This window comes from Manis javanica, chromosome X (genome assembly GCF_040802235.1).
Source record: "Manis javanica isolate MJ-LG chromosome X, MJ_LKY, whole genome shotgun sequence".
Taxonomy (NCBI): Eukaryota; Metazoa; Chordata; class Mammalia; order Pholidota; family Manidae; genus Manis; species Manis javanica.
Window position 1 is genome coordinate 85,203,783 of NC_133174.1, and position 72,089 is coordinate 85,275,871.

General features: G+C 37.0%; 1 long non-coding RNA gene across 1 annotated transcript; it reads right to left on the minus strand.

The window, feature by feature from the left end:
- Positions 1 to 10,947: 10,947 nt before the first annotated feature.
- On the minus strand, positions 10,948 to 41,820 carry LOC118969456 (uncharacterized). The gene is made up of 5 exons (XR_005057381.2): positions 41,691 to 41,820; positions 38,396 to 38,483; positions 38,150 to 38,229; positions 32,062 to 32,175; positions 10,948 to 12,211 (listed from the first exon to the last, which is right to left on the minus strand). It is a non-coding gene; the product is annotated as an uncharacterized lncRNA (long non-coding RNA).
- Positions 41,821 to 72,089: the final 30,269 nt, after the last annotated feature.

Sequence of the window (72,089 nt, forward strand, 5' to 3'; positions counted from 1 at the left end):
GGACCAGTGATGGCTGGCCCTTCTGGCACCTTGGGGAAAAGACCTGGAAGTTGGCCTCCTTTGTATTCCTGGAGTAACAGCACAGTGGCCCCCAAAGTTCGTGGTGGTGTACCCAAAACGTTTGGGATGTAAGGAGCACTTTGCAGGGACGTTTTGTTTTATCTTTAAGGCCAATGCATGTACCTCCCTTAGCCCTATATATTGACCCACCTGTAACTCCCACAAGAAAAGGATGAGATCCCTTTGTTGCCACTGTCCTATCACAGGACCCCTCTTTTGCACATATCCTACTTGATGGACAAGATTTGCCAATGCTAGTGTCATCGAAACATGTATCTTATTGCCCTTAGGGTTATTTTCTTCTACAGTCATTGTGGCCTGGACCTGCCCTTTGGCTGCACCTGTGGCATGCTAATTGCTCTGAACTCCTTACCTGTTCAGCTAATGATGTCTATGGAATGGGCAAGCTATTGACTTAATCTGCATAGGACTATGAACCTATCTGAATATGCTGGTTTAAAGATTATCATGATTTCATTGTTGTTGCTATTGTTTGTTATTAGTCTGGTTACTATGCTCCAGTTCTCTCACACAGGGTCCATTGTGGAAGACAGGGAATGAGTAGATTGTAAGGCTAGATTTCTGGAGGGGTTGGCTGTGGGTAAACTGCAATACTTCCATGATCTCTGGCTTGGTCTTAGTGTATCTCCATATCAATAGATGTTTCCAAGTTATGGAAAGAAGTAGTCCATCTCCATATCAATAGATAATTACAAGAGCGATGGAAGGCTTATCTGGACCTGAAAGGTTGAGTGGGGCCTCTTCTTCTGCAGCCAGGTGGGGAGAGATATGGGAAAGCAAAAGTGGATGGCTGCTTGTAAGCAATAAAGAGTTCTCCAAATTTATTTTTCCCTTTGACTGATTTCGGTTTCAAAGGCATTTTGCCCTGGGATTTTCCCCCCAGAGTTACATATAGTCAGTTCCTCTGTTATTTATTTTATTTTATTCTCATATCTAAATACGATTTAATTTCATGGCACTTAAGTTTATAGCATTATATTTTTGTTTATTCTTTTTGTATGTCTCCTAGTAGATTGTTTCTCTGAAATATCCATCATTGGTCTTAAGTTCGATTCACAGGGATATGGAGAACATGTCTGCTCCCTCTTTTGAATGACAGATCTCAAAATATTTTAAGACAATATTGTGCCCTTCCTGAATAATCTCTCATCTAGGTTAAATATCTCCTGTTCTACCAACTTCTATTTTGACATGGCTTTGTGCCCTTTCAGTATCTCTTTCACTATTCCCATACTCTCATCCAAATCCCATTCATCCATCAAGTAGCAGCTCATTTTTGAAGTAGTTCATTCCTACTTCTGTCTGCCTTAATGCTCCTACTCTCTTATTTACAGAACATATTCTTTAATCTGGGAAAGAAGGAATTTTTCATACTTGATTTTAAAGTTAAGTGTTCCAAAGCATAAGGGCTTTATGCTTTTTTATGATTTAATGCAGTGGTATTAGGTACCAGATGAATAACTTAACATTGCAATGAGAAAGAACTAAGAGTGCACACACAAAACCAAATCAGACTGATGTAGTGAAACTTATAGGAATAGCATCCTGAATATTAGGTTATTCCTTTTATAAATTATTTTTCCTGGAATTGTCTACTTTTTTGTATCCAATTTAAAAATCCAATTCCATTCAGAATTTAGTGGAAAGTAAAAAAGCTGTGAAGACTCATCAGTGTTCACAGATATGTTGCTGATCCACTAATTATAGCATTATCTAATGGAATCTCACAATAAAATATGTATGAAAATAATTCCATTATGCTTATGAGCTAAATTTAGTCACTGTGGGATATACAAGAATAGCCTAACAATCTGTAAAATGCAAGAGCTAGAATCCCATCATGTAACATGATTATCATAAAAGGACTGTTTAAAACCAGGTTTTTCTTATATCCAATGTCACTGTACTCATTTATAAAATGTTCTTTCATGTTATTACATACAAAACTTTGGTATGTCCCCTCTTCAACCATCAACTAAAAAGAACTTGGCTAATACAATACTCCTTCTATAAATCGGAGCTTTTTAAATGCCGTTTTCCACATCAAAGTCGAGTGGAAGTAAAGAAAGGGAAATAGTCATTTTTTGTGGGTCTGTATCCTTCTAGTTCTGTCCCTGCAGTTTCCTCAATGAGACATTTCTAGTCAGATCACTAAAATAAATATAAGGCCACTGTCGAATATTATGAAAATACAGAGAAACAGCATAATTTAAAAACTTATAGCTCCACTAAAGTTAACTAATATCACAGACAATTGTATTTCAACTCTAGTCATTTCTTTTTGGTATCATAGATCTACAATTACATGAGGAACATTATGTTTACTAGAATCCCCTCTTCACCAAGTCCCCCCCCCAACAAACCCCATTACAATCACTGTCCATCAGCACAGTAAGATGCTGTAGAATCACTACTTGTCTTCTCTGTGTTGCACAGCCCTCCCTGAGCCTCCCTCCACATTATACATGCTAATCATAATGCCCCCTTTACCTCCTTTCCCACCCATCCTCCCCAGTCCCTTTCCCTTTGGTAACTGTTAGTCCATTCTTGAGTTCTGTGATTCTGCTGCTGTTTTGTTCCTTCAGTTTTTGCTTTGTTCTTATACTCCACATATGAGTGAAATTATTTGCTACTTCTCTTTCTCTGCCTGGCTTATTTCACTGAGCATAATACCCTCTAGCTCCATCCATGTTGTTGAAAATGGTAGGATTTGTTTTCTTCTTATGGCTGAATAATATTCCATTGTGTATATGTACCACATCTTCTTTATCCATTCATCCACTGATGGACACTTAGGTTGCTTCCATTTCTTGGCTATTATAAATAGTGGTATGATAAACATAGGGGTACATCTGTCTTTTCCAAACTGGGCTGCTGCATTCTTAGGGTAAATTCTTAGAAGTGGAATTCCTGGGTCAAATGGTATTTCTATTTTGAGCTTTTTGAGGAACCTCCATACTACTTTCTACAATGGTTGAACTAATTTACATTCCCACCAGCAGCGTAGGAGGGTTCCCCTTTCTCTGCAACCTCGTCAGCATTTGTTGTTGTTTGTCTTTTGGATGGTGGCAGTCTTTTCTGGTGTAAGGTGATATCTCATTGTGGTTTTAATTTGCATTTGTCTGATGACTAGTGATGTGGAGCATCTTTTCATGTGTCTGTTGGCCATCTGAATTTCTTCTTTGGAGAACTGTCTGTTCAGTGCCTTTGCCTATTTTTTAATTGGATAACTTTCTTTTTGTTTGTTGAGGTGTATGAGCTCTTTATATATTTTGTATGTCAACCCTTTATCAGATAAGTCATTTATGAATATATTTTTCCATACTGTAGATGCCTTTTGTTCTACTGATTGTGTCCTTTGCTGTACAGAAGCTTTTTAGCTTGATATACTCCACCTTGTTCATTTTTGCTTTTGTTTTCCTTGCCTGAGGAGATATGTTCATGAAGAAGTCACTCATGTTAATGTTCAAGAGATTTTTGCCCATGTTTTTTTCTAAGAGTTTTATGGTTTCATGATTTACATTCAGGTCTTTGATCCATTTCAAACTTACTTTTGTGTATGGGGTTAGACAATGATTCACTTTCATTCTCTTAGATGTAACTGTCCAGTTTTGCCAACACCAGCTGTTGAAGAGGATGACTTTTCCCCATTGTATGTCCATGGCTCCTTTATCATATATTAATTGACCATATGTGTTTGGGTTAATATCTGGACTTTCTATACTGTTCCACTGGTTTGTGGCTCTGTTCTTGTGCCAGTACCAGATTGTCTTGATTACTGTGGCTTTGTAGTGGAGCTTGAAGTTGGGGAGCGGGATTCCCCCCACTTAATTCTTCCCTCTCAGGATTTCTTTGGCTTTTTGGGGTCTTTGGTTGTTCCATATAAATTTTTGAACTATTTGTTCCAGTTCATTGAAGAATGCTGTTGGTAATTTGATAGGGATTGCATTCAATCTGTAGATTGCTTTGGGGAGAATGGCCATTTTGACAATATTAATTCTTTCTAGCCAAAAGCATGGGATGACTTTCCTTTTGTTAGTATCCTCTTCAATTTCTCTAAAGAGTGTATTGTAGTTTTCAGGGTATAGGTCTTTCACTTCCTTGGTTAGGTTTATTCCTAGGTATTTTATTCTTTTTGATGCAAATGTGAATGGAATTGTTTTCCTGATTTCTCTTTCTGTTACTTCATTGTTAGTGTATAGGAAAGTCACAGATTTCTGTGTATTAATTTTGTATCCTGCAACTTTGCTGAATTCCGATATTAGTTCTAGTAGGTTTGGAGTGGAATCTTTAGGGTTTTTTATGTACAATATCATTTCATCTGCAAATAGTGGCAGTTTGACTTCTTCTTTACCAATCTGGATTCCTTGTATTACTTTGTTTTGTCTGATTGCCATGACTAGAACCTCCAGTACTATGTTCAATAACAGTGGGGAGAATGGGCATCCCTCTCTTGTTCCCAATCTGAGAGGAAAAGCTTTCAGCTTCTCACTGTTAAGTATGATATTGGCTGTGGGTTAATCATATATGGCCTTTATTATGTTGAGGTACTTGCCCTCTATACTAATTTTGTTGAGGGTTTTTATCATGAACGGACATTGAATTTTGTCGAATGCTTTTTCAGTGTCTATGGAGTTTATCATGTGATTTTTATCCTTCTTTTTGGTTATGTGGTGGATGATGTGAATGGATTTTCGAATGTTGTACCATCCTTGCATCCTTGAGATGAATTCCACTTGGTCATGGTGTTTGTTCCTCTTAATGTATTTTTGTATTCGGTTTGTTAATATTTTGTTGAGTATTTTTACATCTATGTTCATCAGGGATATTAGTCTGTAAAATTTTCTTTTCTGGTGGGGTCTTTGCCTGGTTTTGATGTTAGGGTGATGCTGGCTTCATAGAATGAGTTTGGGAGTATTCCTTCCTCTTCTATTTTTTGGAAAACCTTAAGGAGAATGGATATTATGTCTTTTCTGTATGTATGACAAAATTCTGTGGTAAATCCGCCTGGCTCTGGGGTTTTGCTCTTGTGTAGTTTTTTAATTACCACTTCAATTTCTTTGTTGGTAATTAGTCTGTTTAGATTTTCTGTTTCTTCCTTGGTCAGACTTAGAAAGTTTTGTTTTTCTAGGAAGTTGTCCATTTCTTCTAGGTTTTCCAGCTTATTATCATATAGTTTTTCATAGTATTCTCTAATAATTCTTTGTATTTTTGTAGGGTCCATCTTTATTTTTCCTTTCTTATTTCTGATTCTTTTGATGTGTGTTGATGCTCATTTTCTCTTAATAAGTCTGGCTAGGGGCTTATCTATTTTGTTTAATTTCTCAAATTACCAGCTCTTGGTTTCATTGATTTTTTCTATTGTTTTATTCTTCCCAGTTTTATTTATTTCTTCTCTGATCTTTATTATGTCCCTCCATCTGCTGATTTTAGGCCTCATTTGTTCTTCTTTTTCCAATTTCGATAATTGTGACTTTATTCATTTGGGATTGTTCTTCCTTCTTTAAATATGCCTGGATTGCTATATACTTTCCTCTTAAAATTACTTTCGCTGTGTCCCACAGAAGTTGGGGCTTTGCGTTGTTGTTGTCATTTGTTTCCATATATTGCTTGATCTCTATTTTAATTTGGTTCTTAATCCATTGGTTATTTAGGAGCATGTTGTTAAGCCTCCATGTGTTTGTGGGCCTTTTTGCTTTTTTTGTACAATTTATTTCTAGTTTCATACTTTCGTGGTTGGAGAAGTTGATTGGTAGAATTTCAATCTTTTTTATTTTACTGAGGCTCTTTTTGTGGCCTAGTATGTGGTCTATTCTAGAAAGTGTTTCATGTGCACTTGAGAAGAATGTGTATCCTGCTGCTTTTGGGGGTAGAGTTCTATAGATGTCTATTAGGTCCATCTGTTGTAGTGTGTTGTTCAGTGCCTCTGTGTCCTTACTTATTTTCTGTCTGGTGGATCTGTCCTTTGGAGTGAATGGTGTGTTGAAGTCTCCTAAAATGAATGCACTGCATTCTAATTCCTTCTTTAATAATGTTAGTATTTCATTCACATATGTTGGTGCACCTGTATTGGGTGCATATATATTTATAATGGTTATATCCTCTTGTTGGACTGACCCATTTATCATTATGCAATGTCCTTCTTTATCTCTTGTTACATTCTTTGTTTTGAAGTCTATTTTGTCTGATACTAGTACTGCGACACCTGCTTTTTTCTCCCTGTTGTTTGCATGAAATATCTTTTCTATCCCTTGACTTTTAGTCTGTGCATGTCTTTGAGTTTAAGGTGAATCTCTTGTAAGCAGCATATAGATAGGTATTGTTTTTTTATCCATTCTATTACTCTGTGTCTTTTGATTGGTGCATTCAGTCCATTTACATTTAGGGTGATTATTGAAATATATGTACTTATTGCCATTGCAGGCTTTAGATTCATGGTTACCAAAGGTTTAAGGATAGCTTCTTTGCTATTGAATTGTCTAACTTAACTCGCTTATTGAGCTGTTATAAACACTGTCTGGTAATTCTTTATTTCTCTCCCTTCTTATTACTCCTCCTCCATTCTTTATACGTTGGGTGTTTTATTCTGTGCTCTTTTATGTTTCCTTTAACAGCTTTTGTGGGTAGTTGATTTTATTCTTTGCCTTTCATTAGTATTTGGTTGGCCTGCTTTCTTTGCTGAGATTTTATTTTCTCTGGTGACTTCTATTTTGCCTTAGGAGTGCTTCCATCTAGTGCAGTCCCTCTAAGATACCCTGTAGAGGTGGTTTGTGGGAGGCAAATTCCCTTAACTTTTGTTTTTCTGGGAATTGTTTAATCCCTCCTTCTATTTAAATGATAATCATGCTTGATACTGTATCCTTGGTTCAAGGCTCTTCTGTTTCACTGCATTAAGTATATCATGCCATTCTCTTCTGGCCTGTACATTTTCTGTTGAGAGGTCTGATGATAGCCTGATGGGTTTTCCTTTGTATGTGACCTTTTTTCTCTCTCTGGCTGCCTTTAATGCTCTGTCCTTGTCCTTGATCTTTGCCATTTTAATTATTATGTGTCTTGGTGTTGTCCTCCTTGGGTCCCTTGTGTTGGGAGTTCTGTGTGATTCCATGGTCTGAGAGACTATTTCTTCCCCCAGTTTGGGGAACTTTTCAGCAATTATTTCTTCAAGGACACTTTCTATCCCTTTTTCTCTCTTTTCTTCTTCTGGTACCCCTATAATGTGAATATTGTTCCATTTGGATTGGTCACACAGTTCTCTTAATATTCTTTCATTCCTGGAGATCCTTTTATCTCTGTCTGCCTCAGCTTCTCTGTGTTCCTGTTCTCTGATTTCTATTCCATTAATGGTCACTTGCACCTCGTCCATTCCACTTTTAAGTCCTTCCAGAGATTGATTTATTTCTTTATTCTCCCTCCCAATTTTATCTGTTAGCTCTTGCATTTTTCTCTGCAGCTCCATCAGCATGGTTATGACCTTTACTTTGAATTCTTTTTCAGGAAGATTGATTAAATCTATCTCTCCAGGCTCCTCCTTGGGATTTCTCTGTGTTATTTTTTTTTATTTTGGTATCATTAATCTACAATTACAGAAAGAACATTATGTTTACTAGGTTCCCCTCTTCACCAAGTTCCCCCCACATACCCCTTCAGAGTCACTGTCCATCTGTGTAGTAAGATGCTGTAAAATCACTACTTGTCTTCTCTGTGTTGCGCAGCCCTCCCCGTGGCCCCCATGCACTATACATGCTAATCATAATGCCCTCTTTCTTTTTTCCAGCTCCCTTATCCCTCCCTTCCCACCCATCATCACCAGTCCCTTTCCCTTTGGTAACTATTAGTGCATTCTTGGGTTCTGTGATTCTGCTGCTGTTTTGTTCCTTCAGTTTTCCTTTGCTCTTATACTCCACATCTGAGTGAAATCATTTGGTACTTGTCCTTCTCCACTTGTCTTATTTCACTGAGCATAATACCCTCTAGCTCTATCCATGTTGTTGCGAATGATAGGATCTGTTTATTTCTTATGGCTGCGTAATATTCCATTGTGTATATGTACCACATCTTCTTTATTCATCTACTGATGGACATTTAGGTTGCTTCCATATCTTGGCTATTGTAAACAGTGCAGCGATAAACATAGGGGTGCATCTGTCTTTTTTCAAACTGGAGTGCTGCATTCTTGGGGTAAATTCCTAGAAGTGGAATTACTGGGTCAAATGGTATTTCTATTTTGAGCATTCTGAGGAAGCTCCATACTGCTTTCCACAATGGTTGAACTAGTTTACATTCCCACCAGCAGTATAGGAGGGCTTCCCTTTCTCCACAACCTCGCCAACATTTGTTGTTTGTCTTTTCGATGATGGCGATCCTTACTGGTGTGAGGTGATATCTCATTGCGGTTTTAATTTGCATTTCTCTGATGACAAGCGATGTGGAGCATCTTTTCATGTGCCTGTTGGCCATCTGGATTTCTTCTTTAGAGAATTGTCTATTCAGCTCCTCTTCCCATTTTTTAATTGGATTATTTGCTTTTTGTTTGTTGAGGCATTTGAGCTCTTTATATATTTTGGATGTCAATCTTTTATCAGATCTGTCATTTATGAATATGTTCTCCCATACTGTAGGATACCTTTTTGTTCTATTGATGGTGTCCTTTGCTTTACAGAAGCTTTTTAGCTTGATATAGTCCCACTTGTTCATTTTTGCCTTTGTTTCTCTTACCCGGGGAGATATGTTCATGAAGAAGTCACTCATGTTTATGTCCATGAGGTTTTTGCCTATGTTTGTCTGTGTTATTTTTGTCTGAATCAAATTGTCTGCCTTTTCATGGCAATAGATGTAGTCATGGGCATTTGGTGCATGTGTCAGCTAGGAGAACAAAGTACCTTCTTGCTTGGTGATTTCCTTCCTTTCCTGCAAGAACGGCGACCCGTAGCGGCTTGTCCTGGGCAGCTGCATGCTGATGTGGCCTCTGAGTATGATCCGTGCAGCTGCGGAGGAGGCTCTGTGTGGCTACTCTGGTCGTGGTTTCTTGGGCTGCTCCCCTGCTGTGGCAGGGCCATGCCGCAGGTAGAATGAAGTGGGAGGCTGCTTATCACCATGAGGGGCTTCAGAGCCATGCTGTCGCTCAGGGGGTTAGGGCACCCAGAGTTCCCTGGGATTCCCAGCTGCTGAGCTGAGTGTGCTTGGATGCTTCCATCCAGCTGTGAGGCCCATGTCCCTTTAAGAGTTTCAAAAGGCACTCACTTTTCTTTTATACCAGGGCGCCAGCTGCGGGGACCCGCTCAGTTTTTACTGTTCCATTTCCCTAATATCCAGCACACCGTGCACTGTGTCTGCGCTCCCAGTGCGGATGACTAGAGCTGGGTATTTAATAGTCCAGGGCTCCCTCTTCCTCCCCACTCTGACTCCTCTTCTCCTGCTGGGGAGCTGGGGTGGAGGGGGGGTGCTTGGGTCCCACCAGGCCATAGCTTGTATCTTATCCCCTTTGTGAGGTACTGAGTTATTACAGATGTAGATGTAGCCTGGCTCTTGTGCTGTATCTTCTGGTCTGTCTTTTAGGAATCATTGTATTTGTTGCATTTTCAGAAATATATATGGTTTTGGGAGGAGATTTCTGCTGCCCTACTCACGCCGCCATCTTGGCTCCAACCTACTCTAGTCATTTTTAAGTATCTCATATAAACACACTTGAAAAAATGTCAGAAACAAATTAAAATCATGATATTTTGCACTTTGCAACATGTCATTTTAAAATAATTTAAGCATACATGGCCAGCATTTTTAAGGAGACATTTTCAGTGGATGATACAGAGGGTTATTAGTTGAAATTATATCCAAGATCTGGTTCTAAAATTGCCAAAGCACATAAAACTCAAAGTTTAGAATGTTCTCTTTCACTAGCAATATCTGGCTTGTAATAGTGTCTCTATTTTCTTCATTTATGACAATAGTGAAGAATGTTAAATCTAATTAGCCTTTTCAGACACAAGAAATGGGTTGTAATTGATAATCTCTTTTGAGGGAATGTGGAAGTACTATTTCAAGCTTCCCCTTTCTCCTATATACCCTATACCTAGGGTTGAAAATCAGCTGCTATGTGTCAGAATGACAGCAAATTATATTAAAATTCTATTAAAATGAATTTTTAAAAAATAAAACAAAATTTCATTCACAAAAATAATAATGTTTCCTTTGACAAAATTAGACTTTTGATTTTATTTTTAGTATAATTTTTCTTACAATATTCTCTGATAACCTAGTATGTTTCACCTTTTACCTTCATTTCACTTTCAGACAAAAAAGATAAGAAGGAATATATTCTTTCAGAAGTGTTTGATGGTGCATCAATTTTCCCAAGGAGCTCTCCTAATCCTATGAAGTGGAAACACATTTTTTGCAGGAACTATTGTATCATATCTTTGTAGAGTTCTCTCTGAGTCAGCCAGAACCTCATTTGTCCTCATATGTCAATAGTTTCACAATAAGATTCTGTTTTTTCCCAACATAACTTTCATGATTTTTGTATCTTTTGAAAGATTTTTCAACTTCACTGTGCAGCCAATTTGCATTATATTTTCATTATGTTATCAGATGTTTTCAATGTCCTACACTTAGAAAGAGACTTGTTAATGAAGCACTTAACTATTATATCAAAATGTTGTTAACCAAGACTATCTTATATATGGAAGCCTATATAAGGTAAAATCCATTTAGATAGTCTCCAAGTTGGTTTTTTAACTGAAATACCAAAAATATATCATAAAATCACTTTTAGTGTCAAAGGATAAAATTTGAAATTTCAGTACATTTAATTTTATTCAATGACTAAAATTTTAATTTGTAACAAAAGTTTATTCAATGCTTACAAACAATAGAATTATAGGTATAAGAGGTTTTTCTAGGCAAAAGACACTGAAGATCTAATATCTAAACAAAGAATGGATATCTCCCTTAAGAAAAAATTCGGTTTTCAAAATGTGGTTAAAATTCTATTTCTAAGAACAAAACTGCATATGTTTATGTTTTCAGTCCATCTGTTTTTTAATAAAATATATCACAAATGTATTCTTACAAGTTACATATATCTATGCAGTCATTAAATAATAGCTTTATGAGAATGCATACAAATACCTGTTTCACAAATGAAAAAAATGGAGAAAGCAGTAAAAGGAATTTGTTGACAATTGGCATTTTGTGTAAGCCCAGCTCAAATGGTTTAATCCTGCAGTTGAGAAAAACTCACAGACAGCCACAGGGCAGACAGTACCAGAGAAAAAGGCAAATGCTTTACAGCTAAATCAAGTATCTCAGGCAAATCATAGCAATACTAGCAAAATCAGATTAGCAATTACTGTTCAATGTGGAAAGCTGCTAACGGAGCAAAATTTAGAGCTCTTATTTATTACATTAAGTCTTTGTGCCTCATCAAGCTTATTTCAGCTCTAAATTTCCATAAATAAGATTGATTGTTATTTTTCAAGTTAAAAAAAAATCCATTCTCCTTCCTTTAAGTTTTTAGCTTTAGCTATTGAAGGGATCTGGGCATTACTCACACGAGCTTTAAGAGGGAGTTTAGTTTGGTTATCATGTTTTAGAATGGAGTAAACAGAGGTTAATCACAATCTAAAGTCACAGATCTATGCAGGCAATTATTTTGAAACAGTTCTGTCCTCCTCATAACCCTAGTGAAATAGTTAATTGTATGTGTCAACATGACTGGGCCACAGGGTGCCCAGATATTTGGTCAAGCATTATTCTGGGTGTTTCTGAGAGGGTATTTAGGATGAGAGTAACATATAAATTGTGGAAATTTGAGTAAAGCATAGTGTCCTCCATAATATAGGTGGGGCTCATCCAAATATTTGAAGGCCTTATTCAAACAAAAAGACCAGTTTTCACAGAGCAGGAAAGAATTCTTCAGGAAACTGATTTCAGACTTCATCTGCAACATTGGCTGTTTCTGGATCTACAGGAGATTGCCTTCAGACTGGAACTGGAACATTGCTCTCCTAGGTCTCTGACCTGCCAGCTTTCAGTACATTTGGGTCTGTAGCCTGTTGACACACCCTTTAGATTTTGGACTTGCCAGCTTCCATAATCATGCGAGCCAATTTCCTGATGAACACACATGTCTCTGCCAAGTAGAATAGAAAGGAACACAGATGAGGCAGTCATGGAGTGTTGATTCCTGCATGGGAACTAGCTCAGTGACCAGATGACACTAAGAGCCCACCCAAGTCAGAACTATTTTTTTTCTCTCTTGATTTTGACAATTCTATTTTTGAATCATAGTTATCTGAGTCCACTAAGCTTGATAATTACTGTCCCTTGCAATGTCTCTTCTCATACTTTCAACAATTGTAAATGGCTCTGTTTCTGTCTTCAAGTATCTAAAGTGTAGCTAGTTGTTTTATTACTTGGGTTTGTAAGACATGCTATTCATCTTTATAATATCAGTGTTTCTTCTCTTTCTCCTTTCTACTCTTCTGATGCTTTCTGTCATGTACCTCTGTTAAACTTTTCCTACGAGTTCTGTGCATTAAGAAGTGCTATGCTATGATCTATTGCTCCTTTAGCTGTATCCTTTTGTCATGAAGTTTAAAATTCTTATTCTCATTTCGTACTTATCTCTGTAGACCTTGAAAACCCCAGTGGGTGGATCAGATAGGCTTCTAGCAGGAAAACAAAGTAAAAATGCCACAGAAAACAAACCCTCCCTCTCCAATTTTTCTTGTGGCTTCACTTTAAAATACCCAGCTTAAAATTCTCAATAGTATTGCTGTGTCAGTACTTTCTCCTTCACTTCTTTGTCACTTTGTGTGGGCTACTTCTGCATAATATCAGGTCAAAAATTAGGGTATACCATTATTTTTTTCACACTGGTAAATTTTTACCCTTCCCTGGGCCTCAGTTTCTCCATCTGCAAAGTAGGAGGGTTGGCCTAAATGTTCTCTAAAGAACCTTTCAAGTCTGACATTCTTTGAATATGATTTTCACTATTCAGATATGCACACACAAGCATATATATATATTATTCAGAAAATTAATTTTGTATTAGATGTTACAGGTTTTCATCCAAATGATTGTCATTGTTTAGATTTATCCAGATTTCATGAAGGTAGATGCCTGATTGTATGTTAAAAGTAAACACCACAAAGGAGAGAGCAGAACTGAAAAACTGTAAAATAAAATGTCCTAGCTCTCAGTTTAAAATTGTTTGCACATCCCTGAGTTGATAAATTTGAGAAATCTCTATATGACTAAATATGAACAGTTGCCATATTTCACAGGAGCAAAATGATCTATTTTCCTCCATAATGTTTAAAGGAGGACATTTTCTAAGTATAATCTGAAATGCCAACTATGGTTCTAATATGCTACAGGTCATAAGAATTTAACTTAATATATGGAATGATTTTGCACATGTCACAGTCACAATGATTTTTACACTCAGAAAACATTTATTTCCTATAGGCGTTCTACCCATGCTTGCACATATTCATGATAAACATATATTACTCAAAGAAGCATGACTGATTTTGTGTTTAAGCTCATATATTTCATATGGACTAGGAATACTATAAAGCTTACTTTAAATAATTTTTAATTTTTGATACATTTTGAAGACATATGAAAACAACATACTTTATGTTCATAACTCAGTCCAATCATAAACATCAGTTGCAGCAACTTTCCTGTATTTTCTTCTTTAAATCCTCAGATGAAGAGCATAGCATCTGACACAAAATCTTCTGGCAGTTTGCTCCAACCAATAAAGATTAATGATAAACTATGAAAATGCATTTTATGGCAGTGAATAAGTGAAGCTTTGAAAAAAACTAGAATAATTTTCTCCCCCAAATTACTCTTTTGTACTGTGACCTTGAAATTCTAATCATTAAGGATTCTTCCCACAGAAACACTACATTTTGAAGGCACACAGCTTAACTGTGGGCTAAACATATCTATCTTGTTAATGGAATCTTTTATTATATAAATCAAGGGATGGTGCAAATTCTATGAGAATCAAAAATCTACCCACTAGGTTTTTAAACAAACATCTTAAATACAAAAGTCCTACTGTTGCAACAACATGGATGAAGCTAGAGGGTATTATGCTCAGTGAAATAAGCCAGGTGGAGAAAGACAAGTACCAAATGATTTTACTCATATGTGGAATATAAGAACAAAGGAAAAACTGAAGGAACGAAACAGCAGCAGAATCACAGAACCCAAGAATGGACTAACAGTTACCAAAGTGAAAGGGACTGGGGAGGATGGGTGGGAAGGGAGGCATAAGGGGGGGGAGAAAAAAGGGGGCATTATGATTAGCATATATAATGTAGGGGGGGCACGGGGAGGACTGTGCAACACAGAGAAGACAAGTAGTGATTTTCCAGCATCTCATTACGCTGATGGACAGTGACTAATGGGGTATGTGGGGGGGACTTAGTGAAGGGAGGATTCTAGTAAACATAATGTTCCTCATGTAATTGTAGATTAACGATACCAAAAAAAAAAGTCCTACTGTATTTATAAGATCTCAGAATAAAATAGCATGTGTGCCCTGGCTAAGTTGAGAAGAGAAACTGAAGAGAAACTATTTTTTACTGCATGCAAAATCATGGCCAAATTATAAAATTGCATTTCAGTACCTATGATTATATATTCATATACCCATCTACCCTACTGGTAAGCCTTTGGGTAAAATTTTAGGGATATACAATTCCAGATTTTTTCCAGGTTTCAGTATTTTCAAGACTTCCAAAGCATTTTTACATTTCATCAAAGCATTTTGGCAATTCCCTTCATAAAGTGAGAGATTAAAGAATTTTTAGCATACTTCCTTTGTTGAAATATGTGGTTAGATATGAAAGTTCTTTTGACTTTGCCTCAGAATCATGTTTCTGAGATAGAGGTCATTTTGTTGCTTTTGTTTGTTTGTTTGTTTGTTTGTTTTTATGTCTTTTTGGTTTGTCCTTGCCAGGAAACAATGTTTTTGTTTAGCGAGTGTCTAGATCTGCTTTGAACTAATAGAGGCATTTCAAGAGGTCTACAGATTGGTGAGTGCCTTATCTTACCAATCTTTACCATGCCTGAACTGCTGGAGGATGATTATCATCTAGGTGAAAGTGAGTGGAGAAGTTGAGCAGAAAAAGCGTATCAATCAAAATCACTAGATGGTCTCCTCCACAGAGTGGTCAGTCACCTGCTGGATCAATATGGTGCCTCTGATGGGAAATATGAAACTGATAAGAACAATTATAACCTGTTGATCAATTCTGTCTATTTAGATCAGTTGTTCTCAGTGGCAAAGGGAGTAATTTTGTCCCCCAGGGGACATTTGGTAGTGTCTGGAGACATATTTGGTTGTATGATTGGGAAGGGTACACTATTGGTATCTAGTAGGTAGTGCCCAGCAATGCTGGTAAACATCCTACAGCACACAGGACAGATCCCAATGAAGAATTATCCTCTCCAAAGTGTCAGTAGTGCTGAGGTTGAGAACCCTGTCTTAAAGAAATGCTTACATTATCTATTTAAAATGATTTGGAGTCCACTGTGTGAAAACATTGCATTTTTCCTTAAAGTTTACCGAGAATATACTAAAGACCTGGAAATATACTAAGTGATTAACAAAAATCAATTAATTTAATCCTCACATTAATACTGGGAGGAGACCCAGCTTGAATAGTTATATCATTTGCCATGTATTGTACATTTCGTAGTCAGTCTGGTTGAATTAAGGGTTTGTGATCTTAGTGAACTGTTCAAAATTCAAAGTATGGTAGATGTACTTCTTGTGGCACATAGCTGCTTTGAAAATAGGGTGAAGGCTATTGAACCTCTGTCCAGCAGATGAACACTTGTTCAGATACATAAAACGTTGTACACCATCTCAGGAAGTTTCATGACATGCTCACCCTCTCAACATGCATCTATGGATCACTGGGTAAGAACTGGTCTAGTGGGAGTGCAAGACAAGCAAACACATCATTTCAAATAGTTAAGTGTTTTGAATCCCAGCATTATGCCTGACATAGAGTAGACATTCAATAAATACTGGGTGAATCAGAAAATGTCCAGGGTGAGAAGTGTAGAGAGAAGAATGAACTTAACTACTATTCCCTAAGGAACGAAGAGCAACTTAGATAGTCTTTGCTTTGTAGGAACTAATACAAATAGACACCATTCATAATTTTAACTGGGCATACTCCAAGAGTTCAACTGTGAGGAAAATCTCTGTAAGGATGAACTGTCTCTTATGACATTATACTTTATCTTATTTCCTAGTGATTTTAATGTTGTTTTATTCTTATATTAAACTATACACTCCTGTACCCAGGGACTCTCCTGTTCATCCTCATTTTTTTATATTGTGCTACATTTTAGAATAGTTTCTTGCACACAGTAGGCACTAATCAATATTTGTTGAATTATTTAAGAACTAGTAAAACATTAAATGATGTGGCTTGCATACCCTTTTTAAAAAAGTACTAGAACTTTATTTAAAAATGCCATGGAAAAAAACATAGATTCAATAAGAGAAGGGGAGAGAAATAAAAGAGAAAGAAGAGATACAAGAGAGGGAGGGGAGAAGGGAAGGAGGAAAAGAGGGAAGCAGAAGGAGAAGGAAAGAGAGAGGGAGAAGTAGGGATGGATGATGCGAGAATAGAAGTGAGAAAAGAGATGAGAGTTTGAACCCCAGCTCTGTGGAAGCTTGGACAAGTTACTTAGTATTTTTGTTTTTCAGTTTCCTTGTTTTATGATGCAGGTGATAATATCAGTACTTCACAAGACTGTGGAATGTTTTAAATACATTAATTAATACTTGTTAAGTGCTCAGAACAGTGCCTGACCTATAGGAAGTACTTGTCATTATTACTATGATCCAGTTCTTAACCTGTTGTACTCATTCCTGACCTATAGAAAGTACTTGTCATTATTACTATGATCTAGTTATTATCCTGTTGTACTCATTTAAATGCTGTAGGTACAAGCAAAGTCCAAGACCCGCAGTCCACACACAAAGAGCTTATGATATAGCTTTCCAGGAACTGGAACAAAACTAATCCTTTCTCCCTAGTCCTTCTCTTAATTATTCTAAGCAAGGGATATGATTTTAATTATAATGAATAAGTATCCTGGATTTCCTGTGGTAGTTGTACTTTTTGCATGTTATCCTACCATTGTGATTAACTGAATCTCTTTTCACTCTCAGAAATGTTCCATTTTGGACAATACATTTGGCAATAATTCCATTTAACATGTATATTGAAAACCATTGTAAGTCTGAAAACTTAAGATACTATTAGTGTACTCCAAAAACTCAGGGAACTAATACCAACTAACACATGGCAATAAAGCTGCTCTGTTTTCTTGGATGTTTAGAAAAGGTTGATATACCTTTCAGCTACTCAGGATGTTCCTTTAATGTAATCTACAGAACAAAAGTGATAGTCATAGGCCTTTTCAGTGCTTTTAAGGACTGTACCTAACAGAAATCCAACAGGTCATTGAAAAATGTACAGCATCTATGAAACATTAGTCATTTTCCCCAATATAGTATATTTATTCCCCTACACACACACATTGAATAAAAGGAATTTAAGTCCATTTGCTACTTTATCATCACAAGATAAAAATTAATCACTCAACATGTGTGGGGATATTGTTAAAAAGGCTACCCTTTGGTGTTAGCATTCTTCCCTGAAATAAGCAGCTGCAATCTTTTCCTTGCAGAATTTATTTCCAATCCTTTTAATCATTTTTGTTGTTTCCTTTGAGCATCTTCCTACATCTTGCTTAAGTTGTACAACTCTGAAATAGACTCCACATGATAATAATGTTCTGAGAAAAGCTAAAGGTAGAGTCAGGATAAACTTGTGATACAGAAGGGAAGAAAATGTTGCTAGCATGTTATAAGGTTGTCACTATTTGGTCACAGTGGGGAGGTGGAATAAAAGATACATATAAACTTGTATTTATTATTTCAAGGAATATAAAACTTCAAGATGTTTCAGTTAATGTTTCAAAAATTATAATTACAATTACTTAAAAAGCAGTCACCATTTTTAGGTGAACAGACTCTAAGGTGGCTCTATGACTCCTGCCTCTTGGTGTTCACACCTTTGTGTAATCCTCTCTCCTGAGTGTGGTCAGTATCTATAACTTGATTACAACCTTTAGAATATAACAAAAGGGATGACATGCCACTTTGTGGTTATTTAAGTTCAAAAGATTCTGTTTTGCTAGCGGACTTACTCTACAGAGTTTTTTCCCTTCCTAGCTTTGGGAAAATAACCATTTCAGGAGGCTTACATGGAATAAACTCTAAGATCTGAGAGTGGCTCTAAGACAATACCCAGGAATAAGCTTCTATAGATGGAAGAAAATGAAATATGCCAACAATATGAATGATCTTGGAAACATATTCTCCCCTGGTTTAGGCTCCAGATGAGAATGCAGCCCTGGACACCTTGATTTTTAGTCTTATGAGACCCTAAGCAGAGGCACAGCTTGGTCCTACCCAGACTCCATGCTACAGAAACTGTGAGGAAATATGTGTGTTATTTTAAGCCACTGAATATGTGATTTTTTTTTTAAACTAAGCAATAGGTAGTAGGGAATGGCATTGTGTGGGTCCTAGTTATTGATCAAATTGTTAATGCCCACTGATAGCAAATTTCTAGATTATTGCTGTGTTAACACTTGTGTTTGATTTTTCATCTCACTCTATCTATTGGAAGTCTAAGCACACCTGTAATATGTTAAATCAAGAAGAGAAATGTTAGGGCTTGGCAAAATGTCGGGAGATCAGCCATGACACAACTTTTTGTCAGTTTGGCTCACATAGTCATGAGGTGCCACAGAAAATTCTTAATGAGATCATTAAATATTCTAGATATGCTTATAGCCATTGCCTGTAGATATTGCCTATATCCCTGGTTGATACATTCCACATGGATTTCAGTTCAAATTGAGATCTTCTCCTTTTATTATTCTTTGTCTAGGTTCTAACTAGTCTGCTTCTTTATTCTTGAAGAGTACTGTACTGATTGGCTTTTGCCTTGCCCAAGTGTGGATGCTGATTAAGATGCTGTCTCCTCAACTATGCTTTTCCTAACTACCCTGAATACAAGCATTCAGACATTCTTAAAGATAATATCAATTTAGGGAAGTAAGAATGTTTCCAAAGTAGTAGTTTTTCTTCTAGAATTTCAGACTGTCCTATATTTTGTTTTTGAGCTGTAATTCATACACATAAAATTCACTCTTCTAAGGTGTACAATTCAGTGGTGTTTTGTGCATTCACAAAGTTATGTAAACATTACCACTATCTAATTCTCAACACCAAACTCAACACCAAAAAAACAAATAATATGGTTAAAAAATGGGTAGAGGACCTAAATAGACATTTTTAGGATATACAGATTGCCAATAGACACATGAAGAGATGCTCAAATCACTAACCACCAGGGAAATATGAATCAAAACTATAATGAGATACCACTTCACACTATTCGGAGTGGCTACTATCAACAAGACAGGAAATAAAACATGTTGGTGAGGATGTGGAGAAAAGGGAACCCTTATACACTGCCTGTAGGATTGTAAATTAGTGCAACCACTATAGAAAGCAGTGTGGAGGTTTCTCAGAAAACTAAACATAGAAATACCATACTACCCAGCAATTCCATTTCTGGGAGTTTACCAGAAGAAAATAAAATCACTAATTCAAAAAGATATTGTGGAGTAAATTGCAAAATTTCCAGAATCTCTTGCTGGGCCTTAGGCATTTACTTATCAATAGGTGTTTACTGCTGCAGCCTCCAGGGCAATGAGTGGAGAGAGGTTGACCATTCTCTCCTTTCCTCCATTCCTGGTGTGTAATTGGTCTGGCACTTGCATTTGCCAGGGACCTCCCCACCCCACCCGTGGGTTTCCTCCAGGAAGGGGCAGGAGGGAAGTAGAAAGTGTGCCATATGGGCAGAGCAAGAGCTCAACAAGAGAAGATGCATGGGGCCAGGCCTAGATAGTGAATTCGAACAAGTTATGAGTAATAAAAAACCTTTTTCCTAATCTACTCTTTCCCTTGACTTATTTTGGTTTTATTGGTTTCATAGGTGATTTATACTAGGGAACATCCTTTCCCTCAGAGCTACTGGTATATGCACCCCTATATTTATCACAGCAGTATTTAAAACAGCCAAGGTATGGAAACAAACTTTATGCCCATTGATAGTTGAATGAATAAAAAGGTGTGGTATATATGTATATAATTCAGCCATAGAAAAGAATAAACTTTTGCCATGTATGACAACATGGATGTATCTAGAGGGTATTATGCTAACTGAAATAAGTGAGACAGAGAACAAATAGCATATGATTTCACTTATATGTGAAATTTAAAAGCTAAACAAACAACAGAAATAGATTTATAGACACAGAGAACAGACTGGTGTTTGCTATGGGCAAAGGTGGTCAGGGGATAGGTGAAGGGGAAAAAATTAGTGAGAATGTTTGATATGTTGATATGGGTGATGGTTACATGAGTGTATGTATACACGTGTCAAAATTCATTGAGCTGTACACTAAGATTTGTGCATTTCACTGTATGTCCCTCAATAAAAAATAATAATATTGAAACATTTCTATATCTCAAAAAGAAACACCATACCTATTAGCAGTAGCCCTCTAATTCCCCTCCCCTTCCTTCAGCCCTGGCAACCACTAGTCTACTTTCTGTCTACGAATTTGCCTTTCCAAAATATTTCATATAAATGGTGTTAAACAACATTTAGCATATTCCTGAATGGCTTCTTTCATTCAGCATAATATTTCAAGATTCATCTGTATTGTAGCATGTATAATGGTCTCATTTGTTTTTATTGCCAAATAATATTCCATTGTAAGAATATACCAGATTTTGTTTATCCATCATCAATTGATGGATATTTGGATTGTTTCTACCTTTTGAATATTATGAAAAACGTTCTTTCAAACATTTGTGTATATATATTTTTTTCTGAAAAGCTGTTTGCAGTTCTTTTGATTATATACCCAGGAATGGAATTGATGGGCCATATGGTAATTCTATATTTAAGGAATCTTTCTGAGGAACTGTCTGATATATATCCGAGCTAAATGGAAGGTGCCTTGTGTTCATTCCACTTTTATTTAAGGATCCAGCACATTAAAACTTTTTCCTACACAGAAGCCCTAATTTAGTGAGAGCCACATAGCAGGATGACTCCCATCAACACCAACTTCTGAAGTCTATAGGATAGGAAAATAATACGTAGGCTTGTTTTTCTCCTGAAAGAATTATCACTGCTCAGAAATTTTGTTTTGGGTGATACCCATTTCTTTAACAATCTATTTACTATGACCATACAATGTATTGCATAAACTAATGCAAAATACTCTAAGAGTGAAAGTTTGAGCTATTAAAATGTTTTTAGGTTATAAACAAGTACCATCTTGAGAAAAAAGGAAGTATGGTAACCCCATTTCTAACAGAAATGAAAATTTGAAAACATTCTCTCATATCTGATATATAATTACCTGCTTAATTACCTAGAAAGCACTGTCAAAAAGAATAATGCTAAACTTTGTTACTGAATGTTTTGTGTTACAGAAATATCAGAATTTCCTTATGTCAACGGTCTTACAGTAAGCTCTCATCAGATCTTTAACCATTGTCATTTGTAAGTCTTTTGTCATCTATACTCACTGTTTATTACTCCTAAACTAGTAAAAAACTAGATTTCAGCAGAACAGATATTAATTACATAGGACTAAGTAAACTAAGGAAGATGATTTTGTGGCTTTTTGTTTCAAATGTTGTTGATAAAGTGTTTTAAGCTTTTTCTCTTAAGCTGACAACAGTTTAGTAAATGACTGCCTTTATAAGCAGAATTGAAACTTTATCTTTCTCTCCACCTGATCCCTCCAGAATTTAAAAACTCTCAGTGACTATTTTTATATTTCATGGCAGTATGTTTATTTGCATAAGTTCATTCCAATAAATTCCAACCCAAGTAAGCAGGTGAAGAGAGGCAACAAAGGGCCAGGTAGTTTATTTGAATGCCACCTGCGGGTGATGTTCCATGGTCTGAAACACAGGCCAGGGAAGTCACACCCAGCAGGGCAGGCAGAAAGTTTTTAAAGAAAGCAGGGGAGGGAGAGCAAAGGTGTACATTGGTGTGAGGATTGGCTCATCTAGGGTACGTGGGGGTCTCTCATTGGCCTTTAGCCAGGTACTGGAAAGTTACCACTAATCCTTTAGCTTGGGGGAAGGGCTCTAGTTGGGAGGGTTATTCGATCAGGCTCTGGAATGTTGTCAGACCGGAATCTGTTGGTCTCTTTGCCTCGTTTGGTGAGGCCTGAGCTTGTCCATCAGGCTCACCCCTTCCCCTGATGGCTGCAGCTTAACAATATCCACAAAGTTGAAAAAGGATATAAACATTTGGAAACAACTGCTTGCATATTTAGCATAGATTGGCAAGGGCAAAGTATCTGGTCCTTTATTTGCTTTACTGCATATGTGTGATTGTATTGGAAGGGGGTGCTTATGGAAGAAATGAGAATCATTTCATAACAATTTCCTTACCAAATCTCATGTGGAATTTTTCATGATTTTCATATTTTAATTTAGCATTTGCTAATTTTTTAGAGCTGTTCTTGTTCAAAAATAAACTACTTTTAGACAAGTACTAAGTCAGCTTTACCTTATGCAAAGCAGACATTGAAAACTGGCTTGCCATTGTAATTATAAATTTCAAGCATCTATTTTTTTCTATTGTTTTGGTAAAGGATCTGAATGTGCCCCTCTATTCCCTAAACTGTATTAAAAAATTATCTTTCTAGAACTTTAATAAAATTTAAATCAGGACTTTTTCATTTTTTCTAACTCAGCCATGTAATTACCACATACATTTATATGCTTGTGCTAATGTATGTTTTTCTTTAGGAAATATACTTATTATGTATGTGTATATATATATATATATATGAATGTATGTGAATGTGTGTTTATATGAATTCCTCACGAACCTGGAGACAGGGGTATTAATTTCCAATTTTGCATTTTAGGACAAAAAATGTTTGTGTTTTTGAGTGTCTGCAATCCTTACTTAACCCAGGGAGATCAGTTAAGAGAGATCTCTCTTTCATATATGTAGTTTCTTTTTTTTTCTTCAGGATTTCACAACAATCACTTAAATTCACTTATTGACACAAAATATTTCATAGCATGAAGCAAATATTTTCTCTTATTAGGGAGGCAATAAGAATGTTGAGTCAGAGGAGTGTTTTTATGTGTTTATACAATTCTGGTAACTTTAACTTCACCTCTAAGCAGAAAAAATATGGAGACTATTACTAATCTTGTGTAACATGGTTCATAGAAGCCCTAAGACTTTTTTTCTCTTTCTATATAAGTTGAATTAGATATTAACTGAATCCATAAATGAGAAATTACCATACTTCTCTTCTGTAAGCCAGAAGGCCCCACCAGTGAGAAATACAAAAATGTATTTTATCTCACTGCCTCCCTAAATAACAAGAATTTTAGCAAAAGTAGCAGAAACTGACCTCATTTAAGGAAAGAATGTGCTCTTCAGAAATATGACAGTATTTCATCATTCCAAAATAGATAGGCAGACTCAGGGAATTAGTTAACAATATATGGAGGGAGAAATATATATGATTTCTTCCTTATTACCAATGCCTTGTTTTCTTAGTTATTGACTCTAAATTTAATAGTTACTGTCATTTAATTAAGAATTTAAACCAGTAACAGATAGCTGTTTATCTAAAAGACCATTTAACAAAATCTTCAGGAAAGAGGAATATATGGTATTAATAAAGCTGATAATGATGATAATGATATCATAGTATCTAATATTCACTGAGTCCATGCTATCTGCCTAATATCATCTGAAGCACTATGTATGTGTAATTTCATTTCAAATTTATGTCAAAGCTATGAAAGGGTATCATTTCATAGATCCATCCGTTTCACAGCTTAGGAAACTGAGGACCAGAGAGATGAAATAATGTGCCCACCCAGTTTGTAAGTGGCAGAGTTGGGATTCAACTTCTGATCAGTCTTACTCCATGAGCCAGCACTGTACAATGAACAAGCATAGAAATATCTGAGATATTCCAATGTGAACATTCCTTCCAGAAATAAAAACCAAATATACTAATATATCTTTTTCCATGTAAGAGACCTTGGTTACAAAGTTGGAAGATGATTAGGGAAGCAGGAAAGAAACCACCAGGATGACTTTTAGGGGATGAGATCAAGTAAATTTAAAAGTTCTCCTTGAGACAAATTCACCTTAAACTATAATCATGTTGGCTGTTAGGTAGAAAGATAGACATGAACAGCCGGGGAAGGGAAGATAAGGTTCAAGGAAAAAACTGCCCAAACTTCCCAGGTAGGGGATCCCACATGAAGACAACAAAGGCTTTGCAGGGAGATAAATTCTTGCCTAGGTGCAACTGAACAAAACTAAGAACCACCCAAACACCTCTTCATAATCTCATTAAAACTGTGGTTTTGCCCTCCCAACCAATGGGCATTTCTGTGTACATTCTGGGAAAAGACAGGTGCACCAAGAGGAATAGGTGTAGAACTCAAGCTGTCAATGAAATGACCTCACCCTGTCAATCAAAGGAAGTGCTTCCCAGCCTGGTGGTGATAAGTAGATCTTTCCCTATAAGTTCAGAGCCTTTATCTTCCTTGACTCTGGCCCACTCCTCCCTTGGAGTATATGCAAATAAAACTTCGCTCTGACTTTCAATTCTTTCTTGAGGCTGGGACAAGAACCAAACAGAAAGAACTCAGCCCATAATACTGACTATATCTTCAGCTAAGACTGGGTTTTAGATGACGATAAAGAAGGAGAATAAGTATGTGGTCTAAGACTGAGTATTTATAAACTAGAGAAAAACTTCTAAAACTGGTTGTGGTGCATAATATTGTCAAATCAACCAAAACATGTTTCACATATTCATGATGACACCAAGCAAGCTCACTATTTTTAACATTATGATTCTATCACCAGCTTTCTAAGTTCTTTTTTGCTGATTTTTTAGCTGTTAAAATTGGCAAGATACTTAGGCAGCCTAAGGTGTTATTTTGAATCCACTGTTCCCATTTTATCAATAGCCTTTATTCACATTATTAGTGAGGACTGCCATCCAGTGTTCAATTTGATTAATAACAACTAGCTCTTGTAGATTCCAATAGCTATTACTTCCTAATGCTGCACTTTTTAAAAAACATAGTTAACACCAAGGTACATTTAGTTAACCTCCCTGTTCTATTAATAGAGGGAATATATAAATGACAGATACCAGAGTCTAAAATACGGTCTCCAAAAGTCCTTGATAATCTAATTTTTTTCCCTTGATGTTATAAACCAGACAGGACTAAGAAAAGGACTAAGGGAAAGGAAATGCAAATGCAATGGTATATGTAGCCTACATTTCTGTACTTGGACACGCTTGAGAAAATTAGGTTTAATAACACCTCCATAGCTCCAAGTAAACTCACAGCCAAGGTGTTGTAAGACTTGATATAAACCAAGGGAAATGTCTTTTCTTGGCAAGTGAAAACCAAGAGTTAGCTCTTTATTCGATTTCTTCATTATAATCTCAAGCTTTGTTGATGTAGAAAAGGAGCAGATTCAAAGATTAGCATTACAATAAACCCTTTTTAAATCTGAGTAATTGCTGGGTTGAAACATTTCAGATTTTTAAAGAAATGTGATTACAATGCACCTCAGATTTGGAATTGCTAGAGATTGAACTTAAACTACATGCAAGGAAATGTAGAGCACTTAGAGGGAGCATCATCAACTCATGGATTTACCTAAAGAACTTCTCTTTCATAAGGCAATTTAACCAGATCTATTTAGGTCTTCAAGGTAAATACATCTTGCATTTAAAAGAGATGTTAAGAGGCTTTGTATTATAAAGCTTGCAAAGAAGGGTATTTTAGTAAACCAGTTTCAGATAAGCAGTCATTGTACACATAAATTGTCACTATATTTCAAGTTCATATAACAATTTAAGTTAGATCCTTATAGTGTTTAGAAATACAGGCCTTGCTGCAATGAATTTATAAAACTTAAACATGATAAAAAGCATCTGCTTTCAGGTTATTTTTTACTAATAGGCAAATATCTTAAGCCATTCATTCTTCTGAATTGGTTAAACATGCCCTGTAATCTTCTGTGATAATTCGATAGATTTTATAAACACTTAGTGAGAAACAGTGGAGCATGGTGATTAACAGTATTGGCTCGAGTCAGAAACACTGCCAGGGTTGAAATTCTGGCTCTATTCTTTACTGTTTAGTATTAGAAAATTTACTTAACTTCTCTGTGCTTCTGTTTATTCTTCTGACATATGAACCTTACCTTATAAAGTTGCTGTGATATTGACTTAATTCATGTAAAGTTCTTAAAACAGTTCCTGGCATATAGTGAGTGTTTAATGTTACTGGTTATTGTTCATTAATGTAGAGCAAAGAGTCACTTCAGCCCAAGTCAGAGCATGCAGTGTCATGTGAGGTATAATGAAGTAGGGCAAGAACATGGGACAAGCAACATGATTAACTTTTCCTGGCTATGATGAAAAATGTTAAAGTATAAACAGTATTGAAAGAACAGGAGTGACCCATCTTAAGGCAAAGATTCCATTTTAAAAAGCAGAGAGTTGAGAATTAAGATTCCTAACATATTCTCTGGTAATCAGACAATAACCCACCCAATCTTAAGGCAGGGCAAGCAGTCTTAACTGGTATGGCCTCACTGCTTGAGTATAACCACCATCATGGAGAAGAACAGGTAAATAAATTCCTTGTGTTGGGTTTATTTAGCATAATTAGCTGGAGGACTGTTAACAGAAGAAAGGAAACATGGTGTCTCATCAGACATAAACATCTTGAGACCACAAATCAAGCCTACGCCCAACAACCTCCCCTCTGCCCTTTTCCCCCTTCTTAAAATCCTTAAAAGACAGAATCCCCAAACTTTCAACACACCTCCTCTCTGAGGGCACCACACTTTCCTTTCTTTAAGGGTGTACTTTCAAATAAAGCTTTCTCACTGCTCAGATACTTGCTTTATGTCTCTTCGCTATTTGATTTTATTTCCAAGTCTTCACTCATTTCTGCTTTACTCCTAATAAGTAGCTAGGGGCTGCTAAGAGCTCAGATTTGGGCCTGCATGTTTCCATTGCCTGGATGACCCAGTCAAAACTGCAGCTGTGTAAACTGCTCTTAGTAGCCTGCTTGAAAATCCCCTTTCTTTGGGAAGTTCTCAGAACATAATATCACTCCATCCTGTGCTCCGTGGCTCCCCAAATCTGGAGTAGTAGGGGCTAGTCCTCATGCTGTGTAGATCCATGTGGACACAGGATGCCAGGTGACCCTAGCTTCAGGAGTTGGCAACGGAATCTGCCCTAGGCAGAGAACTTTCCCTCTTTCTCTGCAACTCCCTGTTCTCTGCTGCCTGCCAGGCAGCTGCCCTTCCCTGCTGCTCTTGCTCTAATGAATTCCTTCCTTACCTCCACTCTTCTGACCTGCTGGAGAATTCTTCCTTGTTTGGAGTCAAGAACCCTCCCCCATCCAGGTTGAGGTTTCTCCCAGTGCTTCACCTAGTGTGCAGGGAGAGACCTCCCCAGATGCAGCTGCCTGGCAACAGTAACATGAAGACCACGTTAACTGGGTTTTTCTGTATCCTATGGAACTGATGGAAATTGATTAGTTCCTTCTCAGGACATAAAATCTGTATAGAGAAACACATGCATAGCACTAGTACCTACATTCACATCTAGAACCAAATGTTTCTAGAGTGTTACTGATGCTTGCTTTACATGTATTGTCTCATTTAATTGTAACAATACCACATATGAGGTAGTTACTACTATTATTTTCATTGTACAGATAAAGAAACTGAGATTCAGGGAGGTTAACTAAAAATTGCCCAAGGTCACACATAATAAATGACAGAGCTAGAAATTTAAACCCAATAATCTGATTCCAGACTCTGCCTTATTAGCTAGTTGGCTTTAAAAGAAGTTATCATCATTATTATCTGTACATTCTCATACTATAAACTGTAAAATTAAATAGCCTTCGTCCTGGTTGCTATTTCTCTGTCTTCTAACTCTTAGTGAGTTGCCAACATGAATCACAGTTCTGTTCAGATAATGAAGGCTTAAGCAATTTCATTACATTTTGTTAAAATATAAATCTATCTAGGCATTCCATTAAAACAGACTCTGTCAAAGCATAAAGTACAGTTCCTGGAAGTCAGCATTGAGCTTTACTTGAGAAGTTTCACTCTCTAACCCAATTCATTTTCTTGGCCAGAATTATCAGTAAAAACCATCAAATTTTCAAAAGATCATTCAACCACAAAAATATTTAACTGTAACTTTTTATTCCCTTACTGAAGTGTCCTTCTTTAAGGATGGTTAGTTGTTTGAAATGGTTTTGCTAGTAGGTCTACCATATATATGTAAGCCTAGTACTTGTTGAAAACAGAAATTAATCCTTCAGTATGCCTCCTCCAAGCCTCCCCTCTAGCTTTCTTTCTTTTTTTCTTTTTTATGAGTCCACTATTTTCCTGAACTCATGAATCATTTTATTTCTCCCTTTTTATCATCTCCTACAGCCAATCCATTATCAGACCCTTTAGTTTCTACAACCCCCATTTTCTCAATTATACCCCCTCCTTCCAATCCCACCACAACCACTCTATTTCATGTGCTCTTTATCTCTTGACTGAACTATTGCCTTGGCTTGCCTACTGGCTCCTTCATTTGGAGCCTTTGTCAATCAGCTTTATCCATTACTTGCAGAATAATTGTACCAAAATACAGTTGGAAAACATTTCTTCATTTTTGTAAATAAAACAAACATTTTCAATGCTTTCCCAGATCCTTCTCAGCTGGTACACATTTCTAACTCCAGCATTCATAATCTGAAACAAGGTGGTCCCAATGTACTTCCAATAATCTATTCCCAAAACTTTACCACATAATGTTGCTGACCATTCACTATGGTTTCACCCCTCTAATGTTTTCCCTGTTTGTGAAATGTCTATTTCTACATGTCCTGTGCATCCTGCAAAATTCATCTTAAATGAAACTTTTCTACTACCCTAACTGGATATGCTTTCTCTATCTTCTGAATCTTAATAGCAAAGCTTTGTATAGAGTTTAGGGGCCTCATTAAACTTTGTGACAGTTATTTTTCTTTTTTGTCTTTACATTCCTTTCATAAGGTATTCTAAGAATACTTGTTGAACTAAGTTTCAAGTATTGGACAAAGAAGACCAACTTCTTGCAAATGGAAGTTTGCATAAATTATACAGAGACAAGTTAGTAGCACTTTGATATTTAATTTTTATCTGATTATATGAACATGGATATTCTTTTTAAGAAATTAAACTATTTGTGACATTTATAAGCTACAGTGATGATGACATCTTTTATAACGTTGTAAGTATACATATATATTAGTGAAAATTTAACTAATATACATCAAGAAAGTCCAATCATGCCATCTGATTTAGAGATTAGGAAGTTTTTAATATATCTCTTCCCAAAGGCATTTCCTCCAAGGAAAAAAAAATGTGCATGTTTGGGACAAAATGTGAAATAATGGTAACTGAAATGTATTGAAATACATTTCACTCTATTATGGGATGTGCTGAAAGACAAAAAAGTAGGAGACAAAAAGACAAAAAAAGAAAGAAATGAAACTCAGCACTTAGTATTAGGAGACATTCTAGAAATCTAAATGACATATGGCACTGATCATATCAGAATTTCAGGCAGTTAACCTTTATTGCTAAGCTACACTCCTCTGTATTTAGTTGAGAATATGTGTTTTGCTCAAAAGATTTCATGAATGAAATCCATGAGCTCTAGCTACTAATTATTTTTGTGGTTTGATAATAATGAGAGCTAGGCAAGTTCTGCAGACCCAAATCTGAGATTCCTTCACTGCAATGGCAATCACTAGGCTCTCCCTAGGAGCAAAAGTAGACTGCGTTTGATTGGCTTTCAAGCTGTGCCTAATTACCAGTCTCCTGTCTGAAAACTTTTCAGTTATACATTCCTGACCAAGGCCAAAGAGGTCTGGAGAAGTATATTTCATGCTATTTAAAGAAAACATGAATTTTAATCAGAAGCAAGAATACCAGCAACCCTGCAAGGAAGATACTGCAGCGAATCTGCATAGAAAATGTTGAGCTCCAGGCTTCAAAGACTACTTCAAGAAGAAAAGAAAAATGTTTTTAAAATAAATAAGAGATGACAAAGTTCACTAAAAATCTGTCTTCAGTGGTGATCTTAACTGGAGACTCTCTTTAGTACATAAATATAACCAGTATTGTGTTCCTTCTTAAGGAAATGAGAAACTATTAAGTGTTTCATGACGGTCATGTGGGCCAAGATGTTTGTAATTTTAAATTGGGCCACAACTCAAAAACTCATTCATGAGGAAATATAATTGACAACTAAAGTGGTATGGTTCTATTTGTGAACTTCATTGCTATCTAGCTCTATTGCTTTAATATTCTCTCTTCAGAGGATAGTTGTGAAATTGAATTAAGTCAAGACATCTGGGACTAGTGATATCAACTGAAGAGAATACCATGTTTGGACTCAGGTGTACACCATGGAATCTTATAATATAATGTGAAAACGAGTTGTTGCAGAGTAAGCAATGTCCTCTGGATGTGCACAGAAGTCATCTGATAGCAAAGCAAGCTATAGAGTCATTTATTAAATCTACAGTTTAGGGAAGAACATTACTAAAGGGTAAATCATTGGACTATTTAAATCACTGGATTTTCTAAGAGTGCTACATACAGCCTTTAGGCATGGTGGTCAAGTTCAGAGGATATCAAAGCAAAACACCTTATTTCAACTTAATCTGTTTTTAAAGGGTAACAAAAGCTAAAAAGAACAAGACGTTTATGACCCTGCTTTTATTAATTAAACATAACCTTCTTATATATATATATATGAACTTATAGCCTTATTTGGCTTTTTAAAAAACTGTAGAAAAAGATGAATGTTTTATGCTATTTGAGCACATCATAAAATAATATCTGTTTTTTATAGAAAATATCTCCTGTCACAAAATTTCCACACATATCATCTCCTATTTAGTTAAATTACAACTAAACAATATGCAGATATGCTTTGGACAATAATGAATTTTAACATATTTTGATATTCATTTATTTGTACTACAATCCTATTAACAGTGCCAAATTCAGTGAAATATAAGATTAGCTTCAGATTGAACTGGTATAGTCCTTATATTCTTGTTTAAAGAAAATATTTGTGATCACTAAATTATTCAACCACTAAGCAGAAGGATAAGAATGCCATATTTATTCAACTTCACTTTTATGAGATGAAATGGTATAGCAAAGTTCATATAACTCAAAACCTTCTATACAAAAGTAAAAACTTAAGTTTGCTTATATTTCTTTAGAGCAAGAGACACATACAAATTAAAAATTAAATATTGCATATGGTATGACTATCCTGCTTGTGTTTACTTATTAACAATTTACTAGAATCATGGCAGATCAGCTTATGCTCTCTAATTACTCTTATCTATGTTAAGCATATTTCAAATATCTACTTTAGCTTATGAAGTTACCATGAACATCTTTGCATGTAATGCCTGCAATAGACAAATACAAAGTTGTCAAGTCTTCCAAATATAAAAATAATACCAGGGGAAATAGTTTTATAAAGGGCTAAGGGTCTCAACAGACAGGAAAGAGGAAGAAAATTAAAAGTAGAAGAAAAAATACAAACAAAACTGCAATAGCAGAAATTTATAACACATCATGCTTTCCTTCATCTCTGAGTCTCTTTGATTGGAACACTTTGTCTATGTGCCCTAAGCCCAATCCCCATGCCCTTTACCTGGCAAACTCTTGCTCATCCTCAGGTCTCAGTTTGGAAGCCACTTATTGGGAAAGGTTTGGCCGTGTCATTTAGTGCTATGGTTGTTTGGCTTCCACTGTTCATGCTCTCAGCCTTAAGAAATATAATTTATAAATATTCATAATGAATATTACTGGGACTATTAATACAAAGAGATAAAATAGTTATTTTTCAGAAAAAAAATTATTATTGAATAGAAACTAAAGTTAAAACTTCAAATATTGATCCATGAAAAATTAAACTTCATAGAAATCAAAACTAAATACCAACAACAAAGGCTAAAACTGTACATAGTTTAATTTTCACTATATAAACAACATATCAAGGTCTTGACATGGTTAAATGAACTTTATTTTTGAAATCACTTTCTTTTTTAAAATTCGTGCATGTAGATATGATTTTGATTAAAACTGTAAGACTTTTAAACTTGAAGCCAAAATATTCATGTGTCGAAAGAATAAAGTCTAACATCTATTCAATTGAAATATAGGATCAAACCTTTTATTCTTCAGCTTTATGTTCCCAAATACCGTTTGTTGTGCTATGATTAAATTTTTCATATGAAGCCCTAAAGCAGTTACTCATCTGTATGCTAGACTAAAACATAAACTTTTTGAAGGGAGGGGAAATATTACCTTTTTTTTCCCACTGTATCTTCAGTATTCTAACAAAGTGCCTAGCATATAAAAAATACACAGTAAATATTTCCTAAATGTATGACAGAATGAATGAGTTAAAGGAACATTCAGGCACTATTTGCACCAAGTCAAAAATTTAAGAGTTCAAGTGTAATGGATATAGTACATAGGAGTAGAGAGGGGATTAAAAGGAAGGAGAGTACTGAGGAACAAAATGGGTAAAGGAGTTGGAAACAGTGTGATGGGATTTGAATATCATTCCCAGTAGTTTGGACATAAATTTGTATGCACTGAGGAAGTACTGAGTTTTTGTTTCTTAAGAAGAGAGAAAAATGTTCAAAGGCATTATAGCAAGGATTGACAAACTGTGACCTATGGGCTCATTCTAGCCTGCTGTTTCTCGTAAATAAACTTCTATTGGAATGAACACACCCATGCTCACAGGTCTATTGCAGCTTTAGCACCTTAACATTAAAGATGAGTAACTGCAACTGAGACTGTGTGGCCCACAAAGCCTAAAATATTTACTATCTGGCCCTTTATGTAAAAAGTTCATCAACTCTTAATCTGTAGATCATCTCTTACAAAACAAATAATTGAAAAGAAAAGATAGATACATATCCTAAAATATTGGTTCTTCCATTTATTCAGTCTTAAAGTGATATTTAAATGCTCTTTTCATATTAAAATTTTGCATAAAGTTAGGCCATCATAATCTGGGACTTCAGTAATAGGTGCTTTGGTATGCTGGTGTTCAGTATTCTATAGTTCCCTCCATTTATGCTTTACAATTTATTTTGGTGGTTTTTTGGTTCTGTTTGCAAATGTGATCTTTTTATTTTCTATTTAACTTTGCTTTGATGGTATCTGGAAATAAAACTGAAAGTTAATGATCTTAATACTGGCCAAAATGATGAACTCTCTTATTAATTATAATAGCTGTTAGTTAATGCTCTTGAACTTTCTAGATAAAAGATCTTATTGTTTGCAAATAGTGACAATTTTGTACTTTCCTTTCCTATTTTTATGCCTATCTTTTCTTTTATTAATGTATGCACTGGAAAGAAAAGATTGGGGAAAGTACACTACTCCTCTTAGGCAATGTAAATCATATGAAATGTTGGTGTCTTGGTATCTTTTTAGAATTTAACTGAGAATAGTTACATATATTTCGTCTGCTCTTAAACTCCACAAATCTACATAGAGTTTTGATCATTTATCTCTCATGCTGATACAAAATTAATCTGAGGAATACTAGGGATAAAAGTTCCATCTCAAGGAAAATTTCTCTGTCTTTCGCTCTGACCTTTGCCCTGTTCTCAGAAATCTTTTCTGATATGGACATATGAATAGCAGATTAGCAATCTTAATCTTCTGTGACTTGAATCCTATTAGAGCCTAGGGTTTTAAAACTCAAAAACTTGGGTGTTGCCTCTTTTTTTTTCTATCTTCATTCCATCTGCTTATATAGTCCATTTTCCTAAGCAATGGAAGTTGAATGTCCACCTGAGAAACAGCAGAATTAGAGAAGAAAACAATTACATAATGTTAGTACTTCAAGAATGCTAACCTGACACAATTACACAACAAGGAATGAATAACTTTTATTCAACATAGTTCTGGAGGTCCTAGCCATGACAATCAGAAGACACAAAGAAATAAAAGGCATCCAGATTGGTAAGGAAGAAGTCAAAATGTCCCTGTTTGCAGATGACATGATATTGCATATAAAAAACCCTAAAGAATCCACCCCAAAACTATTAGATCTAATATCTGAATTCAGCAAAGTTAAGGGATACAAAATTGATACACAGAAATCTGTTGTATTCCTACATACTAATGATGAACTAGCAGAAAGAGAAATCAGGAAAACAGTTCCATTCACAATTACATCAAAAGAATAAAATAGCTAGGAATAAACCTAACCAAGGAAGTGAAAGACCTATACCCTGAAAACTACAAGACACTCATGAGAGAAATTAAAGAAGATACCAATAAATGAAAACACATCCCATGCTCATGGATAGAAGAAGTAATATTGCCAAAATGGCCATCCTGCCTAAAGCAATCTACAGATTCAATGCAATCCCTATCAAACTACCAACAGCATTCTTCAATGAACTAGAGCAAATAGTTATAAAATTCATATGGAACCACAAAAGACCCCAAATAGCCAAAGCAATCCTGAGAAGAAAGAATAAAGCAGAGGAAATTATGCTCCCTGACTTCAAGCTCTACTACAAAGCTACAGTAATCAAGACAATTTGGTACTGGCACAAGAACAGACCCATAGAACAATGGAACACACTAGAGAGCTCAGATATAAACCCAAGCATACATGGTCAATTAATAGACAATAAAGAAACCATGGATATACAATGGAGAAATAACAGCCTCTTCAACAGCTGGTGTTGGCAAAACTGGACAGCTACATGTAAGAGAATGAAACTGGATTATTGTTCAACCCCATACACAAAAGTAAACTCAAAATGGATCAAAGACCTGAATATAAGTCATGAAACCATAAAACTCTAAGATAAAAACATAGGCAAAAATCTCTCTCGACTAAACATGAACAACTTCTTCATGAACATATTTCCCCAGGCAAGGGAAACAAAAGCAAAAATGAACAAGTGGGACTATATCAAACTAAAAAGCTTCTGTACAGCAAAGGACACCATCAGTAGAACAAAAAGACATCCTACAGTATGGGAGAATATATTTATAAATGACACATCTGATAAGGGGTTGATATCCAAATTATATAAAGAGTTCATGCACCTCAACAATCAAAAAGCAAATGAGCCAATTAAAAAATCAGCAGAGGAGTTGAATAGACAGTTCTCCAAAGATGAAATTTAGACGGCCAACAAGCACATGAAAAGATGCTCCACATCACTAATCAGCAGAGAAATGCAAATTAAGACCACAATGAGATATCACCTCACATCACTTAGGATAGCCACCATCCAAAAGACAAACAACAACAACTGTTGGTGAGGATGTGGAGAAAGGGAAACCCTCCTTCACTGCTGGTGGGAATGTAAAGTAGTTCAACCATTATAAGAAGCAGCATGGAGGTCCCTCAAAAAACTAAAAATAGAAATACCATTTGACCCAGGAATTCCACTCCTAGGAATTTTCCCTAAGAATGCAGCAGCCCAGTCTGAAAAAGACAGATGCACACCTATGTTTATCACAGCACTATTTACAATAGTCAAGAAATGGAAGCATCCTAAGTGTCCATCAGTAGATGAATGGATAAAGAAGATGTGGACATATACACAAAGGAATACTATTCAGCCATAAGAAGAAAACAAATCCTACCATTTGCAACAACATGGATGGAGCTAGAGGGTATTATGCTCAGTGAAATAAGCCAGGCGGAGAAAGACAAGTATCAAGTGATTTCACTCATCTGTGGAGTCTAAGAACAATGAAAAAACTGAAGGAACAAAACAACAGTAGACTCACAGAACCCAAGAATGGACTAACAGTTACCAAAGGGAAAGCGACTAGGGAGGATGGGTGGGAAGGGAGGGATAAGGGGGAAAAGGGGCATTATGATTAGCATGTATAATGTAGGGGCCAAGAACATGGGAAAGGCAGCATAACACAGAGAAGACAAGTAGTGATGCTACAGCATCTTACTGTGCTGATGGACAGTGACTGTAAAGGGGTATGTGGTGGGGACTTGATAATAGGGGGAGCCTAGTAACCATAATGTTGTTCATGTAATTGTACATTAATGACAGCAAAATTAAAAAATACGAAAAAAAACAAGGAATGAATAAGCCTTCAAGAAAATGGTTATTACTACAAAAAACCTGATCTGTGGCATCTAAATGAAATGCAAAAGAAGCTCACAGATATAATCAAATTGAAACTGAATTCAACCACTAATATTGACTAAAGCACAAACAATAAATCAAAACATTTAAACCCAAATGCAAAAATGGAACTAGATATTGAAGTCTTTTGACTTTATATAACAAGGAACACTAGAGGGCTACTTGGATTTCAGGAGGCAAGAAAAAGGATTATGTGTTTCATGTTAGAACAGTGGTCTAAATAGGTACTGAAGATGAATATCAGTCCATCTTTCATACTTACAAAGACTCCTGACCAATTGATTAAAAAAATCAATGTACAAACACCTAGAGGATTTCAGGTTGTTAAGTGGCAAACAAAATGGATTTATTTTAAAAGTCAAACCACAATTAAAAGGACTGTTATTCTCTGACCTTTTATATAGGGAAATGATGCTGCAAGTTTACTGCCGGAATGCTTCCAACATGCCTGCACACAAAATACTAGCAAGAAAAATTGTCACTAGGCTGGACCCTAAAGATGATTTCTGACAGTGTTACTTCGCAAGAATGTAGGTAGGACTTTTTGACAAAAGAGGGGACCTTCCAACTTTTCTTTTATTTAATAAAATAAGATGAATCAATAATGGTTTAACATTAGAATGTTTTTATCTAGTTTCACAGAAAAGCAATAAGGATGGACATAAAAAAGTATTTTTCAGAAATGAGTATTTTTAAAACTATTCAAAGTTCAAAAAGTAGACTGTACAATTAATCTACTGGATAACGTTTCTTTAATAAGATACTGCTTTTTTGAAAAGTAGGGAATGGAATATCGAAGGCAATTTTTTTAGTCTTATTTCACCCCTCTAAGTCTCAAAAATTGACAAGGCATGGGTGTAAGGAAAGAAAGATTAAGATTGCAGGGTTACTCACTGCTTGCATTAAGCAAATATCAAGGCTGATAGTGCAAAATATTCCCCTCCTCTCTGTGGCCCTATCACATGACTCTTCTTTAGCCCAAGGGGAATCAAACTGAGATAGGGACCATGGGTGTAGTCAGAATAGGGAGAGAGCCTCTGGAAAAAGCAAGGCAAGATATTTGCAGTCAGAGCAATGTAACTACATGCAAGGAAACCCCCTACCAAAACTCTGTGTTAAACATTAAGCTCTAGAGTCATTCTTCAGTGAGATCAGTTGATACTTCCCAGATAAAGGAAAATAGCCCATGTTTTTTTATTATGCTAATTGTTTGTAATCACATGTAAGATTCACTTTAGCATGCTATAATATCTCATCAAGGACAAACACCCTAAGGCCACTTTTAACAAGTCCACACACTAAGCCCTTTATCAGTTTCCCCAAATCCTCAACTGTTTATAAATTCCCTAGACAATGCACCACCCTGGGCTCTCTTGCCCCTTCCTGGCCTGAGCCAGGCGCTCTTTCCTATCACTTTATTTCTAAATAAAAGCCTTTTCCCTGGCTCTCCTACCTTTGGTGTTTGCTAAGTTCATTCTTTGACTCTGCAAACAAGAACCCGGCATCAAAACCAAGATATGTGTAGAAGGTCAATAAACAGGACCAACCTTAGTAAAATGTATGAAGTAGTTAGGTTACCTGACACTCTCCCAGAGTCATTTCCTTTCCTTTTTTCACTCACTTTTCTTGCCCAAGTTCACAAGGTATTCCAGGCTAGCCTGTTTTGTAGAAAAGCATATGCTAAAATTATTGAGTGAAAAATTAGTGGCTCCTGACTTGCCTATCTGATATTAGTATTTTAAAGGAGGGCATTAAGAAGATGAAATCTGATTGTAGAGGCACTCATAGGCTAGGTTACATCCTACAACACAAGAAAGTGTGTACCTGATGATGGAAAAGAGTTTTGACATCATCCCTTGTACTTCCATTTCTGTCACATCTCAAATACACATTCACCATTCTCCGTTATAATCTATAGGAATGATCAAAGGCAGTTTAAATTTCAATACACAGTTAAGAAAACCACCTAAATATTTAAATCCAAATGTTTAAAAATTATGCAGTCATAGTAAATCAATCATTTAAAAATATTTCAGGTCATGGGAAAATATCAGTGGGAAAATATTGATAGTATTACATATGAAAATGCAATCCACAAAAGCATATTCAGTAAAATTTCAATTTTGATAAGACATTGTTAAAATCAAAATTAATTTACATGTGCAAATATAAAAGCTTAACAGAAATATATTAATATGTTTAGTAGTATTTAACAGTGCAACTTTGTGGTTACACCAGAAAATGAGAGGGAAATCTGCAGAGATACTACTCCTAATTGTGTTTCTTTTATTCATGAAGATGACTATAATGGGGTTTGCTTTTATTCCATAAATTGATGAATGTTTTCTTTTTAATACACCATAGCTTATGCCACTTTACTAGATACAGACTATTCTTTTTGTCCTTGGCATCAAATGGTTGAATCCAAAGAGTTACCAGGTTTGCTATTTGTTTTATTTTTAATATCATATTTTTCTCATTATAAAGGTAATATGTGTTTATTTCAAAAAATTTGGGGAAAACAGAAATGTGCTCAGATCTCACCTGCAATTTTACCACCTGGGGATCACATTGTTAGCATTTAATGCATCTGTATCCAGTCTTTATTCTATGTATATGTTACACTAGCAGTAATAATTATATAGTTGCATATATGTGTATATGTTTATGTATGTGTATGAATGTATACTACAAAATTAGGATCATGCAATGTATATCCTTTTTCATCCTGCTCTTTTTTATTAAATATTATATGTATGTGATTTCACATATAAAGACGTGATTATTGGCTGCAAAGTTTTCTGGAGTATAGCTGTGTGAAATGGCCCCAACTGCTGATCAATTAGTTTCTCTCTAGCTTTTCAGTGTTTTCCAAGATTCTTCAATGAATATCCTTGTACACAAATATTTACATTTCTGATTATCTCCTTAAGCTTAATATCTGTAAGTGAAATTGCTGAGACATTGGGTATATTTATGTATAACATTTGTTATGTTTTGTGAAATTACATTCTAATGTTATCACTATATTCCTTTCAATTTTCTGTGAAAGGCCTATTTCATCAAATCCTTACCAAGATTAAGCATACCGAAGTTTCCATCATTATGTATCTAATTGAAAACAAATATTTTCTGATTATAATTTTCTTCATTTTGCATTTCTTTGAACATTTTGTCATATTTAGTAGCCATTTATTTTCATTGTTATGAATTTCCCGTTTGTTACTCAGAAAATCATTTTATAAAAAGCACTCTTCTTTCCCTCCCATTCATCATATATGAGAAAGAGATAGTGGTTTTTGAGGTTTAAATGAATGATGATATGTAAAACTTTCAAAACAGTGGGTATCACATAGTTTATTAAATGTTAGCTATTTTTATTATTATTATTATTATTAGGTCATTCATCTTTTCCTTTATTTGTAAGAAGATTTTATGTATTGAGAATGTTCACATTTTATCTGCCATATCTGATGCAAGTATATGTTTCAGTTAGTTTAATTTGGTTTTGTTTTCTTACTGCATATCATTAAATATATAGAAATTTAAAATTTCTATGTACCCAAATATAATGCAGTCTATTGTGCAGTTTGTTTTGTTTTACTTAGATGTATAATAAAAGATTAACCTTGTACAGATAAAGGTTTGCACTAAGCAAGGTTTAATCTTTACTCCTGGGAGGTAACCTCTAAGTCCTTGGAATTGTCCTGCTTGATAAGAATATCTTTGCTTATCTGAAAGCCTTGGGCCATGCCAGATAGTCTATACTAATAATGTGATTTATTGTTGGGGTTGTGGGTTCAGGCCAGGTGGTATCAATGCAATCTCTGGAGGGGTCAAAGATTGAGGTATCCATGTAGGTAGTCAACCATGTCTGTGTCTGAATGCCAAGGCTTGGGTGAGCTTCCCTGATTGGTAGTGCTTCATACATATTGTCACATATTATTTCTAGGAGATGTTATCAATGTCCACAGGACCATACTGGGAGAAGATAATGAAAAACTAACACATGGAATTCTCCTGGATCCTACCCTATGAGACTTTTCTTATTGCTGCTTTTAATTGGTAAATGTTCACTGTAATAAACTATAACTGTGACTATAAAAGCTTTTTGAAGTTCTTGGAGTCTTTGCATATTATTGAACCTGATAGTAGTCTTGGGGAGCTCCGAACTGGCAGTGGATATCAGAAGTAAGGGTGGTCTTAGGGACTCCAGAATTTTGGAGTAGGAAATATACCTTTTCCACCCTGAATCAAATACAAATTCACATATGCCTAGGTATAGGCTTTTTCCCACTCTTCATTAATTATATCTGACTCTTTATGTCATCTGTTATTTATTTTGGTACATTTTGTGAAATAGAGACCTAAATTTGTTTTTGTTTACATATAGTTAGCCAGTTAGTCAGCCCTGTCAATTGACTAAATCATTCTTTACTCATTGATATAAAATGCTTCAATTATCAAATACCAAAATATCTAGGCCTTCTATGCTATCCATTGAACTATTTTTGTGTTGATCTCATATTATTTTACATATTGCTACTTTATAATATATGTTATTTTTTCCACCCCTGTAGCTCTAGGCCAGAGGGCTTTCCCAGTTCCAGGCAAGTTCACTCTACTTTTGGTGAGACTGAACAACAGCAGAACATTGGGGGTAAGAGGATTTATGCCAAGCTTTATTCTCATGATAGCAGTGAGATAAGGAAGCAGGAGGGAATACTCCCTGCCCAGTTAGAGTAGAGTGTGGGCCCTGGAAAAGGACAAAGTCCTACTGAGGCTTCAGGAATGTACAGGAATAACAGGGTGTTTAAGGTTGAAACAATGTAACAACGTAGCCCCCCCAACAGGACACAGTGATATGGAACAGCTTGCTGACCATAGTCCTGTAGGCACATTAGTTTACAATAGGGTAACCTGGTAACCTTTAATGAGACAGGTTAAAACACAGCTAGCATTCTGGCTGAACCTATAGGAAACTAAAAGCTCCCACTGCAGCAGGCATAAAACCCTAGACACTGAGACCCCATGCGGCAGCCTTTGCCCCTCCCTGCACCTGTTGGGAGTTCCATACTTTCTCTTATCCTGCATAAAACTATCTCTGTAAATCTCCTACCTTGTTGGTTCACAAAGTTCATTATTCAACTCCACGAACCCTGGTATCAGCAGGTTGAGCATTAGGATCACGTCTGCATCTGGCAAGCCTGCATGCAGCAAGCCTGTCTCTGTCTCTGCCTCAGCTCCAGGTTCTGCCTCTACTCCAGATTCTCTGCTGAGCACTGCGTAAAGCTTTTTATATAGCAGCACAGGCAATAATGGCTTTTTGCCAACACATGTGCAAGCATGAGCCTGTACAGCAAGCTAAGTATTACATCATTGCACTTTCACAGTGGGTGAGTAGATTAGGATCAGTTGAGGACCCTGGCCATGGACCTTCCATTTCCCCTACAATGCCTTATTACTGGTTTTGGAATATAATCATTATGCTGACATGATAATTACAATAAAGACAATTCTAACATCTAAAATTTATTGGCTACTAAGAGTCCAGTTCTTTTATAAGTGCTTTATGTGTACTAATATATTACATGTTCAAAATAGTAAAATGAAGTAGGTATTATTTTTCCCCTAGTTTACACATAAAGAAGCATTAAGAGGATAAGTGACTTGGCAAAGAACACACAGCTAGTTATGGATAAAACAGATTCAAACCTCAACAGTCTTGCCTTCAGAGCTCTCACTTTATATTGTCCTTGGATTTTATTGCCTACTGATTCTTCCAGATGAAACCCTTTGCATGACTTTTAGGGCCTTCAGTGCAAGTGTACTCTATTTGAATAATCTCTATTAAAAGCTACCCTTATTTGGCTTGTCTCTGATATCCAGGGGGCTTGAATGCTATTTACTTTGATTTGAGGATTTTATCTTTCCTAAGCACACACCCTTTCATTTGTTTCACTATTAGAATTTGGGCTAACCAGCTGCTAAATTTACCAATTTGAGATGATGGCTCTTCCAGGCCCTATTACCTAAGGAAAAATGGCTTCCATTTTTCTCCTGTTTAAAGAACTAAACTAAAGCACAAAGGACATGACTATATATTCCCTAGCACTCTAATTATGTCAGAAAAATCCAAATCCATTGGCCATAAGGTTATTAAATGACAAGATGCATAGCATCTATGCTTAGAGAATAGTGCTAAATAGAAACTCTTATGGCACTATGCAAATGTGTGTTCACGGCCTTAGTGTGGTTTCATGTGGGGTAGAGGGATATTGCATATCAGTTTGAATTCCTTGCAGGATAACACTCTTTGCATTAAAGGGTTAGGGTAGTTAAAACTGTTTCTGTCTTCAGAGTATGAAGAAAGAATGCAGCTGTCAGAGCAGCAGAGAGCTGATCCCTGCAGAGAGAGCAGAGACAGTATGTTGGTTTGAAGGAGTTTTAGTATTACATGCTCAGTCTATGAATTTACAAATAAATACTCAAACCATAACAATGTACTTCAAGAAAGTGCATAACCTGAGACCAAATCTTAATAATAAGCATTATCTACTTAGCAAGGTATGGAAAATCTCAGTGCAAGCAAAGCCATAAGGACCAAGAACATTTGGAACTCAAAGAAGAAAATTTCAAGCAGACCAGAGCAAGCATCTCCCTACTTATACTAGACGGGCTATTGCCAGAGACATGCATATATCAGAACTCACTGCATATACTTTACCATATATAGCTTTTTCTATATACCAGTATTCATAGCAGTTCATATTAAGTGAGTAGGGGCCTCTGAAGTATTGAAGAACAGCTCTCGCTATTGTGGTATATAAAGAAGTCCTCTAGGCATGCAGCTACCAGGAAAAGGAAGTAGAATAAAAATGCTGCTGACCAGAACAGGCAAAAACTTTTAATTAGTCCCCTTTTCTCACTGCACTCCTTACAAAATGTTGAATGGCTGTATTATACATTGAACTGAAGTGTCTAATACAATCACTAGGGTATGTGTCCCTTTTACGGTTTCATGGCTTACATTCAGGTGTTTGATCCATTTCAAGTTTCCTTTTGTGTATGGAGTTAGACCGTAATCCAGTTTCATTCTCTTACATGTACCTGTCCAGTTTTGCCAACACCGGCTGTTGAAGAGGCTGTCATTTCCCCATTGTATATCCATGGCTCCTTTATCACATATTAATTGACCATATATGATGCTTGGGTTAATATCTGGACTCTCTATTCTTTTCCACTGGTCTATGTGTCTGCTCTTGTGCCAGTACCAAATTGTCTTGATTACTGTGGCTTTGTAGTAGAGCTTGAAGTTGAGAAGCATGATCCCACCCTGCTTTATTCTTCCTTCTCAGGATTGCTTTGGATATTCGGGGTCTTTGGTGGTTCCATATGAATTTTAGAACTATTTGTTCCAGTTCATTGAGGAATGCTGTCGGTATTTTGATAGGGAATTCATTGAATCTGTAGATTGTTTTAGGCAGGATGGCCATTTTGAAAATATTAATTCTTCCTAGTTAAGAGCATGGGATGAATTTCCATTTATTAGTTTCCTCTTAAGTTTCTCTTAAGAGTGTCGTTTTCAGGGTATAGGTCTTTCACTTCCTTGGGGAGGTTTATTCCTAGGTATTTTATTATTGTTGATGTAGTTGTGACTGGATTTGTTTTCCTGATTTCTCTTTCTGCTAATTCATCGTGATTATATAAGAATGCAAAAGATTTCTGTGTATTAATTTTGTATCATGAAACTTTGCTGAATTCAGATATTAGTACTCATAGTTTTGGAGTGAATTCTTTTTTTCTTTAGAGAATGGTATTTACTTGTCAAAAAAATTACAAGGTATCATGTTGCATAAGCATTATTTTTTTCCATTTTGTTATCATTAATCTACAATTACATGAAGAACATTATGTTTACTAGACTCCCCCCTTCACCAAGTCCCCCCCACAAACCCCATTACAGTCACTGTCGATCAGCATAGTAAGATGCTGTAGAATCACTACTTGTCTTCTCTGTGTTGTGCAGCCCTCCCCATGCACCCCCCCATATTACACATGCTAATTGTAAGGCTCCCTTTCTTTTTTCCCACCCTTATCTCTTCCTTCCTACCCATCCTCCCCTTCCCTTTCCCTTTGGTAACTATTAGTCCATTCTTGGGTTCTGTGATTCTGCTGCTGTTTTGTTCCTTCAGTTTTTCTTTGTTCTTATACTCCACATATGTGTGAAATCATTTGGTACTTGTCTTTCTCCGCCTGGCTTATTTCACTGAGCATAATACCCTCTAGCTCCATCCATGTTGTTGCAAATGGTAGGATTTGTTTTCTTCTTATGGATGAATAATATTCCATTGTGTATATGTACCACATCTTCTTTATACATTCTTCTACTGATGGACACTTAGGTTGCTTCCATTTCTTGGCTATTATAAATAGTGGTATGATAAACATAGGGGTGCATCTGTCTTTTTCAAACTGGGCTGCTGGATTCTTAGGGTAAATTCCTAGAAGTGGAATTCCTGGGTCAAATGGTATTTCTATTTTGAGCTTTTTGAGGAACCTCCATACTGCTTTCCACAATGGTTGAACTAATTTACATTCCCACCAGCAGTGTAGGAGGGTTCCCCTTTCTCCGCAACCTCGTCAACATTTGTTGTTGTTTGTCTTTTGGATGGTGGCAATCTTTTATGGTGTAAGGTGATATCTCATTGTGGTTTTAATTTGCATTTGTCTGATGACTAGCGATGTGGAGCATCTTTTCATGTGTCTGTTGGCCATCTGAATTTCTTCCTTGGAGAAGTGTCTGTGCAGCTCCTCTGCCCATTTTTTAATTGGATTATTTGCTTTTTGTTTGTTGAGGTGCACAAGCTCATTATATATTTTCCATGTCAACCCTTTATCAGATCTGTCATTTATGAATATATTCTCCATTACTGTAAGGTACCTTTTTGTTCTGTTGATGGTGTCCTTTGCAGCACAGAAGCTTTTCAGCTTGATATAGGCCCACTTGTTCATTTCTACTTTTGTTTCCCTTGCCCAGGGAGATATGTTCATGAAGAAGTTGCTCATGTTTATGTACAAGAGATTTTTGCCTATGTTTTTTCTAAGAGTTTTATGTTTTCTTGACTTACATTCAGGCCTTTGATCCATTTTGAATTTACTTTTGTGTATGGGGTTAGACAGTGATCCAGTTTCATTCTCTTACATGTAGCTGTCCAGTTTTGCCAGCACCATCTGTTGAAGAGACTGCCATTTCCCCATTGTATGTCCATGGCTCCTTTTTCAAATATTAATTGACCATATATGTTTGGGTTAATGTCTGGAGTCTCTATTCTGTGGCTCTGTTCTTGTGCCAGTACCAAATTGTCTTGATTACTGTGGCTTTGTAGTAGAACTAGAAGTTGGGGAGCAAGATCTCCCCAACTTTATACTTCCTTCTAAGGATTGCTTTGCCTATTCGTGGTCTTTGGCAGTTCCATATGAATTTTTGAACTATTTGTTCCAGTTCATTAAAGAATGCTGTTGGTAATTTGGTAGGGATTGCATCAAATCTGTCTATTGCTTTGGGCAGGATGGCCATTTTGACAATATTAGTTCTTCATAGCCAGGAGCATGGGATGAGTTTGCATTTGTTAGTGTCCTCTTTAATTTCTCTTAAGAGTGTCTTGTAGTTTTCAGGACATAGGTCTTTCACTTCCTTGGTAAGGTTTATTCCTAAGTATTTTATTCTTTTTGATGCAATTGTGAATGGAATTGTTTTCCTGATTTCTCTTTCTATTAGTTCATTGTTAGTGTATAGGAAAGCCACAGATTTCTGTGTTTTAATTTAGTAGCCTGCAGCTTTGCTGTATTCTGATATCAGTTCTAGTAGTTTTGGAGTGGAGTCTTTAGGGTTTTTTATGTACAATATCATGTCATCTGCAAATAGTGACAGTTTAACTTCTTCTTTACCAATTGGGATTCCTTGTATTTCTTTGTTTTGTCTAATTGCAAATGGCTAGGACCTCCAGTACTATGTTGAATAACAGTGGAGAGGGTGGGCATCCCTGTCTTGTTCCTGATCTCAGAGGAAAAGCTTTCAGCTTCTCACTGTTCAGTATGATGTTGCCTGTGGATTTATCATATATGGCTTTTATTATGTTGATGTACTTGCCCTCTATACCCATTTTGTTAGGAATTTTTATCATTAATGGATCTTGAATTTTGTCAAATGCTTTTTCAGCATCTATGGAGATGATCATGTGGTTTTTGTCTTTCTTTTTGTTTATGTGGTAGATGATGTTGATGGATTTTCGAATGTTGTACCTTCCTTGCATCCCTGGGATGAATCGCTCTTGGTCATGGTGTATGATCCTTTTGATGTATTTTTGAATTCAATTTGCTAATATTTTGTTGAGTATTTTTTCATCTTCATTCATCAGGGATATTGGTCTGTAATTTTCTTTTTTGATGGTGTCTTTGCCTGGTTTTGGTCTTAGGGTGATGTTGGCTTCATAGAATGAGTTTGGGAGTATTCCCTACTCTTCTATTTTTTGGAAAACTTTAAGGAGAATGGCTATTATATCTTCTCTGTATGTCTCATAAATTTCTGAGGTGAATCCATCTGGCCCAGGGGTTTTGTTCTTGGGTAGTTTTTTGATTACTGCTTCAATTTCTTTGCTGGTAATTGGTTTGTTTAGATTATGTGTTTCTTCCTTGGTCAGTCTTGGAAGGTCGCATTGTTCTAGGAAGTTGTCCATTTCTCCTAGGTTTTCCAGCTTGTTAGCATATAGGTTTTCATAGTATTCTCTAATAATTCTTGGTATTTCTGTGGGGTCCATTGTGATGTTTCCTTTTTCGCTTCTGGTTCTGTTGATGTTTGTTGATTCTCTTTTTCTCTTAATAAGTCTATCTAGAGGCTTATCTATTTTGTTTATTTTCTCAAAGAACCAGCTCTTGGTTTCATTGATTTTTTCTATTGTTTTATTTTTCTCAATTTTATTTATTTCTTCTTTGATCTTTATTATGTCCCTCCCTCTGCTGACTTTAGGCCTCATTTCTTCTTCATTTTCCAATTTCCATAATTGTGATGTTAGACTATTCATTTGGGATTGTTCTTCCTTCCTTAAATATGCCTGGATTGCTATATACTTTCCTCTTAAAACTGCTTTCGCTGCATCCCACAAAAGTTGGAGCTTTGTGTTGTTGTTGTCATTTGTTTCCATACATTGCTTGATCTCTATTTTGATTTGATTGTTGATCCATTGATTATTTAGGAGCATGTTGTTAAGCCTCCATGTGTTTGTGGGCCTTTTTGCTTTCTTTGTATAATTTATTTCTAGTTTTATACCTTTGTGGTCTGAAAAGTTGGCTGGTAGAATTTCAATCTTTTTGAATTTACTGAGGCTTTTTTTGTGGCCTAGTATGTGGTCTATTGTGGAGAATGTTCCATGTGCACTTGAGAAGAATGTGTATCCTGTTGCTTTTAAATGTAGAGTTCTATAGATGTCTATTAGGTCCCTCTGTCCTAGTGTGTTCTTCAGTGTCTCTGTGTTCTTACATATTTTCTGTCTAGTGGATTTGTCCTTTGGAGCAAATTGTGTGTTGAAGACTCCTAAAATGAATGCATTGCATTCTATTTCTTCCTTTAGTCCCATTAGTATTTTTTTACATATGCTGGTGGTCCTGTGTTGGGTGCATATATATTTATAATGGTTATATCCTTTTGTTGGACTGACCCCTTTATCATTATGTACTGTCCTTCTTTATCTCTTGTTACTTTCTTTGTTTTGAAGTCTATTTTGTGTGATACTAGTACTGCAACACCTGCTTTTTTCTCCCTGTTGTTTTCATGAAATATCTTTTTCCATCCTTTGACTTTTAGTCTGTGCATGTCTTTGGGTTTGTGGTGAGTCTCTTGTAAGCAGCATATAGATGTGTTTTGTTTTTTTATCCATTCAGTGACTGTATGTCTTTTGACTGGTGCATTCAGTCCATTTACGTTTATGGTGATTATTGATAGGTATGTACTTATTGCCATTTCAGGCTTTAGATTTGTGGTTGCCAAAGTTTCCAGGTTACTTTCCTTACTATCTAAGATCCTAACTTAACTCACTTAGTATGCTGTTACAAACACAATCTAAAGGTTTTTTTCTGTTTCTCCTCATTTTTCTTCCTCCACCATTCTTTATATATTAGGTGTCGTATTCTGTACTTTGTCTATCCCTTGATTGACTTTGAGGATAGTTAATTTAATTTTACATTTGCCTAATAGTTAGCTGTTCTACTTTCTTTACTGTGGTTTTATTACCTCTGGTGACAGCTATTCAACCTTAGGAACACTTCCATTTATAGCAGTCCCTCCAAAATTGACTATAGAGATTGTTTGTGGGAGGTAAATTCTCTCACCTTTTTTTTATCTGGAAATTGTTTAATTCCTCCTTCAAATTTAAATGATAATCTTGTCAGATAAAGTAATCTTGGTTCCAGGCCCTTCTTCTTCATGGTGTTAAATACATCATGCCACTCCCTTCTGGCCTGTAAGGTTTCTGCTGAGAAGTCTGATGTTAGCCTGATGGTCTTTCCTTTGTATGTGATCTTATTTCTCTCTCTGGCTGCTTTTAATAGTCTGTCCTTATCTTTGATCTTTGCCAGTTTTATTACTATATGTCTTGGTGTTGTCTTCATTGCATCCCTTGTGTTGGGAGATCTGTGGATCTCCATGGCCTGACAGACTATCTCCTTCCCCAGACTGGGGAAGTTTTCAGCAACTACCTCTTAAAAGGTACTTTCTATCCCTTTCTCTTTCTCTTCTTCTTCTGGTATCCCTATAATGCGATTATTGTTCATTTTGGATTGGTCACACAGTTCTCTCAATATTCTTTCATTCTTAGAGATTCTTTTTTCTCTCTGTGCCTCAGCTTCTTTGTATTACTCTTCTCTAGTTTCTATTTCATGGATCGTCTCCTCCAATGTATCTAACCTGCTTTTAATACCCTCCATCGTGCTCTTCAGTGATTGGATCTCTGACCTGATTTAATTCCTGAGTTCTTGGATATCTTTCTGTACCTCCATTAGCATGTTGATGATTTTTATTTTTTATTTTTTATTTATTTTTTTTTTTGAGAGGGCATCTCACATATTTATTGATCAAATGGTTGTTAACAACAATAAAATTCAGTATAGGGGGGTCAACGCTCAATGAACAATCATTAATCCATCTCAAGCCTAATTCTCGTCAGTCTCCAATCTTCTGAAGCATAACAAACAAGTTCTTACATGGTGAACGAATTCTTACATAGTGAATAAATTCTTACATGGTGAACAGTACAAGGGCAGTCATCACAGAAACTTTCGGTTTTGATCATGCAATATGACCTATAAACAATCAGGTCAAATATGAATATTCGTTTGATTTTTGTACTTGATTTATATGTTGATCCCACATTTCTCCTATTATTATTATTATTTTTATTTTTAATAAAATGCTGAAGTGGTAGGTAGATGCAAGATAAAGGTAGAAAACATAGTTTAGTGCTGTAAGAAGGCAAATGTAGATGATCAGATGATCAGGTGTGTGCCTATGGACTAAGTATTAATCCAGGCTAGACAAGGGCATCAAGACATCCACGGATGCAGAAGATTTCTCTCAAAGCAGGGGGGGTGAGGTTCTGAGCCTCACCTCTGTTGATCCCCAAATTCTCACCTGATGGCCCCCCTGCGACTGTGCCTGTCTTAGGTTGTTCCTCCCTTGAGAAATCTTACCCGTCTCTGGCTAACCAGTCATCTTCCGGGGCCATACAGGGAAATGTAAAGTTGGTAAGTGAGAGAGAAGCCATATTGTTTGCAAAGGTTAGCTTTTTACTTCTTTGCAGATTTATGCCCTGTGGCTTCTATGCCCAGCACTTGTCTCGAGGTATCTTTACCACCTGGAGGAATTATGATACTCGGTAAATTCTATTTAAGGGTTGTAATTAGGAAGGAAGAAGAAAAGCTATAGATGTAGCATACGAAGGAAACGTGGGAGGATTGATTATTTCTTTGACATATCTTCTTGTATAGTACCTTAAGTATGTATAGGTTTTAAACTACTAACTAATTTGCACACATATATTAACATAATAGGAATACGGTGACATAAACAAAGCAAATCTATAATTACCATCCATCTCCAGTGAAGCCAAGAAAACCATTTAGGCACCCTAGGCATTTGCGAAAATTTATCTATGATATGATGGATATTGTCCAACTGTACTTGAACCATCAGACAAATGAAAGCAGCCCATTTCTGGGATCTGTTCACATCCCATATGTTCTTTTAACCATAGATAGTCTATAGTCATGAGATTTTGGAGTGCTACAACTTGCACCCATCCCAACTCCTGGTTGAGTTCCAACAGTACAGATCCGGTCAAATTCGTTGTCTCACTGTATGCACATGCCAGCCTAGACATCTCCCTCCTCATTCTTATGGCAAGTCCAGGAGACGGTGGGCTGGATGCAGCCACAACCGCAGCATCGTCCGGATCCCTGTGGAGGCTTTTTGATGATCATCCCCCGGCACAAGTCCTCCAGAGAGTGCTGATGCCGGAAGCTCCTCCTCATATCGTATCTTAGTTCATTTTCTGGGTATCCAAGCTAGGCCTTGATCTCCTGCATAGAAACAAACAGACCCTTTGCCCACATTTTGACATGCCCTCTATACCACTGTGCAGAACTCATTGGAGGTCAGCACACAGTAACTGCTTTTTTTTTTTTTTTTTTTTTAAATTAAGAGAAAGGAATATTATCAGAAAAGAGTACCTCAATAGCTGATCATCTGACACCCTTTAAGTGATCAACATTAAGGATATTTAAAGCATGCGTTGATCTTTGATTTACCAATAGTTTTATCCTGTTAAGGAGTAATCCCCTTTTCCTTCGTTCCTTCTTTCTTTCTTTTTTTTTTTTTTAAATTTTTAATCTACACTTACATGAAGAATACTATGTTTACTATGCTCTCCCCTATATCAGGTCCCCCCTAACAACCACATTGCGGTTACTGTCCATCAGCTTAGCAAAATGTTGTAGAGTCACTACTTGTCCTCTCTGTGTTGTGCAGCCCACCCTCCCCTTGCTCCCTCCCCCCCATGCATGCTAATCTTAATACCCCCCTTTTTCTTCCCCCCCCTTATCCCTCCCTGCCCACCCATCCTCCCCAGTTCCTTTCCCTTTGGTACCTGTTAGTCCATTTTTGGGTTCTGTAATTCCACTGCTGTTTTGTTCCTTCAGTTTTTCCTTTGTTCCTATACTCCTCAGATGAGTGACATCATTTGGTATTTCTCTTTCTCCGCTTGGCTTATTTCACTGAGCATAATACTCTCCAGCTCCATCCATGTTGCTGCAAATGGTTGGATTTTTCCACTTCTTATGGCTGAGTAGTATTCCATTGTGTATATGTACCACATCTTCTTTATCCATTCATCTACCGATGGACATTTAGGTTGCTTCCAATTCTTGGCTATTGTAAATAGTGCTGCGATAAACATAGGGGTGCATCTGTCTTTCTCAAACTTGATTGCTGCGTTCTTAGGGTAAATTCCTAGGAGTGGGATTCCTGGGTCAAAAGGTAGGTCTGTTTTGAGCATTTTGATGAACCTCCAAACTGCTTTCCACAATGGTTGAACTAATTTACATTCCCACCAGCAGTGTAGGAGGGTTCCCCTTTCTCCACAGCCTCGCCAACATTTGTTGTTGTTTGTCTTTTGGATGGCAGCTATCCTTACTGGTGTGAGGTGATACCTCATTGTAGTTTTAATTTACATTTCTCTGATAATTAGCGATGTGGAGCATCTTTTCATGTGTCTCTTGGCCATCTGTATTTCTTTTTTGGAGAACTGTCTGCTCAGTTCCTCTGCCCATTTTTTAATTGGGTTATTTGTTTTTTGTTTGTTGAGCCGTGTGAGCTCTTTATATATTCTGGACGTCAAGCCTTTATCGGATCTGTCATTTTCAAATATATTCTCCCATACTGTAGGGTTCCTTTTTGTTCTATTGATGGTGTCTTTCGCTGTACAGAAGCTTTTCAGCTTAATGTAGTCCCACTTGCTCATTTTTGCTGTTGTTTTCCTTGCCCGGGGAGATATGTTCTAGAAGAGATCACTCATGTTTATGTCTAAGAGGTTTTCGCCTATGTTTTTTTCCAAGAGTTTAATGGTTTCATGCCTTACATTCAGGTCTTTGATCCATTTTGAGTTTACCTTTGTATATGGGGTTAGACAATGGTCCAGTTTCATTCTCCTACATGTAGTTGTCCAGTTTTGCCAGCACCATCTGTTGAAGAGACTGTCATTTTGCCATTGTATGTCCATGGCTCCTTTATCAAATATTAATTGACCATATATGTTTGGGTTAATTTCTGGGGTCTCTAATCTGTTCCACTGGTCTGTGGCTCTGTTCTTGTGCCAGTACCAAATTGTCTTGATTACTATGGCTTTGTAGTAGAGCTTGAAGTTGGGGAGTGAGATCCCCCCTACTTTATTCTTCTTTTTCAGGATTGCTTTGGCTATTCGGGGTCTTTGGTGTTTCCATATGAATTTTTGAATTATTTGTTCCAATTCATTGAAGAATGTTGCTGGTAATTTGAGAGGGATTGCATCAAATCTGTATATTGCTTTGGGCAGGATGGCCATTTTGACGATATTAATTCTTCCTAGCCATGAGCATGGGATGAGTTTCCATTTATTAGGGTCCCCTTTAATTTCTCTTAAGAGTGACTTGTAGTTTTCAGAGTATAAGTCTTTCACTTCCTTGGTTAGGTTTATTCCTAGGTATTTTATTCTTTTTGATGCAATGGTGAATGGAATTGTTTTCCTGATTTCTCTTTCTATTGATTCGTTGTTAGTGTATAGGAAAGCTACAGATTTCTGTGTGTTAATTTTGTATCCTGCAACTTTGCTGTATTCCGATATCAGTTCTAGTAGTTTTGGAGTGGAGTCTTTAGGGTTTTTTATGTACAGTATCATATCATCTGCAAATAGTGACAGTTTAACTTCTTTACCAATCTGGATTCCCTGTATTTCTTTGTTTTGTCTGATTGCCATGGCTAGGACCTCCAGTACTATGTTAAATCACAGTGGGGAGAGTGGGCATCCCTGTCTGGTTCCCGATCTCAGTGGAAATGCTTTCAGCTTCTCGCTGTTCAGTATAATGCTGGCTGTGGGTTTATCATATATGGCCTTTATTATGTTGAGGTACTTGCCCTCTATTCCCATTTTGCTGAGAGTTTTTATCATGAATGGATGTTGAATTTTGTCAAATGCTTTTTCAGCATCTATGGAGATGATCATGTGGTTTTTGTCTTTCTTTTTGTTGATGTGGTGGATGATGTTAATGGATTTTCGAATGTTGTACCATCCTTGCATCCCTGGGATGAACCCCACTTGGTCATGGTGTATGATCCTTTTGATATACTGTTGAATTCTGTTTGCTAATATTTTATTGAGTATTTTTGCATCTACATTCATCAGGGATATTGGTCTGTAATTTTCTTTTTTGGTGGGGTCTTTTCCTGGTTTTGGTATTAGGGTGATGTTGGCTTCATAGAATGAGTTTGGGAGTATTCCCTCTTCTTCTATTTTGTGGAACACTTTAAGGAGAATGGGTATTATGTCTTCTCTGTGTGTCTGATAAAATTCCGAGGTAAATCCGTCCGGCCCCGGGGTTTTGTTCTTAGGTAGTTTTTTTATTACTGTTTCAATTTCTTTGCTTGTAATTGGTTTCTTTAACTTTTGTGTTTCTTCCTTGGTCAGTCTTGGGAGGTTGTATTTTTCTAGGAAGTTGTCCATTTCTTCTAGGTTTTCCAGCTTGTTGGCATATAGGTTTTCATAGTAGTCTTTAATAATTCTTTGTATTTCTGTGGAGTCTGTCGTGATTTTTCCATTCTCATTTCTGATTATGTTGATTTGTGTTGACTCTCTTTTTCTCTTAATAAGTTGGGCTAGAGGCTTATCTATTTTGTTTATTTTCTCAATGAACCAGCTCTTGGTTTCGTTGATTTTTGCTATTGTTTTATTCTTCTCAATTTTGTTTATTTCTTCTCTGATCTTTATTATGTCCCTCCTTCTGCTGACTTTAGGCCTCATTTGTTCTTCTTTTTCCAGTTTTAATAATTGTGATGTTAGACTATTCATTTGGGATTGTTCTTCCTTCTTCAAGTGTGCCTGGATTGCTATATACTTTCCTCTTAAGACTGCTTTCGCTGCATCCCACAGAAGTTGGGGCTTAGTGTTGTTGTTGTCATTTGTTTCTATATATTCCTTGATCTCTATTTTGATTTGTTCATTGATCCATTGATTATTTAGTAGCATGTTGTTAAGCCTCCATGTGTTTGTGAGCCTTTTTGTTTTCTTTGTAGAATTTATTTCTACTTTCATACCTTTGTGGTCTGAAAAATTGGTTGGTAGAATTTCAATATTGTGGAATTTACTGAGGCTCTTTTTGTGAGCTAGTATGTGGTCTATTCTGGAGAATGTTCCATGTGCACTTGAAAAGAATGTATATCCTGTTGCTTTTGGATGTAGAGTTCTATAGATGTCTATTAGGTCCATCTGTTCTAGTGTGTTGTTCAGTGCCTGTGTGTCTTTACTTATTTTCTGCCCGGTGGATCTATCCTTTGGGGTGAGTGGTGTGTTGAAGTCTCCTACAATGTATGCATTGCAGTCTATTTCCCTCTTTAGTTCTGTTAGTATTTGCTTCACATATGCTGGTGCTCCTGTATTGGGTGCATATATATTTAGAATGGTTATATCCTCTTGTTGGACTGAGCCCTTTATCATTATGTAGTCGCCTTCTTTATCTCTTGTTACTTTCTTTGTTTTGAAGTCTATTTTGTCTGATATTAGTACTGCAACCCCTGCTTTCTTCTCACTGTTGTTTGCCTGAAATATGTTTTTCCATCCCTTGACTTTTTGTCTATGCTTATCTTTGGGTTTAAGGTGAGTTTCTTGTAAGCAGCATATAGATGGGTCTTGCTTTTTTATCCATTCTATTACTCTATGTCTTTTGATTGGTGCATTAAGTCCATTTACATTTAGGGTGACTATTGAAAGATATGTACTTATTGCCATTGAAGGCTTTAGATTCGTGGTTACCAAAGGTTCAAGGTTAGCTTCTTTTGTATCTTACTGCCTAACTTAGCTTGCTTATTGAGCTGTTATATACACTGTCTGGAGATTCTTTTCTTCTCTCCCTTCTTATTCCTCCTCCTCCATTCTTCATATGTTGTGTGTTTTGTTCTGTGCTCTTTTTAGGGGTGCTCCCATCTAGAGCAGTCCCTGTAGGATGCCCTGTAGAGGTGGTTTGTGGGAAGCAAATTCCCTCAGCTTTTGCTTGTCTGGAAATTGTTTGATCCCACCATCATATTTGAATGATAGTCGTGCTGGATACAGTATCCTTGGTTCAAGGCCCTTCTGTTTCATTGCATTAAGTATATCATGCCATTCTCTTCTGGCCTGTAGGGTTTCTGTTGAGAAGTCTGATGTTAGCCTGATTGGTTTTCCTTTATAGGTGATCTTTTTCTCTCTAGCTGCCTTTAAAACTCTTTCCTTGTCCTTGATCCTTGCCATTTTAATTATTATGTGTCTTGGTGTTGTCCTCCTTGGATCCTTTCTGTTGGGGGTTCTGTATAATTCCATTTTCTGTTCGATTATTTCCTCCCCCAGTTTGGGGAAGTTTTCAGCAATTATTTCTTCAAAGACACTTTCTATCCCTTTTCCTCTTTCTTCCTCTTCTGGTATCCCTATAATACGAATGTTTTTCCTTTTGTATTGGTCACATATTTCTCTTAGTGTTGTTTCATTCCTGGAGATCCTTTTATCTCTCTCTATGTCAGCTTCTATACGTTCCTGTTCTCTGGCTTCTATTCCTTCAATGGCCTCTTGCATCTTATCCATTCTGCTTATAAATCCTTCCAGGGATTGTTTCACTTCTGTGATCTCTTTCCTGACATCTGTGATCTCCTTCCGGACTTCATCCCACTGTTCTTGCATTTTTCTCTGCATCTCATCCCACTGCTCTTGCATTTTTCTCTGCATCTCATCCCATTGCTCTTGCATTTTTTTCTGCATCTCTGTCAGCATGTTCATGATTTTTATTTTGAATTCTTTTTCAGGAGGACTAGTTAGGTCTGTCTCCTTCTCAGGTGTTGTCTCTGTGATCTTTGTCTGCCTGTAGTTTTGCCTTTTCATGGTGATAGAGATAGTTTGCAGAGCTGGCACAAGTGACCGCTGGAAAAGCTTCCCTTCTTGTTGGTTTGTAGCCTTTTCCTGGGAGAATAGCGACCTCTAGTTGCTTGTGCTGGGCAGCTGTGCGCAGACAGGGCTTCTGCTTCCTGCCCAGTTGCTTTGGGGTTTATCTCTGCTGTTGCTGTGGGCTTGGCCTGGCTGGGGCTGTTCCTCCAAAATGGTGGAGCCCTGTTGGAGGGGGAGCGGCCTGGAGGCTATTTATCTCCGTAAGGGGCCTCTGTGCTCCCTGCTGCCCAGGGGGTTAGAGTGCCCAGAGATCCCCAGATTCCCTGCCTCTGGTCTAAGTGACCTGTCCTGCCCCTTTAAGACTTCCAAAAAGCACTCTCCAAACCAAAACAACAACAGCAACAATGAGAGAGGGAACAGAAAGAATGAAAAAAAAAAAAAAAAAAAGAAAAATCAAGCGATTTTTTTTTTTTTTTTTTTTTGTCCTCAGGTGCCGGTCCCAGGCACCCGCTCACTGGTCCTGCTGCCCTGTCTCCCTAGCACCAGGGTCCCTGTCCTTTCAAGGCTTCCAAAAAGCACCCACCCACCGGTCCCGCAGGGAAGGAACGCTCGATATTCTTTGTCCTCAGGCACTGGTCCCAGGCACCCGCTCACCAGTCCCGCCGCCCTGCCTCCCTAGCACCGGGGTCCCTGTCCCTTCAAGGCTTCCAAAAAGCACTCGCTAAAAAGAGAGAAAAAAAGGGGAAAAACCCGCGATTTCTTCCGTCCTCAGGTGCCGGTCTCAGGCACCCACCCACAGGTCCCACAGGGAAAAACGTGGGATATTCTTTGTCCTCAGGTGCCGGTCCCAGGCACCCGCTCACCAGTCCCGCCGCCCTGCCTCCCTAGCACCGGGGTCCCTGTCCCTTTTAGGCTTCCAAAAAGCACTCGCAGAAAAGAGAAAAAAAAAAGGGGAAAAACGCGCGATTTCCTCTGTCCTCAAGTGCCGGTCTCAGGCACCCGCCCACCGGTCCCGCAGGGAAAAACGTGGGATATTCTTTGTCCTCCGGCGCCGTTCCCAGGCACCTGCTCACCGGTCCCGCCACCCTGCCTCCCCAGCAACGGGGGCCCGTCCCTCTAAGGCTTCCGAAAAGCGCTCGCCAAAAAAAAAAAAAAAAAAAAACCGCTCCGGTTTCTCTCCACCCGCCGGGAGCCGGGGGGAGGGGCGCTCGGGTCCCGCCGGGCCGGGGCTTGTATCTTACCCCCTTCCCAAGGCGCTGGTTCCTTGCAGGTGTGGATGTGGTCTGGATGTTGTCCTGTGTCCTGTGGTCTCTATTTTAGGAAGATTTTTCTTTGTTATATTTTCATAGCTCTATGTGTTTTGGGGAGGAGATTTCCACTGCTCTACTCACACCGCCATCCTGGCTCCACCCCTGATTTTTATTTTGAACTGCGTTTCAGGAAGAGTTGTAAGGTCCTTGTCATTTTAGTCTTTCTCTGGAGTTATATTAATTTGACTCTCGACCAGGTTCCTTTGGCATTTCATATTTGTATATGGCGCCCTCTATTGTCCAGAAGCTCTATTCTGGAATTGCTCAGTCCCTGAAGCAATGTCAGGCATTGCAGGGGAGCGGTATTGGTGCCTGGGGGGCAGAAAGAGCTGGTGCCCACTTCCTGGCTGCTCTGCCTGTCTCCTCTGCCAGAACCAGTGGGTTGAGCACACAGATACAAGCTTTTATCTCAGAGCAGCTGGATATGGATCCCTGCTTTCCACAATCAGCCAGAATCCCAGTCTCCCCAGGAACTCTGCCTGTCCCAGCTTTCCAACCCTGTAATCAGAGGAGTATGATGAAACCTACACCATGAAATGTAGGTTTGTGCTCCCAGCACAGATCTGCAGAGATAGGTATTCAGCAGTCCCAAGCCTTCCACTCCCTCCCTGCTCCATTTCTCTCCCTCCCGCTGGTGAGCTGGGGTGGAGGAAGGGCTTAGGTCCCTTGGAGCCATAGCTCTGGTATGTTACCCCATTTGGTGAGGTCTGCTCTTTTCTCCAGGTGTATGCAGTCAGGCACCATCCTTTTTCCTGTTGCTCTCTCAGGATTAGTTGTGTGTCAACTCTATTTTCTAATTGTATCCAGTTTTAGGAGGAAGCCTCTGTCTCTCCTCTCATGCTGCCATCTTTTTGGAGTGGATTCTTTAGGGTTTTTTATATACAATATCATGTCATATGCAAACAGTGACAGTTTGACTTCTTCCTTACCAATCTGGATGCCATATATTTTTTTGTTTTGTCTGATGTCCATGGCTAGGACCTCCAGCACTATGTTGAATAAAAGTGGGGATACTGGGAATCTGTGCCTTGTTCCTTATCTTAGAGGAAAAGCTTTCAGCTTCTTGCTATTAATTATGATGTTGGCTGTGGGTTTGTCATATATTGCCTTTGTTATGTTGAGGGGCTTACCCTCTATACCCATTTTGTTGAGAGTTTTTATCATGAATGTGTGTTGAAATTTGTCAAATGCTTTTTCAGCAACTGTGGAAATGATCATGTGTTTTTTGTCTTTCTTTTTGTTGATGTGGTGGATATTGATGGGTTTTTTAATGTTGTACCATTCTTGCATCCCTGGGATGTATTCCACTTGATCATGGTGTATGATCCTCTTGATGTGTTTTTTAATTCGGTTTGCTAATATTTTGTTGAGTATTTTTGCGTCTATGTTCATCAGGGATATGGGTCTGTAGTTTTCTTCTTTTGTGGTTTCTTTGCCTGGTTTTGGTATTAGGGTGATGCTGGACTACATTTGGAAGTATTCCTTTCTCTTCTACTTTTTGGAAAACTTTAAGAAGAATGGGTATTATGTCTTTTCTATATGTCTGATGAAATTCCCTGGTGAAGCCTTCTGGTCTCGGTATTTTGTTCTTGGGTAGTTTTTTGATTCCTGATTCAATTTCATTGCTGGTAATTGGTTTGTTCAGATTTTCTGTTTCTTCATAGGTCAATCTTGAAAGTCGTATTTTTTGAAATAGTTGTCCATTTCTTGTTGGTTATACAGTTTGTTAGCATATAAGTTTTCATAGTATTCTCTAATAATTCTTTATATTTCAGTGGTGTCTGTAGTGATTTTTCCTTTCTCCATTCTGATTCTGTTTATGTGTGTAGATTATCTTTTTTTCCTCGTAAGTCTAGCTAGGAATTTATCCATTTTGTTTATTTTCTCAAAGAATCAGCTCTTGATATCATTAACTTTTTCTATTCTTTTATTCTTCTCTACTTCATTTATTTCTTTGATCTTTACTATGTCCCTCCTTCTACTGATTTGGGGTCTCATTTTTTCTTCTTTTACCAGATTCAATAATTGTGAATTTAGACTGTTCATTTGGGATTGTTCTTCCTTCTTTAAATAGGCCTGAATTGCTATATTCTTTCCTCTTATAACTGCCTTCACTGCAGCCCGCAGAAATTGAGGTGTGGAGCTGTTGTTTTCATTTGTCCCCATATATTGCTTGATCTCTGTTTTAATTTGGTCATTGACCCATTGGTTATTTAGGAGCATTTTGTTAAGCCTCCATGTGTCCTTTGGAGTGAGTGGTGTTTGAAGTCCCATAAAATGAATGCAGTGCATTCTATTTCCACCTTCAATTCTGTTAGTATTTGTTTCATATATGTAGGTTCTCCATTGTTGGGTGTTTGATATTTACAATGGCCATATCTTTTTGTTGGACTGACCTGTTTATCATTATGTAATCTCCTTCTTTGTCTCTTGTTATTTTCTTTGTTTTGAAGTCTATTTTTTCTGACACAAGTATTCCAACTCCTGATAGTCTCTCCCTATTATTTGCATGATATATCTTTTTCCATCCCTTCACTTTTGGTCTGTGTCATTGGGTTTGAAGTGAGTCTCTTTTAGGGAGCATATAGATGTATCCTGCTTCCTTATCCATTTTGTAACACAATGCCTTTTTGTTTTGGTATCATTAATCTACAATTACATGAGGAACATTATATTTACTAGACTCCCCCATCACCAAGTCCCCCCCACATACCCCATTAGAGTCTCTGTCCATCAGCATTGTAAGATGCTATGGAGTCACTACTTATATGGAGTCACTACTTGTCTTCTCTGTGTTGTACAGCCCTCCCCATGGCCTCCCCAAATTATACATGCTAATTGTAATGCCCCCTTTATTTTTCCCCGCCCTTATCTCTCCCTTCCTCCCCATCCTCCCCAGTCCCTTTCCCTTTGGTAACTGTTAGTCCATTCTTGAGTTCTGTGAGTCTGCTGCTCCTTTGCTCCTTCAGTTTTTTCTTTGTTCTTGTACTCCACAGATGAGTGAAATCATTTGATACTTGTCTTTCTCTGCCTGTCTTATTTCACTGAGCATAGTACCCTCTAGCTCCATCCATGTTGTTTCAAATGGTAGGATTTGTTTTCTTCTTATGGCTGAATAATATTCCATTGTGTATATGTACCACATCTTCTTTATCCATTCATCTACTGATGAACACTTAAGTTACTTCCAATTCTTCACTATTGTAAATAGTGCTGCATTAAACATAGGGGTGCATATGTATTTTTCAAATTGGGATACTGCATTCTTAGGGAAAATTCCTAGGAGTGGAATTCCTATGTCAAATGGTATTTCTATTTTGAGCTTTTTGAGGAACCTCCATACTGCTTTCCACAATGGTTGAACTAATTTACATTCCCACCAGCAGTGTAGGAGGGCTCCCCTTTCGCCACAACCTCACCAACATTTGTTGTTGTTTGTCTTTTGGATGGCGGCAATCCCTACTGGTGTGAAGTGATATCTCATAGTAGTTTTAATTTGCATTTCTCTGATGATTAGCATTGTGGAGCATCTTTTCATGTGTCTGTTGGCCATCTGAGATTCTTCTTTGGATAAGTGTCTGTTCAGCTCCTCTGACCATTTTTATTGGATTATTTGCTTTTTGTTTTTTGAGGTGCATGAGCTCTTTATATAGTTTAGATGTTAACCCTTTATCGGATATGCCCTTTCTGAATATATTCTCCCATATTGTAGAATGTCTTTTTGTTCTGTTGGTGGTTTCCATTGCTGTACAGAAGCTTTACAGCTTGATATAGTCCCACTTGCACATTTCTGCTTTTGTTTCCCTTGCCTGGGGAGATATATTCATGAAAAAGTTGCTCATGTTTATGTCCAAGAGATTTTTGCCTATGTTTTTTTCTAAGAGTTTTATGGTTTTGTGACTTAGAGTCAGGTCTTTGATCCATTGCGAATTTACTTTTGTGTATGGGGTTACAAAATGATCCAGTTTCTTTCTCTTACATGTAGCTCTCCAGTTTTGCCAACACCAGCTGTTGAAGAGGCTGTCTTTTCCCCATTGTATGTTCATGGCTCCTTTATCATATATTAATTGACCATATATGTTTGGGTTAATATCTGGACTTTCTATTCTGTTCCACTGGTCTGTGGGTCTGTTCTTGTGTCAGTACCAAATTTTCTTGATTACTATGTCTTTGTAGTAGAGTTTGAAGTTAGGAAATGAGATCCCCCCTACTTTATTCTTCTTTCTCAGAATTGCTTTGGCTATTCGGGGTCTTTTGTGGTTCCATATGAATTTTAAAACTATTTGTTCCAGTTCATTGAAGAATGCTGTTTTTATTTTGATAGGTATTGCATCGAATCTGTAAAATGCTTTGGGGGGAATGGCCATTTTGACAATATTAATTCTTCCTAGCAAAGGGAATGGGATGAGCTTCCATTTGTTAGTGTCTTCTTTAATTTCTCTTTAGAGTGTCTTGTAGTTTTTATGGTATAGGTCTTTCACATCCTTAGTTAGGTTTATTCCTAGGTATTTTATTCTTTTTGATGCAATTGTGACTGGAATTTTTTCCTGATTTCTCTTTTTGCTAATTCATCATTAGTGTATAGGAAAGCAACAGATTTCTGTGTATTAATTTTGTATCCTGTAACTTTGCTGAATTCAGATATTTGTTCTAGTAGTTTTGGAGTGGAGGCTTTAGGGTTTTTTATGTACAATGTCATGTCATCCGCAAATAGTGACAGTTTGAGTTCCTCTTTACCAATCTGGATGCATTGTATTTCATTGTTTTGTCTGATTGCCATGGCTAGGACCACCAGTACTATGTTGAATAACAGTAGGGAGAGTGGGCATCCCTGTCTTGTTCCTGATCTTAGAGGAAAGGCTTTCAGATTCTTGCTGTTTATATGATGTTGGCTGTGGGTTTGTCCTATATGGCCTTTATTATGTTGAGATACTTGCCCTCTATATCCATTTTGTTGAGAGTTTTTATCGTGAATGGATGTTGAATTTTGTTGAATGCTTATTCAGCATCTATGGAGATGATCATGTTATTTTTGTCTTTCTTTTTGTTTATGTGGTGGATGATGTTGATGGATTTTCAAATATTGTACCATCCTTGCATCCCTGAGATGAATCCCACTTGGTCATGGTGTATGATATTCTGGGTTTATTTTTGAATTCAGTTTGCTAATATTTTGTTGAGTATTTTCACATGTATGTTCATCAAGGATATTGGCCTGCAATTTTCTATTTTGGTGGGGTCTTTGCCTGGTTTTGGCATTAGAGTGATGATGGCTTCATACAATGAGTTTGGAAGTCTTCCCGGCTCTTCTATTTTTTGAAAACTTTAAGGAGAATGGGCATTTTACCTTCTCTATATGTCTGATAAAATTCAGAAGTGAATCCATCTGGCTCGGGGGTTTTGTCCTTGGGTAGTGTTTTGATTACCACTTCAGTTTCATTGCTGGTAATTGTTCTGTTTAGATTTTCTGTTTCTTCCTTGGTCAATCTTGGAAGGTCATATTTTTCTAGGAAGTTGTCCATTTCTTCTATGTTATCCAGTTTGTTAGTATATAGATTCTCATAATATTCTCTAATAGTTCCTTGTATTTCTGTGGGTTTCATCACGATGTTTCCTTTCTCATATCTGATTATGTTTATGTGTGTAGATTCTCTTTTTCTCTTAATAATTCTGGCTAGGGGCAGGTCTATTTTGTTTATTTTCTCAAAGAAACAGCCTTGGCTTCATTGATTTTTTCTATTGTTTTATTCTTCTCAATTTGTGTCAATTCTGATTTTTACTATGTCCCTTCTTCTTCTAACATTGGGACTTATTTGTCCTCCTTTTTCCAGTTTCAATAATTGTGACTTTAGACTATTCATTTGGGATTGTTCTTCCTTCTTTAAATAGGCCTGGATTGCTCTATACTTTCCTCTTAGAACTGCCTTCTCTGAGTCCCACAGTAGTTGGGGCTTTGTGCTGCTGTTTTCATTTGTCTCCATATATTGCCTGATATCTATTTTAATTTGGTCACTGATCCATCGTTTATTTAGGATCATGCTGTGAAGTCTCCATGTGTTTGTGAGCCTTTTTGTTTTTTTTGTGCAATTTATTTCTAGTTTTATACTTTTGTTGTCTGAGAAGTTTGTTGGTAGAACTTCAATATTTTTGAATTTACTGTGGCTCATTTTGTGGCCTTGTATGTGGTCTATTCTGGAAAATGTTCCATGTGTACTTGAGAAGAATGTGTATCCTGTTGCTTTTGGGTGTAGTGCTCTGTAGATGTCTATTAGGTCCATCTGCTCTAGTGTGTTGTTCAGTGCCTCTGTGTCCTTACTTACTTTCTGTCTGGTGGATCTGTCCTTTGGAGTGAGTAGTGTGTTGAAGTCTCCTAGAACGAATGCATTGCATTCCATTTCCTCTTTTAATTCTGTTAATATTTCATTCACATATGTTTGTGTACCTGTATTGGGTGCATATATGTTTATAATGGTTATATCCTTTTGTTGGACTGACCCCTTTATCATTATGCAATGTTCTTCTTTATCTCTTATTACTTTCTTTGTTTTGAAGTCTATTTTGTCTGATACTAGTACTGCAACACCTGCTTTTTCTCCCTATTGTTTGCATGAAATATCTTTTTCCATCCCTTGACTTTTAGTCTATGTGTGTCTTTGGTTTTGAGATGAGTCTCTTATAACCAGCATGTAGATATTCTTGCTTTTTTATCCATTCTATTACCCTGTGTCTTTTGATTGGTGCTTTCGGTCCATTTACATTTTGGGTGATTATTGAACGACATATACTTATTGCCATTGCAGGCTTTAGATTCGAGGTTATCAAAGGTTCAAGGGTACCTTATTTACTATGTAATCATCTAACTTAAGTTACTTATTAAGCTATTATAAACACAGTCTGATGATTCTTTATTTCTCTCCCTACTTACTCCTCCTCCTCCATTCTTTATATGTTAGGTGTTTTAATCTCTACTCTTTTGTGTTTCCTTTGACTGCTTTTTTGAATAGTTGATTTTATTTTTTGCCTTTAGTTAGTATTTGGTTTGTCTGCTTTCTTTGTTGGGATTTTATTTTCTCTGGTGACATCTATGTAGCCTTAGGAGTGCTTTCATCTAGAGCAGTCCCTTTAAAATATCCTGTAGTGTTGGTTTGTGGGAGACAAATTCCCTCAACTTTTTTTGTCTGGGAATTGTTTAATATCTCCTTCATATTTAAATGATAATCATGCTTGGTCCAGCATTCTTGTTTCAAGGCCTTTCTGTTTCATTACATTAAATACATCATGGCATTCTTTCCTGGCCTGTAAGATTTCTGTTGAAAAGTCTGATGATAACCTGATGGGTTTTCCTTTGTAGGTAACCTTTTTTCTCTCTCTGGCTGCCTTTAATACTCCTTCTTTGTCTTTCATCTTTGCCATTTTAATTATTATATGTCTTGGTATTGTCCTCCTTGGGTCCCTTGTGTTGGGAGATCTGTGGGCTTCCGTGCTCTGAGAGTCTTTCCTTCCCTAGTTTGAGGAAGTTTTCAGCAATTATTTCTTCAAATACTCTTTATATCCCTTTTTCTCTCTCTTCTTCTTCTGGTACCTCTATAAAACAAATATTGTTCTGTTTGGATTGGTCACACAATTCTCTTAATATTCTTTCATTCCTGGAGATCCTTTTGTCTCTGTCTGCCTCAGCTTCTCTCTATTCCTATTCTCTGATTTCTATTCCATTAACGGTCTCTTGCACCTTATCCAGTCTGCTCTTAAGTCCTTCCAGAGATTGTTTTATTTCTGTACTCTCCCTCCCAACTTGATCCTTTAGCTCTTGCATATTTCTCTGCAGCTCCATCAGCATGGTAATCACCTTCATTTTGAGTTCTTTTTAATGAATATTGGTTAAATCTATCTCCCCAGGCCCCCTCTCAGTGGTCATCTGGGTGATTCTGGACTGGACCAAATTCTTCTGCCTTTTCATAGTGATAGAGGTAGTTGTAGGCAGGTAGTGCATGTGTCAGCTGGGAGAACAAAGTCCCTTCCTGCTTGCTGGCCGCCCTGCTCCTCTCCATTGCCTGTGTCTCTTCCCCGCACACTGGGAGCAGCTCTCAGGGCAGCCCTGAGCCCTGTGGGGGGAGGCAGGCATGCCTGGTGTGCTCTCCTGTGTGAGCAGTGCCCCTTTGCACCCAGTCCCGGCTTCCTCTGCCTGCACCAGCAGCCCCAGGACTGGCCCAAATGGCTGCACACTTGGAGGAGGCTCTGGGTGGCTGCTTTGGGTTCGGCCACTCCTAGGCTGCTCGGCCAGCACCACGTGGGAGGGGGAATGACCAACAGGCTGTTTATCACTGTGACTGGCTTCAGAGCTGTGTTGCCACCCAGGGGGTTAGGGCGCCTGGAGTTCCCCAGGATTCCCAGCTGCTGGGCTGAGTGTGCTGGGTTGATTCCAACCAGCTGTGAGGCCCCTGTCCCTTTAAGACTTTCAAAAAGCACTCACTTTTCTTTTGTCCCAGAGAAACTGCTGTGGGGACCTGCTTGCAGATTTTACTTTTCCATTTCCTTGATATCCAGCGCACCATGCAATGTGTCTGTGCTTCTGGTGTGGATTACTGGAGCTGGGTATTTAGCAGTCCTGGGCTTCCACTTTCTACCTGCTCCAACTCCTCTCCTCTCGTTGGTTAGCTGGGGTAGGGGGAGTGCTTGGGTCCTTCCAGGCTGTGGAAGTGCTTTGTGAGGTGCTGAGTTCTCACAGATGTAGATGTAGCCTGACTGTTGTACTGTATCCTCTGGTCTCTCTCTTAGGTGTAGTTTTATTTGTTGTATTTTCAAAAATATGTATGGTTTTGGGAGATTTCTGCTGTCCTACTCACACTGCCATCTTCCCAGAATCCCCTCTATGTCTTTTTATTGGTGCATTCATTCCACTTACATTTAGGGTGATTATCAATAGATGTGTACTTATTGCCATTGCAGGCTTTGGATTCCTGGTTACCAAAGGTTTAAGGGCAGCTTCTTTACTATCTATCAGTGTACCTTAACTTATTACTCTATTATATATACAATCTAAAAATTCTATTTCCCCTCCTTTCTTTTTCTTTCTACTCCTCTCTTTATATATTAGGTATCATATTCTGCACTCTGTGTATCCCTTTACTGATTTTTGTGTGTAGCTGATTTAATTTTGCTTTATGTTAGTATTTAATTGGTACACTGACTTTGCTGTGGTTTTATTTTCCCTAGTGACAACTTTTTAGCTTTAGGCACACTTCCATCTAGAGCAGTCCTTTTAAAATACACTATAGAGACAGTTTGTGGGAGGTAAATTTCCTAAACTTTTGCTTATCTGGGAATTGTTTAATCCCTCCTTCAAATTTAAATGATAATCCTGCTTGGTGGAGTATTCTTGGTTTTCAGGCTCTTCTGTTTCATTGCATTGAATATATCATGCCACTCCCTTTTGGCCTATGAGATGTCTTCTGAGAATTCTGATGATAGCCTGATGGGTTTTCATTTGTAGGTGACCTTTTTTCTCTCTCTGGCTGCCTTTAGTACTCTGTCCTTGTCCTTGATCTTTGCCATTATAGTTATTATATGTCTTGGCATTGTCCTCCTTGGGTCCCTTGTATTGGGTGATCTGTGGACTTCTATGGTCTGAGAAACTATTTCCTTTCTCAGATTGGGGAATTTTTTTAGCAATTATTTCTTCAAAGACACTTTCTACTCCTGTTTCTCTCTCTTCTTCTTCTGGTACCTCTATAATGCATATTTTATTCTGTTTTGATTGATCACATAGTTCTCTTAATATTGTTTAATTTCTAGAGATCCTTTTTTCTCTCTCTGCCTCAGCTTCTTTATATTCCTATTTTCTAATTTCTGTTTCATTTACTGTCTCTTGTACCTCTACTAATCTGCTTTTCAATCCATCCATTGTTTGTTTCATTTCAATTACTCTATTTTTTAAGGTGCCTGTTTCCCTCCTGAATTTGTCCCTTAGCTCTTGAATATTTTTCTGTACCACCATTACCATGCTTATTACTTTTATTTTGAATTCTTTTTCCAGAAGACTGGTGATTTCAGTCTCTTTGTGCCCTCCTTCTGGTATTTGAGGGATTTTGGTTTGAAAAAGGTTATTCTGCCATTTCATAGTCCTGGAGCTATGGGAGTGGTCACAGACGAGCAGTGTGGGTGTGTGGTAGGAGTACAAAGTCCCTTCCTGTTTCCCAGTTGGTCGCAGTGCCTGTCTCCACAATCAGGGAGCAGCCTCTGTGTTAACCCCTTAAACTTCTCTGGGTAGCACTGCCTTCCTGCTTACCCAGGCGATGGCAGGGGTTGCAAGCACATGGTGCTGGTGTTTACTGGGAGGGAAAAGCCCTTTTGTGCTTCCTTGCCATGCCTGTCTCTGCTGTCAGGGCCTGTTAGCCACATGCAGGAGAAGCCTCTGCATTAAGCTGTGTAGTTGTTGTAGGTGGGGCTACCCTCTGGCTTATCTGCAGCAATGGGGGGAACAGTAGGTTTGTGTGCAGGTGCTGGCAGGGAGAAAGGAGCGGCTGGCTGCTTACCATGGTGAGAGACTTCAGGTGGTTCCTAGGCTTTTTATTTTCTGTACATTTTCCCCTGTGACTTAGTGAATACTGAAGCAAAAGTTTATCTTTTATGGCAAATACCTGAATAACAGTCCAGTTTTAGTTCTCTGCTTATCTCTCTGGTTTTCTGATTTTTAGCTATTTTCTACATTTTGAGTATTCTTGTTTTCTTACCAGCTTATGCATATATTTAGGTTTTTTAGAAAGAATAATTTTTCTAGTTTATTGTGACTATAGGAGAAAACCTTGCCTGGGGCAAGTTCTGTATGAATCTGCTGAGACTGAAGTAAGACAAGTGAATTGGTTGGGGATTAAAGGTTTATTTCTCATGGCTCAGTTTCTTTTACCTGTGGTGATCCTCTCTTCCTTATGGTGCTCCTCTATGAACCCCAATTGCTCTGCTCTCTCTCTTCTGGCATGCTCTGCCCTCTGTCACTGTGCCCCACTCCCCAGCTCTCCCTCTCTGGCTGGGACATGCTCTGCTTCCACACCTCCCCCTCCCTTACAAGAGGAACTCTGTGGGTGTGTCCCTGGTAACTGGTGGGTGCCTGACCATACTAGGAATGAAGGGGAGGAGAGAATGGCTGCTGCTTTCCACCCCTTACCCAAGACCAATAATCCGTTGATGGACCAGTGACTCTTCCATGGTAAACATCACATTGATGTTCAAACAGTCCCTTATATGCATATCACTATCAAGGCCAGGAGTGAATATTGGTTGAAAACTTCCATTTACCCCACACTTATTTAGTCATTTTCAGAGATAGATAGGTCAGTGTGTGAGTGTGTGTATAAGTTTTGGTGGTGGCTTCTTAAATCATACAGGTGCAAAACCTAGGGCTCCAATTCTCCAAATCCCCTTGCTATTATCCTTACTGGAAGTTTGTCTGGTTGATCTATATTAAGAAGCATCTGCAAAGGAATTTATACTTCTTAAAAATATTAGCTATTTTAAAGTTTTCTCATTGCTTCATTAGACTTCTCACATTAACCAGTTATTTGATTTTGGGTGAGTAACAAGACTTATGAGCTTTATTTTCCTTTTGTGTAAAATGGAAGTATTAACCCCAACTGACAAATCTTGAAACACGTGAAGTACAAATGATAATGAGATAGTATATGAGAAGGTGTTTTGTAAACTGTAAAGAATTATGGTAATGTAATGTATTAGTATTACTGAACAGATAACCCTCTTATCATTGCTTGGGCACCCTATTTAACAGGGTATCTAAATTTTGCATTAAACAGATATTAGCAACATTTTGAAAATCAGTGAGAGTTAACTTTTTTTCTCACAATGGTATATATTCTGTTGCTTAACTAATGTCCTGACCATGCTTTTATTACCTTTTCATGTGAACAAATTATAATCTATAGTATTTGAATACATTCTATAAAGTGAAAAAATCACAATTACCTTCTTCAAGCATATGAGGTGCACAAAGACAACCAAATCCTTACCCTGCATATCTTAGAGAGTTTATATTATTATTTACCAATTTTTTGATGAATATATTTATGTATCATTTAAAATATCTCTTTTGAAAATTAAACTGCCATGCTTCATAGTGATTCCAATACCCATATATGCTCACTCTAACAGATTATTCAAACTGTTTCCTAATGATAAGGCACATTTCTAATTAAGTACACAATTTTCTTTACAGAGCAGAACTGATGAGCTTGATGAAGCAAAAATGAAGAATGTGACAATGTTAAGTTTGACCAAAACTGTGTTTTGACCATGCCTTACATAATAAATATTCATAAAATGAACTTAAACTAAAAAGGAAATTTGAATACCCACAGGGTAGTTTCCCTTTTCAAATAATTTCACTGTGATCCTAATTATTTCAAAGGAAAAGTATAATTCTGAAGTCTACCAAAACTCAAATTATAGAAAATCATCAGATATCTAATGAATCAAATATTGCTTTCATGTTAAGAAAAGTGGAAATACAGTTGATGTATCTACATCATAGTAGTTAAAAACATCAAACAAAATTATGGATCTTTAAAGTGTAAGCATAGCTTCAAGCTATGAAGTTAAAGAAAATAAAAAGGAATGGAATTGCACTTGAATATAGTTAGGAGGGAACACTTTTACTTAATTTTGTTTTTGTTGGTAGTTTGATTAATAAAGTCTCCTATGTAAGTAAAAAAATATATATGACCTTAGTCAGTTCATCTTGAATCAATTCAATTCAAGGCATTTATTTAGAGTTTACTTTGTATAATGGACCATTCCAGAAGTTGAACACTCCAATGATGAACAGGAGATAATTCTCATCCTCCAGGGCTTTAATCCAGTTTTGAAATCAGACATATACAGAACTCACTCTAATGAATGAAAGAATAAAGGGAATACAATAATAAAGACATAAAATACTATGGGAAAGAAATCAGTTCTGAGTGAAATTAACCAATTCTGACTGAGAAATCAGCAGTGACTAATATAATCTTACCTTGTTCAATATAAACATATTGAACAAAATAACTAGGGCCTGATATTCCAAACTGGAAACAAAATTAATACCCTTGCAAGTTATATTCCCATATGTGTTTGCTGTACACACATTATGAATCATGTTGTGTTATCTGAGACACAAAGTAATGCTTACATATCTCTCTGGGTGAAAAAATATGTACTAAAGCTAGATCCCAGTTGTGAAATTTTGGATGTGATGAATTTTTTTATTATATAAATTCAAGCATTTTGTCATTTCAGACATTAATAATTCATATTAATAGAAAATTAAAAATGGAAAGAAACTTAAAGGTCATCTAATCAATCTCACCATTCATATATGAGGAACTGTGACCCAGGGAGGTCAATTGGTGAAGGTTTAGTGAAGGTCTTGCAATAGATTATTGGGTTAGAACTGGATTTACTATTCCCAATTGGGTGCTGCCCACCAAGCTGTTTTGAATGAACAAGTTTGCTCAATGAAACAATTTAATAGATTTTACAGTTAATGTCAACAACAATTTTTAAAAGAAAAAAAACTATTTCATATAAATGAATCATCAACATTTAACCCATACATTAAAGTTTATGGAGCTGAAAACTGAAATTCTGAGACAGCCTTAAAAATTTTTTCAGGGGTTGTCATGGCAACTTGTTAGGAAGTACTTTTGAAAAAATTTTGTAACATTTTTTAATATGTGCTGCCAGGTGTCTGATTAAACTGTCAGAAGGAAGTCAATTGAAGAAAATTTACAGAACCTACATTTCTGAAAAACCTGTAAAGGAATCCACATCTTTAAATTAAGTTATCTTCATCTAACCCTACAATTTAAAAAATGCTTTAGGAATTTACCCTAAGAATGCAGCAGCCCAGTTTGAAAAAGACAGATGCACCCCTATGTTTATCGCAGCACTATTTACAATAATGAAGAATTAGAAGCAACCTAAATGTCCATCATTAGATGAATGGATAAAGAA